A 72,089-nucleotide genomic window follows, 5' to 3' on the forward strand; every position below is an offset into this window, starting at 1 on the left:
GAGACATGGTCTTTTTTTTCCCCCAGAATAAACACTGACAAAATGGATTGCCCACCTTTCACGTACTAAGCTAGATAATGCATTTAATGATTACAGCTTTATTGATGAGGTTTGCTACTCTTCCTTGCTATTCTTACATTTTCTAATCATTTTTATTAGAATCAGTCTAGTATCAAAATGCATGACTTGTGTACATTCATACATTCCTAAAAGTGAGGGGTTCTCATTGATCCCGGAGGACCACTGCTCCCTTTTGTTTGCCCCTGGGCATTTTCCCTTCTCTTGTCTGACTGGAGTGACTCTCCAGGACAGCACTAAGCTGTGGGCAATAGTAGAGGGTGAGTGTGATTCTGGAAGTCAATACTTCTGGGACATAGATGTTAAGTCAAATATTCCCCCATCCCCCCCAAAATCTTTTTTCCCCATGTATGTGGAGTTGATTTCAGTTATTTAAAAAATGAGTACACCTGAGTTACTTAGTTCCTTTCTGTGTCTAGTGGGAATGTACAAAATTTTAATTTTGATATGAGTAGTAGTACAAGCATCTCTCCATCACTATAGTTCCCAAGCTGCTGACAGCTTTTTTTTTTTTCTTATTTTTTTTTTTCTGACAGCTTTTAAATCATGATAATTATCTCTGAAAACCCCACTGATGACACAAATACTTCTCCTCATACTTGAGGTAGTAGAACCAGGACAGGAATATTCTATAGCTCTCATGTCACACAAGCAGACCTTCTACCACTCTGCTCTCCTACTGGCAGAGAGTCAACAGGAACTTCCTGTCCCTTTTATCTACCCAAGGGCACAGGGTGCCAGGGCTGGAGGCCCTCAGTGCACATCACCCACCCGCACCTCCCACAGGTACAGTCAACAGCACACTGTGAACTTATCGTAGAATAGATTTATTTACCTGAAACCATGTCTGTGCAATGCTTGTTACCAGCACAGAAATAAACTGATCTCTATTTACAGTCTAAAGTCAAACATGCGTTGTGATAAACTGACGTTTAGCATTTTATTGATATAAATGCATCACAATATTCGTATTGCACCAACATCTGTCTACTGCTTCTGATTTCATTAAATAAATTACATTTAATACAGTGCAAAATAGCTGTTTGCACACTCAGGAAAATAACAAGTTATGAACTGGAAGCCTACATTTTTAACCACTCAACACCTGTAGTGTTTTCAATAAATTTATAAATAAGCAAACTGTACAGGGCCAATTAAAAAGTAGCATGTTTCAATGACACCATAGAGAAATCTGGCTACTTACAACTGAAAGCATGCATTACAATTGAATATTGTACATTTATTTAAGCTATGATACTTTGCACAGAGAAATACGGAGACTTGGCTGATGGCTTCTAAGTTCCTGGATAACGTTTCAGAACCTCATTCTTCTTGCAGCAAAGAAACCAGACTTCTCTGGAGAGGCTTTCTGATTCATTAAGTTAAATTGTACATTTGTTATTATTTTGATTCAAAAGCTAAAACCCCACTGGTAATACACGTTTCCTCCACGTAACACACAACAAGTTGGGGACTTTTTTCTAATTTTCTTTTTCCCCCAACATCAATCATGCAGAGGGCTGGTAGATGTGTTGCTAAAAAACGCACATGCACGCAACTGAACACCCTTAAATTTCTGCAAAATGGTTTAGGAAGCGGTTACTCCAGTATTGCTGAAAAGGAAAGAGAGAGGAAATCAGCTTTATGAAATATGGGGAGGAAATGTTAGAATAACTAATTTAAGACTGGGATTAATAGTGACAGATGAAAAGGAATGTTCAGTTTGATCTTTTAAGATTTCTGACCAGCATTTCTGATTGACTCACAGGCCCCTCCTGTCATTTGGCTACCGAGTATCCCACCAGGCAGACACTTAATCGCTTCAGGTTTAACAGAAGTTGAGAAAGCCCTTGGTTAGCAGTGCAGGGGGTGAGGAAGGCCAAGCAGAGTGAGCAGTATGGTAATCAGCGCCAAGCCTCTAGCTCCCATCCCTTCCTTCCCTCGGGACCAGCCTCTGGGCTGCAGGCCCAGCCAGACCAGGCCTTGAAGGGGAACTGCTTATCACTGTTCCCTTTCAAGAAAAAAGGCTGCAGATTACCCTCAATTGTTAACTGCCGGGTGGTGGTTTTTCAGTGTGCTGTATGCACACTGCAAACACAGCAGGCCTGGCAGACACTGAGCTAAGGCTTGTGGTCTCAGATATTCCTGAGGTCTGCCCACCACATGGACATGCAGGGGTCTGGGCCCCAGTCTGAGGTAAATGGAAGCAGCCACTTGTGAGGGAAGGTAGCAGTTGCCCTGCTTGTGTCTGAGCTCATGCAGCTCTTCCTACCCGGTGTGCCACCTGCTCTATGGAGATGCAGAATGAGTTGCTGGCATGGCACCCCATTTAGGGAACATGTAAGAATGCCATTTCCTGGGCAAAGCAAAGAGGTCAGTCTGGGTATGGGGTGGCAAAAAAAACAGAACACTGAGGGGATGGGCCTTCAAGCCCACTTGCTGACAGGAAAGAACCTAGAGCAAGTTTCAGGCAAGAGCTGCCTATGAGCCCATGGGCAGGGAGGATGAGGCCGACACTGCCTTCCTTGCAGGTACCTGGTGAGGATGGCTGGACTCCTCCTGCTCCCCACAAGTTCAGGGGCCAGGGATGTGCCCTCAGCAGCACCAACTACTGAGGACGTGCCAGTGTGGACATGGTTTTTGGTGGCAAAGCCTGAAGCAGAGCAGCTAAGGGGCTCTGTAGCACCAGGTCTCCACCACTCCCAGCTGTCTGGGTTGAGGGAAGTGGGTGCCCAAACCACCTGTGGGCTGGACAGGCCTGAAGCTGAGAAACCACAGGGCAACAGCCACCCATACCATTAAACTTCTTTTGTAAAGGCCAATAAATCATCAAGGAACTGAGTCAGGAAAAGTTGACCATTGAATAGCACCCACCCAACAAGCTCAGACATCCTGGTTTGGTTTGCAGCCAAGACACACTCCTTGCATTTGATCTGCTCAACTTGTTTCTTTCTGCAATTCATAATGCTAAAGTTGGCAAAATGTACCTCCTATAGTCTCTGCCAAGCAAACCAGCTTCCCTTTCCTCTGAGGCCTCAGGGAGCCAGACCAGGACTCTGCGTTAAGAATCTGTCTCCATGTGCCCTTTCTACCCCGTACACGGAAACCTCTTAAACTTGGCAGCACCCTGTTCTGCTTGATACCTGTTAACCTTCCTCATACTCTCAGCATTTACATGTTATTCAGCTGGCCCTGTATCCGGGACTTCAGGTACCCACGAGAACACCAGGGGCTTCACACGGAGGGAGCTACCAGCATGAATATGTACTGCCTAGGCCCTTCACTTTGGCTAATGCTCTGCTGTGGTCCAGTAACTGCTTTAATGTACCCTGGAGAGAAAAGATAAGTCTTAGCTACAAAGGATATGACCCAGAAGGTAGAAAAAGATGGCCTACTTAAAAATGAACCAGGGAATTCACCAGTGACCCAGAGGTTAGGACTCTGTTCTCACTGCTGGAGCCCTAGTTCAATTTCAGGAACTAAAGATCCTGCAAGCTGTGTGGTGTGACCGGGTGGGGAGAACAAAATGATGGATGAGTTTACTGGTTCAGTTACTTGCTTTCACTTGCTTTTTGCTTTTTAATGATCCAGGTAGCAAGATTCTGGGACCAGTCCTTGCCGCTAACAAAGATCAAAGAAACTGACAAGTTTTCCTGTGAATCTGCATCTCAGCATTTGTGAAGGTACCTGTCAGTCTGACCAAAGCAGAACTACTCTGTCTTCCCCCAGGTCCTCCCTGACACCTGGCTGTGCCACTGTCCAAGGTAGTGGGTGGTGTCTAGAGCAGCCACTCCAGCCCACAGGTGCCGTGTATCGTGTACCCGTTCCTCTCAGGGTGCCTGACTCATCAGTGTCTTATACAGCCAACTCATTTAGTGGCAGTCACCTTTAGGCTAAAGCATCCAAAATCCAGGGAATACTCACGTTAGTTGATGGATGTTGGAAGGCATTGGAGGAAAACACCACAGTTAGGACTGTTAATGACTTATACACTGTTGGTAAGACTGATCTCGAACATGCGCAAACATTTATCATAGTAACAATGGTGGTGGTTAGTGCCACATTCAAATAAAAATAGTTCTATACAATATGTTCATTTGGTCATGTGCTATTTACAAATTTTACAAAACACACACACACACACACACACACACACACCCCCCCTTATGTCCTCTACACCAGGCTAAAATAGGCCAGCAGAAACTTGCATAAAAATGTATATCACAAATGACAATTAGCGCCTATACACCAAAAATAAAATTCCTACAATGACCTACGCAGCAGAACAGGATCCTTCTTCCCCTCGAGCACAGTAAATAATTCTGAGCTAAGAACCTAAGAGAACTAAGCCACTTAATAGTTAAAAACAAGACGGTTATTTTTCTCTGTCCATTTAAAATGTTTTATTTTTCTTTTTAAACTAGATTGTGAAGTGCCACTGAAATAGGCAATGTTGGCAAAACAATGTCTGTTACAATAAAATACATTAGACATTTAAATAAATAACCTTAAAAACTATGTGAGGGAACATGAACCCAGTCGATTGAATCTGAAACAATGTTTTCTGCACAAGCGAGAACAAGCATACCTCTTGTTAAGACTGATGTAAACAGAACCATCAAAACCCTACAGGAGAAGCAGCGAGCAGGGTGGGGGTGGAGGTGAACACAGGGCTGAGGGGTGGAGGGGGTGGCAAACCAAAAAATACTGACTGAGGTAGCAGTACTCTGCTCAGTGCAGAAAAATTGGCTTATGAATAAAAATTAGACTGTGATCTCAGATTAAATCCAGATGATCATGCAAAAGACAATACATGCTATTTAGTTTTAGAAAAAAACCACACACATTCATTTCCTAAAATCTGCTGCCAATTAATTTGCTGACAATGTCTGCTGGCTCAACTAATTTTTTTACAAGGATGAGTATTAAACAGAACACTGTACATGCTTTTTTTTCATCTACAAAAAAATATTTGCATAAAATAGTGTTAGTTCTCTGTACATGTCAATGGACACTTTAATTATGTGTATAAAAAAGGAAACTCTTGCCCCACTGAAGTCAGAAAAAGCAAAACAAAATCTAGAATATGAAACTTCCTTCACCAGCCAATATGTTCATGTGAAAATTCAGCAGAAATAGACAGTTGCTTTAAACAATAAAAAAATTAATTGATTAAGTTAAACATCTTCTTTATGCAAAACTGTCAGTCAAGACCAGAACATATCACTAAAGTTAGTGTCTGTGCTATAGACCCAGATCACCAGGGGCATTATGAGCAGCACAAAGGGCCAGGAGATCCCATCGGTGCATGCCGAAAACGAGCAGGGTTTGGTGGCAGGCTGCACACACTCTTTACCAGGTTCTAGGTAGTTGCGGGCCACAAACTTGAGGGTCTCATCCATTAGAATCACAGGCAAGGAGATTTTCAGCACCATCAGCCATTGGGTCAAATTCAGCGGTGTGATCTGGAAAATAAGCTGAAACACAAAGAAACCTCATCAAGCTCCCCAACTTGCTGGACAGGCAGACAGGCCCCAGCCCGGGCTCCCCACACTGCTTACTGGCAAGGGTTCCACGTAAAGGATTAGGAAATGGAGCGACATCGACAGGCAGATGGAGCCCACGAGCCATATGTTCGCCCAAGGGGGCATCCTCAGCAAGGACTGGTTTTCAGACAAGCTGTGGAACAAGGAGAGGCAGGTGAAATGTGCCCACCAAAGGGCAAAGGCATGTGCCCTCACTGACAGCCTGTTTGGAATCACACTTCAGTAAGGTGACGGCTGCCTTGGCATTGCCCACTGACCTAATTGTATTAAGTTTCTACGGTGGCCAAGTTAAGGAATAACATTCAGATGTAGGACAGATTTCAACTTAAATCTAGGCTTCGGCAGAGTGATCTTATTTCAGTGGGTTCAAAGCTGCTCTCAATTGCCCTTGACACTTAGGCTATTTTGAAATTTCCATTTTTGTCACTGGCATAATTAAATGATACCGTTTGTCTTGATGCTAAAGGGCAACAGCTCCTTCCCTGTGGGCACTGAACTCCCTATTTTTGGCCTCTGCTGTCTCTTAAGGAACATGTGGCTAAGCACTCCCACTGCTTCCTGGAGGCGATGATGACTTAAGCTCTTAAAACCAGTGCTGCTTGTTCTTCCTTTTGGGGAGGGCAGAGCTTTCCTATGACTCTCAATCAACCATGACACACACACAATCCCCCAGCACGTTAAGAAGAGTCACGGACCTGTTGAGGGCGTTGCACATCTCTATAGTTACTAGAACAGAGAGCGCCATTGTCATTGGATATGGGGATTCAAAGACCGCACAATCCACGCCTTCAAAGTCCGGGTTGTCCTCTTTACACTGTAGGAAATGACTCTGCAACAAAAGCCCGACACCAAGTTCCCAATCAGGCAAAGACATTTCCAAGGTCTACACACATATTCCATACTAAGCCCAGAACACAGCCCCACACAGGATCTCACCCCATTTCCCAGACAAGCCCTGGTCTTTCAGAACAATCTTAGATGCAACTGCTTATTGTTCAGTTCTCAAGAGTATTTGACAGACATCCAAACCACAGAAAGCTCAAGGACACCCTTGTATGTGAAGGCTTACAATGCATCTGCATTTAAGGTACAGAAAGAAAGGTGGCTACGTACCAGCTGGTAGAAGGACACTCTTGGACCACCCTCGGCAGCAATGAACCACCACGCGGCAGCACCCACTGTAGCAGCGCCAACGTAACCTGGGAACAAATATCATGACACTAATACACATGGGGTTTACAGCTTGCAGCATCTCTGCAGGTACTTCACGGGCCAACCCCCGGGACGGAGATCAGAGACGTGGGGTCACTGAGCCTGTGCCGCCACCAGCACCTGCTAACTCGCATCAGCTAAAGCAGTTAGAGGGTCTCCACAATGAGGGGATGTCTGTGGTGCAGAAGAACCAGGCAGCTTCTCCTTTGAGAATCTGTGAGGAAAGAACCTGCTAGAACTACTAGAATTGGGAGGACCTTTACACCAGTCATGCCCTAACCAGCAGCCAGTACGTTAAGGCTCGGGTACCTGTCCTCCATGTGATGCCATGCTGTGCTAGAGCACCAGATCACCCCTCCATGACTGCTTGGCAAACTTAGGTTTCCAGTGACACTCGAGTGTCTCTGCTCCCTCCGAGTCCTGGCAGAACCCCACATGGAAAGGCACTAGAGCAGTTAGTGCAGAACACTAAGCACACGACAGCGCTCCAAGCCACTTCTGGGACTGTCCCCCCAATTACTTTTGAATTCAAATTACAAAGAAGCAACAAAGGGTAGTAGAGAACACGGGGACTTGGAATAAGAGACTGTCCCAGTGCAGTAGTAGCCACTCAAGGTCCAAGCGTGCACACCCTCTAGCCCAGCAATCGCAAGAAACAGTGGGCAGGTGGTGTACCAACATAGAACTACCCAACAAAGAGGGAGAAAAATGCAAAGACAAGGCTCAGCACACAGCTGCTTACAGCACAGCATCACTTGCAAAAGTAAATACGTAAGACAGATCTGTTTGCTGGGAAGCCACGTGAGGGACTGCTGCTGGGGCACTGGCTGGCTGAGAGTCCTCCTGTTTTATGCTCTGAGTGTTAAGTCACGTCAATTTACTGAAAGACTCTCCTATGGGACCCTGTGGGTGTGCGGTCACTGAGTCGTGTCTGACTCTTTGTGACCCTTTGGACTCTAGCCTGCCAGGCTCCTTTGTCCATGGGAGTCTCCAGACAAGAATCCTGGATTGGGTTGCCATGCCCTTCTCCAGGGGATCTTCCCAACCTGGGAATCAAACTTGCATCTCCTGCATTGTGGGCGGATTCTTTACCCACTGAGCCATCAGGGAAGCCCTGTGGGATCCTAGGGACGTCATTTAGCCTCTCTGGACCTCACTTTCCTAACCTACGAAGAGAGAGAGAGAAGCAGCATCCTGGGTCAGGATGAGGTGGACCGTGACAACACATGCAGAAGAGCCAACACTGCTAAATGCACAGGACCCTACTCTCACTCAGGGAAAGGGAGTCTTGGTGAGGTAAGGCCTGAGTTGCCCCTGTATTTCCTTTGCCCATGCGTTAAATCTGAGAACTTAATTCACAAAGGCCAAAGGAAGAACAAAAGCCCTAAAACGAGGGACTAACCTTACTGTAAACTGGATACATAGCTCATTAACCTGAAAGAGGACAGCTGCCATATTGTGCTACCGTAATATGGGGATAGAAAAAAAAATGCTTTTAAGGGATGAATTTATGAAATGTTTGGACTCATAAACGTTTTGTTTAAAAATCAATAATATAGTGGCTAAGGCTCCGTGCTCCCAATGCAGGGGCTGGGATTCGATCCCTCGTCAGGAACTAGATCCCACATGCTGCAAGAGTTTGTATGACGCAATGAAAGATCCTGTATGCCGCAACTAAGACCCAGTGCAGCCAAATATTTTTTTAAAAATAATATAAAAAACCATACTCACAGCCAATAGCCAGGTAACGGAAAAAGAGCCACCCACTGATCAGTGGTTCCTTTGGGTTCCGGGGTGGTTTGTTCATAATGTCCAGATCAGGAGGGTTGAATCCCAGGGCAGTGGCAGGCAGGCCATCTGTCACCAGATTGACCCAGAGCAGCTGGACAGGAATTAAAGCCTCAGGAAATCCAAGGGCTGCTGTTAGGAAAATACTGTGTCCACCCAAGGAAAGAAGAGAAAGACCCAAATTATTTTTGCCCACTATTTAACATCAACATCCCCTCCTCTCCCATAAAAACTGGTGGACAGCAACGATTACTTGAAATAACTTTTCCCCTGAGTAATCATAAAACGTTTATTATACCAAAATTCCAAATTAACTTAACTTTTAGAAGGCCAAGAATTTGATGTTGTATTATACAGTTAATTTAAACCCCTTTCTCTGTTCAAGTGTGTCCTCTGCACACTGCGGCAGTTGCAGGCAGCCCTCCTGGGGGCCAGAGGAGCACCTTTACCTCCACTAGGGCCTCACCCTCCACCTGCCACCCACCCCTCCCACCGCACGGAGAGTGAAGCTGCTGCCACATGAACCACCAGCTGAGGGGGAGACACAGTCTGCCACGGAGACTCACCAGACAACCTCCCCGACATTAGATGAAATGAGGTAGCGGATGAACTGCTTCATGTTGTTGTATATGGCCCGTCCTTCCTCCACGGCAGCCACAATGGTGGAGAAGTTGTCATCAGCCAGGACCATCTCAGAGGCTGTTTTAGCTACCGCGGTGCCAGAGCCCATAGCAATGCCGATCTCAGATTTCTTCAGAGCAGGAGCATCATTTACACCATCTCCAGTCTGAAAGGCCAAGAAACCCACCACTGATTTGCACACCTGTTACCTAATACACACATTGCCAACAATCACTTGGCCATCCCGAAGCCAGGGAATGAATGGAACTGTTGGGCCTCTGGGCAACTAAATTTTCTGGGAGAGTTTTCGTTTTTGTAAGCTGGTGTCACAGAACACATTTTAACCTGGGAAATGTGAAACTGCCAAACGAACTTACAGGTGACACTTCAGAGGAAGTAGAACAAAGGGGACTTCAAACAATCTGTTATTACTTATTTTACCAAACAAAACAACCTACATGGCAGTCAAGACAAAATACGTGTATCCATATGGATAAATCTCAAATAGAGCAAATGCAGACAAATACATAAACTATAATATGCCATTTACATGGCAAAAATATGCCATTTTCGGCCAAAAATACTATTGTCTACAGATAAAAAACTATCATTCCCATGTATGTTTTCTATACTTTTACTGAACACCCAGTACTGAATCCGGAATGGTGCTTTCCTTGGAGAAAGGGAGGGGAGGAAAGAGGAAGACAACTAGAACAGCTGGTTTTTAGCAACAAAATTGTTTTAAAAACTGAAAAGTTTCATAGACAAGCAGCAAAAGCAAGCATGACACAATATTAACATCTTGGTGAAAAATCAGATGCAAGGAAGACTATGGGAGATGCTTCATCAACAAGCTGTTCTCAGAGAACACATCACCAGAACCATCTCACTTCAGGCGAGGTTTTCCAAGTGTGTGATAGAGTACGGCATAGTTACGTCCTAAATCAGCTTTTAGAAACGTGAGATAAAACACATACATTTTAACCATGGCAAATACGTCCCCTGTGACTGACGCAGGCTTCTAGGTCTTAAACTTCCCCAGAATCTTGCATGCCAATAGAATCCTTGAGAAACAGCCCAGATCATGACAAAAAAAGAATTTCCAAATATGGGCCCTATTACTAAAAATTTAATGATCAGAGTTAGAATCTGCTGTGTTCGTGCAGTTTGTTACCTGTACATGTCTACAGACACTCACCATAGCTGTAATCTCATCAAACGACTGAAGAAATTCTACAATTTTAGACTTGTGGGAAGGTTCAACTCGAGCAAAACAGCGAGCATTCAAGCAGGCTTCTCTCTGGGCTGAAGGACTGAGCTCATCAAACTCGCGACCTGTGAAGGCCTTGGCTGTCACGTCCTCGTCCTGCTTGAAGATGCCAATGCGTCGGCAGATGGCCACAGCAGTGCCCTTGTTGTCACCCGTGATCATGATGACTCTGATGCCTGCCTGCCGGCACAGCTTCACCGAGGAGGCCACTTCAATTCTCGGAGGGTCCAGCATGCCCACACAGCCAACGAAAGTCAGATTGGTCTATGGTGAAAGAATCACCTTATGTCAAAACAGGAAATTCTGTTTTTTTCCCCCCTAGTGCAGAGAGCAAAGGTTTCTGCATTTTCTTATGGCAAAATTCACACCACTGATGTTAATGTAAATCCAATGAAGAACAGTATTAACTCTAATAAATCAGAAGCAAAAATATCACTACATTCTTGTCACCAAATAATTCTTGAGCTTTCATTAATAATATTTTTAAATAAAGAAAAAATGTACTGAGGAATAGGAACATATTGACAGCAGCCCATCAGTGACCCATAGTAATCAAATTTGAACTTGAAACTTCCTTGTTCAAGACTTCAGGAAGCCACATACCCGATAGGAAAGAATTCCAAGAGCAGAAGTAGACAGGATCTTTCCACTTGAACAATCTGAGTCACTAATTAATGAATATTTTGAAAATGTCCCCAATTTTTAAATTATCTTAATGTACATGAGAGCAGCAAAAGAGGTTTTTAGCCTTGACTGTACTTTGAAAGTCACAGGCCTGTATTAAACTGTTAACTGTGTGTGTCTGAAGCAGCAACTTAAAATTATAAAGATGATACATTCGGCCTGCAGGAAAACAAATAACCACACCCCTTTCTCAGCAAAATCGAGACTCATCTGACCTTTTACTGAAGGAGTGCTACCTAAACACAATGAATGTGCTGGGTGCAGGTGAAGCTTTTCATGAGCGAACCTCGTATTTGATGAAGTTGGCCGAGTCCTCGAGGTTCATCTCTTCTCTCCTCAGCGGGCTGTCGTGAGTGGCCAAGGCCAGGCACCGCAGTGTGTCACTGCCACTGCCCCATTCCCGAATAACAGACATGATCTTCTGCTTGACTCCAGGAGTCATGGGCAGTTTAGTACTTCCGACTCGAATGTGGGTACACCTGTCAATGACACCTTCAGGAGCACCCTGGAAATGTTAGAACAACAATTTTACTTACTGGCTCACTCGGGATTCTAATCCTGGTAAGAACGTTTAATTGCAATCTGCTGTACTTGCCTTCACAAACATTTTGCTCATTGATGTCCGACTTGGTTTGTTTGGTGTACAATAAACTGACATTGATTTTCTATCGCGTGAAAACTCTAGAGTAAATTCCTTTTTCATCAACTGTTTAATGACCTATAAAGAGAACATATATGGAATATTATTGGATAGCAATTTCTATAAACTTTTGACTTTTAACAGTTAAACATTCACTAAAAACTTACTATGTGACAGGCAATGGAGATGTAGCAATAGACAATAAACAGACAAGTTCCCACCCTCATAAAACTTACCCTCTAGTCTGGGAAAGACATACCAGAATGTGAAAGTAGATTATAAGTGCCATGAAGAAAACATTTTAAAATAAGGAAGAGAAAATTATATATGTCTAGGTTACAATTTTACATACAGTACTGAGAAGGCAATATTTGAGTAAAAACATGAACGATGTGTGAGTGTGAGCAGAGAGAACATTATGCAGACTGACGTGACCGAGCAGTTCAAGGAGCCTCCAGGGCAACATGGGTAGAAGCGAGTTTGCAAGAAAGGTTCGGGATTAATGGCAGGGGTTGCAGAAGCAGGTTGTAGCATCCTGAAAGTCACTGTAAGGCATCTGGCTTTTTTAACAAGTAAAATGGGAAGACAAAGGAGAGTTTCATGCTCTGGTAGTTATGTTAAGAATCAACTGAAGGAAGGGCAAGGAACACCACACCACTTCAGTATTTTAACTACTTTACAGACAGCTAGTGGCTACAGTAGATGTCAGCACAGCGACAGTATCTAAAGTCATAAGAAGAGAAGAGTTCAAGGGAGTAACTGCAGACAGAAAAGCCAAGGCCTGGGCCCTGGAGCCTCTTGGAAGATACAGCCAAGGAGATGGGGTTGGGGGGAGAACAAGTAAAGGACTCTCTTAGGGAGGGAGAGACTGAGAGGATAAACTGACAGCTCAGGTAAAACAAAAACTGAGAATTAACCTTTAGATTCAGATTCCATTGGTTTATCTCTATATATAGCCATATTACCATAAAATCAACATACTTTATTTATCCTTTCCAATTTTTTGTTGGCTTTCTTTTTCTTACCTTATTACATGAACTAGGGCTGCCAGGACTACACTGAATAGAAATGTTGAGAGTAAATTCTCTTGCCCGTTAGGAATGTTAACTTTGTGTAATTACACCATCAGCCAGAAGATGCTTGCTTGGTTTTTATCATAAACTGAGATTAAATTTTATCAGATGCCTTTTCTGAATTAAATGATCTTATGATATTCTGCCTTTATTCAATTATGTGGTGAATTACATGGATTTTCCCCTCATTCAGACAAACATTTAATAATAACTGTAAAAATCCCAAAGAACCTCAGCATCCAACAGAGGCAATTATGAGTAGAATGAAGCCATCCTCTCAGCCAGAGCAATAAAAGGACAATCACTAAATTCGACATTATCTGACTGATATATTATGTATCTATATGTTTATTATTTTTTTCAGGGTGGGGCTGGCTGGTGGCACACACCACATGGCCGTCTTACAGGGATCAAGCCAGTGCTCCCTGCAGAGGCAGCGCAGAGTCTTAACCACTGGGCCACCAGGGAATTCCCATGTATTTAGTTTCCATTAAGCATTTGTACCAATGGCTCTGGGAAGACTGCAAGAATGTGCAGTGACTCTGAGTGGGGTGTGACCCTGGCACCAGATACATCCTGCATGCTAAATCACTTCAGTCTGTCTGACTCTTTGTGACCCTATGTATTGTCTGTGCATGGGATTCTCCAGGCAGGAACACTGGAGTGGGTTGCCATGCCCTCCTCCAGGGGGTCTTCCCAACCCTTGGATGGAACCTGCATCTTTTACGTCTCCTGCACTGGCAGGTGGGTTCTTTACAACTAGTGCCACCTAGATACATCCTGGGTGGAGAGAACAAAGCCACTGCTTCCAGGACCAGGGCTGTGAAATCCAACAGTCCTATCCAAAGGGGCCACTCAGCCTTAAAAAGCTGGTCCTGCTCTATTGCTGCTAGTTGTTTCCCTTCATTGAGTAGTTACAGGTAATCAATTCCAAACTTCAGTCTCTGTGAAGCTGAAATCTTCAGGTTGCCTCTGAAGGGTTTAGTCAAACACCAACTAATAATAGAGCTATCAGACAATGTGGCTTTGCTTACTGACAAGTGGGGTGAATTCCCTAAAATAGAAACAAAGGACCCGGACTTGTTTCATGGAAACCGTGAGTCTGGGCAGGATGCCACAGGAGAGGCCCGAGACCCTTGTGGCTGCGAGACTGTTGGTTGTGAAGCAGGAATCGAGTCACTGTGAAAGATTCTATACTTCAGCTGAGGCACCCTCCGTTCTGGCAGAGTTTTGATTTCCCTGGAGAGTATCAAAGAGGCAAACCAACGTAAAGGGAACAGAGTGCTGCAGTCTCATTCTGCCTCACACTGTGAGATGGTATGCAAGTCACTGAGGGCCTGTTTCCCTGCCTGCAAGTGTGAGACTGGACTGGATGGCCCTAAAGTCCTTTTTACAACCTGAGATTTGGCGTGGGACTAAATGCTTAAATAGCCGATGTCTTTGACAGGCGCACTGCTGCCCACCTTAGGCTACCTGTGCCGTGAGGTGCCACACTACTCCCCCAAAACACTGCCTCCTCATCTGCCCTCGATACCCAGGGAAGGATGAAAGAAGGTCACCATATATATAACTAGGAAGGCTGTATTTATAACCTCCTGTTTCTTTCTTCTACCAGAAAACCCTGACTGAAGAAAGAGTTGCACTAAAGTGCTACGACGAGGAGCCTCAAGCACTGACTGGCTGCCCCTTGGAGATGACAGGTATATAGGTCTGACACTAAGAGCCTGTGTGTAGCAGAGCCCAACTCTGAAGAAACCTAAACTCCAAGGCTGGGAGGCAGTGGGTCTTGGGAACAGGTCTGGAGGACCCACTGCAGACCACACTGACACCACCCCGCATGCACTGCAGGGAGACGGCGTCCACCCTGCTGCAGAGCGGCTCTGTGCTTCCAGGTCTGCAAGGGCAGGACCAGACGGAGACTTCAGGGCCTGACTTGTTTCCTCCTGGGTCTCTTCTGCCCCTGCTTGTCCTCATAGTCTCTTCAACCCCTATTCTCTGGCTTCTGCAGCTTCCATTTCTGAGCTTCCTTTAGTTGCTTCTGGGCGTCTAGGCTTCTTCTCTTCCTCTTATTCTAATTTTACCTGCCGCTGCCTGTCACCCTGACCTTCGTGTATGGTAACATCTTGTTCGCATGTTGCTTACTCTGCTTCTCAGCTCAGCAACCACTCACCACTCTGGCTAGAACAGAGGTTATTGCTTAGGTCCATTCAGCGGGCATCACCATGACCATAAGCAACAAGTGGGTCAGCAAACACTAGGCCTGAGCCTCAGCAACCTGAACAAGGTCCATGTCACGGAGCTGCCAGCTCTTTCTGGGGCCACATGCTGGATCTGTCCTGCAATGAACTGTCACTGGGTTCTGTGACCTCACACACTTGGTGTAGCTAAACCTGAGTAAAACCATCTGCAACAGCTGCTGGCAGACACTGATCATCTGGTCGGCCTCCAGCACCTGGGTCTCCTCAACAGGCCAGTCCACCCTGCCTGCCACTTTGCTCAGCCTAAGAAAACCTGGCTCTGGGGCTCCGACAGGCAAGGGAGAATAGCTGAGGGACCACACATTTGTCTAGTGTTCGCACACCTAACAAGACACACCTGCACCCCCAGTATTGCTACTCCACCCACCACAGCTGCAGTAATTCTGCTCAAATAAATACAGCATGTCAAAGTTTTAATTACTACTAGATTTAATTTGCTGACATTATGCTGAGAATCTCTACTTCTGTATTATGAAAGTTACATCAATGTCAGGTTTTGCTATCAGGGTTATGCTGGTGATAAAGGTTTCGTTCTCTGCCATCTTTGGTGTGGCCACACTGTACAGCTTGAGGGCAAGTGTCAAGTCCTAACCACTGGACAGCCAGGAAACTTGTATTTCCTGAAAACTTGTATTTCTTCAGTGTTGGCACAACTGGGCCTGAGTAATTTGAGAGGAAGTGTAGATTTTGAATTATAGATCCAGTTAATTTAACAGGCATAGGATTATTCCATTTTTCTTAAGAAAAATGTCAGCTTAGAAAGCTGTGCTACTGAGAGGATCTGTTGATTTCTTCTATGCTGTCAAATTTACTGATACAAAAAATTTTCAGAACAGCTTTTTGATCTTGTCTTTATTATTTCCTACTTCCTTCTACTTGTATTTGTTTTTCCATTTTCTTCAGATGGAAACTTATGTATCTTTTTAATTGATTTCTAGTTTAATTCTATAGTGGTCAACAACAGTCTGTACAATCCTTTGTAATTTGTTGAGTCTTGCTTCATGGACCAGCAATATCGTGTATTCTGGTAAATTGTTCCTTAAAGTGCTGCTCCATATCCTGATTTTTTTTCATCTGCTTGTTCTATCAATTTTTGAGATAGGTGTGTTAAAATCTCCAACTCTAATTGTAAATTTGTCTAGTTTACCTTTTATTTCTGTCAACTTTTGCTCTGTGAACTTTTAGTACTACATTTGCATAAACAATCAGACCATTTAACACAAGGTCATGGGCAACTTTGATAAGAAGTTTCGATAGACTGGAAGAAGGCAAAAGCGTGACTGGAGTGGACTCAAGAAAATGGGAAAAGTGAAATAATACATAAAAACGGTTCTTTGAGACATTTTACCATGAAGGAAAAGAAGCAGGGTGCTTAAGTGAAGAAATTTTAAGATAAAAAACAACTATTATTTCTCTACTGAAGATCCAGTAGAGACAGGAGACTGATAACGCAGGAGAGATGCTGGGGCTTATTGGACAAGGAGCAGCCGGGTTTTACTGGGAGCAGAAAGAGTACATGTCACAGCACAGGTGGCTGCATATGGAAACTGTCCATTGACAACTTTTATTTTCTTGGTCAAATGGCCAGATCAATTTATCTTATAGCGAAGAGGGAGAAGGAGACACTGAGAGAGAGTTTGAGGAAATAAAGTATAGAGTAAGTTGTCTAATAAGAGAGTGAGTGGGTGGACTGAGGACATATGGTAGGAGCGATGGGCAGCATGAACAACACCAAGCTCAAATACTGACCGAGTTGCAGGCATTTGCTCGTTCTATTTTAGAAAGACCCTTCAATTCGGTATCAAATACATTCATCTTCTCTACAAGGCAGGTGAGAGCAGTCTCTGTAGCTTCTCCAACTTTTTCATACACACCCTTTGCCTGTAATAGTTGAAAGCATACAAATTACAAAAAGGGAAAAGTAGTAAAAACAAGGAAATTTTCTTTAATAAAGACTTTTTTCCAGAGAAGGACACTCTGTCCTCCATTACATCATTGTTCTCTGGGTCATTTTTATCCTATCCTGGAGCACATGATCCAAATAATTACAAATGAACTCAAAGGACAGCTGTGCGTTTGCTCTTCTTCTAATAATTAGGTCTTTCATTCCCCAGAACTAGAAGCAAATAATCACAGTATTAACTGAAACATGAGAGCCTGCAAATAGTATTTGTAATTCCATGTCATTATTTATCATTCTATAGAATTTATATTCTATTTCTGTTGGGGACTGGCTTGTCTTTAGAAACCAAAAACTGCATCTCACTGTTTATAATTTAAAAAGGAAGGAAAGAAGGTTTTCTGTTGGTTAAATTTTATATAACATCATCAAAACAACCTTCTAAGCCTCAACCTGTCCTCAAGGATGCAATGATACCCATCTTAAAAAGCCAAGATCAACACCCTATACTTTCAGGAAAAAGTATCCTGGGTTTTACTCATTTATAGTAACTAAGCTACACACAGAAGAGAACATCATGTATGCCACAGCTCCTAATTGAGTAACTGCAATGCTCAACCACAGAGAATATTATGAAGGGCTCCCAGCTTTCTTTGGGTAGATCATGCTGGCTCTGATAAGAGACAAGCTCTTAATGGAAAGGGCAAATAAAATCAGGAACTCGTACTTTCAAAAAGGGAGGAAGGAAGGCTAGATTTTCATCCCACCCACCGCACCCTTGAACTAGAAACAGCCAGGTCTAGTTTCTCATTTATGAGGAGGCTCACCTCATTGTAATCCAAAGCAGAGTCATTACAGAGAGCACAAATTGTCGCCAGTTCCACAAGACCATCATACTGATGACATTTCACTGGTTTATCATCTTTATGTCTGTCCGAAGAAAAAAAAATAAAGCGGTCAACTGTGGTCATTTTAATTTATTTTTTTTACTAATAAATAGAATTTTGTGTACTCTAGATTGGCAAACATTCAAAAGAATTCAAGTGATGGCTCCTAGAAATCCGATGCTGGAGACAGTAACAGAATGTGTCTCTGATATCAGTAGTCAATCAGTAAAGACCAGAAATTCTTAGTTACTGAAATTCCTCCACCACTGGTATCCATCCATAAAGAAAAATCAGAAATTCCCTGGTGGTCCAGTGCTTAGGACTTGGTGCTCTCACTGCCGGGGCCTGGGGTCTGATTCTTGGTTGGGGAACTAAGATACCATAAACTGTGTGGCATGGCAAACAAACAAAAATAAAAAACCACCCCCCAAAACTCCACCTAAACAGAAACCCCACTTGAAAATTTAGGCTTCAAAAGATGAAAAAGGTTCACTGGCTTAAACAATCGATTTCAACTGTATATCAATTTTCAGGTATGTGTTACCAATTTTATTTTTTAAAAAGTATGCCATTTTGATAACCCACATGAGCTACATCAGGAAAATTATCTGAACATTTCAGAGACACTACAAGTCTGTACAGTCACCAAACTACCAAAGTGGAGCCTTTAAAAGACAAGGAAAGTTTACTCACACTTCTCCAATAGGTGCATATGTTGATCCAGTTATGGTAAACTCATTAAGGGAACAGGTATCACCTTCAACTTTGTCCAGAATGAACATCTACAGAAAAAAAAGCCTAAGTGTTTAAAAGATATTAAAAAAAATATGCTAGAAGCATATAACCTTTGCTAAGACAAAAGGCCCTTCTGACTTAAGTGTCGAAGCTCAGCATGAGAAGTATTGTTCCTTATTCTAACTAGACACTATTAAGACTGCCTCCCCATTCATCTAACAGTCTGAAAAACAGCATCACTGAGGTGCTAAATAAATAAGCAGCAATGGCACCAGGCAGAGGAGAAAGAGAACCTACATGAAAACCAAGTTATGAGGACTCTGGGCCAGTCAGTTCCAAAGACTCAGTAGTACTTTTTAGAATACTCAGAATTCCAAATGGCAGGCTGAGAAAGTGACCTAGGTATCCCTGCTTTAGAGCTAAGAGTAAAAGCCTAGGAAGAATAAACTCACATATCAGAGTTGCATAAACATTCCCCAAGTAAAATAAGACAAATTGCTTCTCTACTCCTTTCCACTTACTTTTTATTGTGGCAATAGCTCATTTTCTATGCAGCTGCACAACCACATGGATACAGTAATGAGCCCGCAGAGCTGAATGAACTGATGTTACCAAGACGATAACACATGGAAGCGTGCTTTAGGAAGGAATTCTTAAGTTTACAGAATAATAAAGTGACATGAGCCAGTTTTTTAAGGTGAGGGTATTTTTCCCCCCCTCTTGGTTTGCTTTCCAATTGTAATTCAGAAGTCCAGTTTGGAATGATCAAACCATTCTACAATAAAGAATTTTTAACATGTTAAACTCAAGTAAAAAAAGAGCCATGTAATGCTTTAAAAAATCTTTTCAGAGCATTCCGACTCATACTCAGTAAGAAAATCTGATTTTGTTTTAAAATAACTTCCTTTGCCTCATAATATTTGTTTATTATATAGCATATACTTTTAAATTCCAGAAGCTTCATTTCAAAAGTATACTCAGAACTAAATCAACCTGGGAACTGAACTAAAGCTGTGAGACAAAAGGATTAAAAAAAAATTATATACAATGGGATTTAAAACTGTGATGACTCCTGGTAAAAGGCTCTAGTTCAAACACATATAATTGGTGTGTCAAATGAGGAAAAGATTCATGTCCAAGGTCACATGCAGCAAGATCACCAATTCCTACAGTTTTTTTTTCCTAACAGATACAACATCTAAAAAAGGAATTTTGGCAGAAAGCTCTTTCCAAAAATGTCTGACATTTACAGAAGAGGAAAAAAAGGAATAGGTTAAAGGACGTGCTCAAGGTTACACAATTATTAGGTGGGAGAGAGAAACAGATTTTACCGATCTCTCCTATCAGAAAACTGAACTTTACCTTACTATTAAAAGTTGTGGGACCCTCAGCCATGGCACAATTTCTCAGAGCCTAGGTTTTCTAACCTCTTGAGCAGTATACCACACAATTCAGACAAAGTCACACGTAAAAAATTAACTGCACTAAGACTTATCAAAGCAAGTTGGCATCATTATGACTACACCATGTCACTTCTTTAATGACGCTGTTTATAAAAGTGAAGCTCTTTGGGTCTATACCACAGTACAAAATATTCTAAGACATTCAGAATTCTAACCCACACAAACTAAATCTGAATGCACACAGGCATTTTTAGACTGCAAGCCAGTAAACCATTTAGAAACTGCATGATGAGAGCACCCCTAAGTCAAGGGCAGTTATGCAACCCACTGCAAGAAACCTCCTGTGGAATACTGATTAGCATCCGCTTTCTGTCCCCAAAAGGTAGAACAGAACAAAGAGGCAAGCTGTTTCTTTAACAGTACATTTGAATTCAGATTATTTAAGGGAAAATATAAGAAAAAAATCCAACATTTTTGGGGACCAAGGAAAGAAAATTTAGGTAGCTCAGTTACAATCTGCATCTACTTAAGACAAGTTAGAAACTTGCCACCTGAACACCTGTCCATTATTTCTTTACCAACTGGGCTATCAGGATCTGGCTTTTGGACAACACAAAGAGTTGAGGGTACATATAGCAAAAAAATTACCACAAATTTAAATTCGGTAAGTAAAGAGTCTGAGGGTTCAATGTATTAAACCAAGAACAATTTCTAATGCTAAAAAAATCCATTATCTAAAACCCAGAGGGCCAAGGGGATGCTGGCATGTCCTTCGATGTCCTTCAGAAGCATTACTTAATAGGCATTTATTTAAAGATTTAGTGTGCTGGAAAATTTTAACATTCTTTCACTGTGCTATTATAAAGGGCTCATGTTTTATGAAGTTGTGGCTTGTTGTCCTCTATAAAAGACAAACTTAGTTTTATTTCCCTGTGTGATATTAACCAGTTTTTATAATCTAACACACACTAAGTCCTATTCTAATACTGAGCACTTCCTCACATGTTCCTGTAACCAGTTTTACCATCTTACTGATTCTCCCTCATTGAACTAATGACCCAAACAGAATCTTTGACATGAATCTCATTCAACATTTATGAGTTGTGTCTCTTTTGAAAAATTACTTTGACTTGTACAAATGATTTGACTTACAATCATCATGAAATGATTATCAGTTAGTGAATATACATCTTCTAATATAGATACAAAATAAGAAAAAATTGTTTCCCTGCGATGAGAATTCTGAAGTTACTCTCTTAACAACTTGCACATGAGCTACAGCAGTGCCGACTGCACTTAACGTTGCGCATGGCGCCCTGATATTCAACTGCAAGTCTGTACCTCCTGTTCACCTTCATCTGATTTCTCACCCTCCAGACTAATAACCACAAATCTGCTCTTTTTCTATGTTTGTTGTTGAAGTATAATTGACCTACACTATGTTATTACTTGCTGGTGCATGGGATAATGATATGATATTCCTATCCATTTCAAAATGATCGTTAAGTCTAGTTATCACCTGCCACCATACATAACATAGATACTACATTATTACTGACTGTCCCACGCTGTACATGTCATATCCATGACACATTTATTTTGTAACTGGAAGTTTATACTGTTTTTCTCATCCTTCTACCTCAAAGTTGTTTGAATAAAACTTATGGAAATCGAATTACATGAAAGAACTTCATTTAGCTCTATCTTTACATTATTTCCTTATTCTGCTTAGGGCAGGTTTAAACAGTTTATTTTATCCTAAAGTGATAGTCAAAACAACATAAGAAAATGAAGGATGAACACAAAATGAAGCAAGTTAAACACAATTATTTACTTTTCAAGATGAAAAACATGTTTCATTCAATGTGTTAAGGAAATACCAATTAGAATTTTATGTAGGCAGATAACTAGCTGGTTTTAGACAATTCTTACTTTGAAGCTTGTGTTAACATACATACACTTAGAAGAACAGGGAAATACAGGAAGCATAGTCACCTAACACATTGACAGACTGCTTATAGTTATAGTTACTTCCCCAATACAAGTATATCACTCAGTAGATAACCTCCATCAGATACAATTCAATTTGCTTAAAGCACATAAAAGGTATCAAATTATAAATCAAAAGTTTTATGATCCAGCAATCCCACTTCTGGGCACATACCCAGAAATGATGAAAACTAATTTGAAAAGATACACGCACCCCAATGTTCACAGCAGCACTATTTACATCAGTCAAGACATGAAACCAAGTAATTGTCTATTGATACATGACTGGATAAAGAAGATGATTAGGGTTGACATATACACACCATTATATAGAAAACAGATCAATACTCTTGTAATGCCCTATATGGGAAAAGAATCTTTTAAAGAGTGAGCATATGTTATGTATATGTATAACCGATTCATTTTGCTGTACACCTGAAACTAGCAACACTATAAATCAACTATACTATAATAATTGCTTTAAAAAAAGAAAAAAATGCCACTTGCAGCAACATGGATAGACCTAGAGATCATACTAAGTAAACTAAGTAAGACAAAAACAAATATGATACCACTTGTATGTGGAACCAAAAAAAAAAAAAAAGATACAAATTAACTCATTTAAAAAATAAAAATAGACCCACTGACTAGAAAAGAAACTTACGGTTACCAAAGGGGAAAGGGAAGGGTTAAAATTAGGAGTTTGAGATTAACATATATACACTATTGCATACCAACAAGGACCTACTATATAGCACAGGGGAACTATACTCAATATTTTTTAATAAGCTACAATGGAAAGGAATCTAAAAAGAATATACATATATATCTCTGAATCACTATGCTGTACACCTGAAACCAACAAATCATTGTTAACTACATTAAAAATAAAATTTAACAAAACAATAAAGCTCTTAATGATATGAGGGCATATTCTTATGATGAATCAACAACCATAACTCAGAAAAGATTTTTAAACTACTTCCACTTACCCTGCAGACTGACATCTGGTTCGTTGTCAGTGTGCCCGTCTTGTCTGAGCAGATAACAGAAGTACAACCAAGGGTTTCCACGGAAGGGAGACTTCGAACAATGGCATTTTTCTTTGCCATTCTGCGAGTTCCAAGCGCCAGGCAAGTGGTGATGACAGCAGGCAGACCTTCAGGAATGGCTGCTACAGCCAGGGCTACTGCAATCTTAAAGTAGTATATAGCACCTCTGATCCAGGAGCCCCCATGCACTGGGTCATTGAAGTGCCCAATGTTTATGATCCAGACCGCAATGCATATAAGGGAGATGACTTTGGACAGCTGTTCCCCAAACTCATCTAGTTTCTGCTGGAGGGGTGTTCTCTCCTGTTCCGTTGCTACCATCTCATCTCGGATCTTGCCAATTTCAGTGTTAACTCCAGTTGCCACCACCACTCCCATGGCTTTGCCAGCAGCAATGTTTGTACCCTAGGACAGAAGGAGAGAACTGGTTAAGAGATTAACCCTATATCCTACTTAAATCCTGACTAGTAAACTCAGACTTGTGTGGATTTTGATGAGGGCACCCAGACTCTCTACTGGGCCTCTCTACGCACCACATTCTACTGGGCCTTCGAGTGGCTACTACTCAGGTAACCAGCCTTCACATTTTGATGATGAGCAATACCTCAAGGCAGGTGGTATAGTATGTCTCTCTGTGATTCTCCGTAAATGAAAATGGTACCCACTTGCCCCAGAGTCCTTTACACTGGCCCACCTGAAATCTCTACTCACTGAGTCTGGCTTGCAGAGAGCTCTGGACTGGAGCAGAGCTTAACTCCTCTGTGTTCCTGACTTTTCAAACATTATACGGCTCTCAACCCTAAGCATTCTCTACCTCTGGCTCCAACAACCCCACCTCTCCTTTCATCCCTGTAATAAGAAGGACGACCAGGACCAGGAGCTGCCCTCGAGGACCTCCACTCCAGCACCGGTATTCAAAGTGCAAGGTTTCCCTCCCCACTCTATTGTAATTCCTAGTTCATTATTTTCACTGTAGCTCTGCAGTACTTTTTAAAAATTTACTATGGGTGGTTAGATTCCCATGTTAACACACAAAAGCCTACTACTTGAAATACCACTTTAAATTCTAAACAAAAACTATAAATTTCCCAACTTTATATTTCAAAAAAATTTTAACAGAAAAATTGGAACAGTGCAATAAACATCTATTTTACTTTTCACCCAGACTCACCAATTATTAATGGTTTGCCACATTTGCTTTCTTTCTAAACACACACCTTTTAATTGTGAGCTATACACAGTTATCATCCACGTCATTTTAAAGGAAACACCCCTTTAAAGGTTAAATCTTATCCAAAGTACTTACAGAAAAGAGCATGTTCTTCTTATCTTGATTGACAGCCCGTGGGTCAGGGACAGGGTCAGTGTGCTTGATGACAGAGACAGATTCACCTAAGCAGGTGGCAATACAGGAGGTTTGTTTAGATCTACGCAGTTCACACTTAGAACCCTCGTACCCTCATTCACTCATGCCAATACCACTCTCAGGAAAAGGGAAAAAAGCCCCAATTCATTCAAAACGGTATAAACTAGTAAAATTCAGTAAGAGAAACTAATACAATATTGTAAAGTAATTAGCCTCCAATTAAAATAAATAAATTAAAGAAAAAAAGAAACTAATTTCCAAGAAAAAAAAATCAAAATAAAGGAATTTAATTTTGAAGTAAAATTCGAGTCAATTACCTTTATTTTCTTAACTATTCAAATTTAGTTCATTTTCAAGTATCATTTTATACTCTAATATAGCAGATGTAGATTTATTGTATACTTATATATACACACATATTGTGTGTATATAATAGTTAAAAAGCTGAAAGTGTATTTACTTTTAACAAAATGAATAAACTGTAGATACAGATATGAATACTGAGGCTCATCCACTGTAAAGCCTGTTTTTGTTCAATAATGCCAAAGATGAGAAATGAAAACACTGTTCTAGATAACATTTGCATGCACTTATCAACCATTCTACTTCAATAAACCAAAATGAAAAACAGCCATCAGCAGCACTAAAAAAGACCACATGAAGTAAGAGACCACTTCTTAGAACTTTCACAGTGTCTTGTTGAACCTGGTTCCAACCTAACAATCACCTATGAAATGCAGCTGACCCTTGAACAGTGCAGCAGCAGTTGGGGGGCCAACCCCTCTGCATTTATAAATCTGCACAGAACTTAGGCCTGGCCCTCTGTATACATATGATTCCTCGGGATGTGCAGTTCTGCATCTGAGGATTCAACCAACTGGTTTATTAATGAAAAAAATCTGCAGATAAGTGAACACATGCAGTTCAAACACACACTGTTCAAGGGTTAATGGTATATAAAGAGGGTGAAACATGGCCCTAGCTGTTAACTCAAATTTCAGGAAGCAAATTTCACTCTCAGTATTTAACAGAAGACTCTGGTTCTTCAATCTAGCCTAAAACTAGAGTATGATTTTTATTTAAAATGGAAATTATTTTTGTACACACAATATGAGAATTTTATATACAATCTGATCAATTCCCTACCATTTTATGGCTTAATCAGCTTCCAGGTTGTTGCTGATAACAGCAGTTTTAGTAGATAAGCTATTCATAAAGAAACAATAAAAAATACAGAGTCCAGGTTACTCATGTCCTACTTTGAAGACATTTAGTGGCTTTTCAAAACTAATCATCAGATAAATCTTTGAATTTTATATTTACTCACTATTTAATTCAGGTTAGCATTGTGTTTAAGTTAATCTTCTGACCACCTTACTTCCAGTTAATATGAAACCTCCACCCTAGACTGTGCCTTTATCAAACAAAAACGGGAAAATGTTCCAAACAATCCCAAATCTAATTAGTGTTCAAATTTTAGGCAGTAGACGTTCACCATTTTGGAGGGTGCTGACTTTTGTTAATTGTACATTTTACTATTGCAAAGTATGTCAGGTGTGAGATTAGTATTCCTGGAGTCTATTTTTCCTGCCTGGAAAAAAAACACTATGTAATTAATTCACTTTCCACAAAACAGAGAGACAACAACACTGCTTCAACTTTATCTCAGGCTACTGAAGGAATTTTCAACCTTTAAAAAAACTTTTAAAATCAAAACTAATTTTTAATAAAATTTAAATATAAGAAGGCCTTATGAGATGAAAGCCAACTGTTTTAAAATCATAGCTTGGCATCTATTGGCAAAAAGACTGATGAAGCTTTACAAAACAAACATCTTGGAAAGATGAGGGTGGGACGCCATCAATGGACAGTGGGCAAGAGTCAGTTCAGTCATGAGCATGGACTCTGAGGGCCTCAGGAACCAAGCAGCCTGCCAATACATGATATTTACCTGTGAGAATTGACTGGTCAACTCTTAGAGTAGTAGATTTGATGGAAGTTAATCTTATATCAGCAGGAACTTTGTCACCAACTAATTGGGGAGAAAAAAAGCAGCTTAAATAAGGAACTTTTGAAATCATGTTACATAAAGAAGCTGTCTCCAAATCAAACACACAAATAGTCTGTATACAGCACAAATTTAATGTGCTACAGGGACTGCCTTGGTGGTTCAGTGGTTCGGACTCTGTGCTTCCAGTGCAGGCGGCATGGGTTCAATCCTGGGGAACTAGGATCCCACAGGCTGCATGGGACTCACCCCCCGCCCTCAAATCTGCTACAATAAGCAATATAAGCAACTTGTCCTCAGGGTCATAAAAACTCTTCCTGGATAAATACCAGATATGAAGTACACAAGCAAGAGAATAATGATGCTTGGGCAAACAGCTCTAAGTACACATTATTTAGTCACACTCACACACACACACGGCATGGCGAGGGGGACCGAATTGTAAACTGATTTTTTCCACGGGGAAAGCTAAATTATCATAAACAGGAAACAAATACCTCTATAAAAAGATGCTCAATAAATCTCACTCATAAGAAAAAGGCAAGATAAAACACAGAGAGACCACTTTTTAAACTATCAAATTGACAAAGAAGTTGAGGAAAAAATGCACTAAGTTTGAAAGAATGTACAGAAACAGGGCTTCTTTATACAGTGACTATAAAATGTGGAAAATTTAGTTTTAATAAGAAAAAAAAAAAAAAAATCCAAAACCCCTAAAACAAACCAAAGCTACAAATCACTTAGAGTCAACTGCATGAAAAGTCAAAGCCAAAGTCACTCAGTTGTGTCCAACTCTTTGCGACCCCATGAACTAAACAGTCCATGGAATTCTCCACGCCAGAATACTGGAGTGGGTAGGCATTCCCTTCTCCAGGGGATCTTCCCAACCCAGGTCTCCTGCACTGCAGACAGATCCTTTACCAGTTGAGCCACCAGGGAAACCCAACATCCTTTTTCCAGAGGATCTTCCCGACTCAGGAATTGAACCGGGGCCTCCTGCATTACAGGCAGATTCTTTACTAGCTGAGCAAGTGCATGAGCAGGTATTAATGAAAATTCGGTGCTTAGTGCACTGCTAATAAGGACAAACTGAACGTCAATAAACATACCATATAATATTAGTATTCGTTTAATATTTTTAACTCAACTAGGCATCCAGACTTAGTGACGATCCTACATACACCGCTGAGTACAAAGAAAAAAACTTACAAAATCTCTGGAGGGCAAACTGGTAATACATATCAAAAGTGCAAAGCACAGGGGTTCCCTGGTGGTCCAGTGGATAGGACTCTGAGCTCTGCTTTTGCTTTCACAGCCAAGCGCACAGGTTCAATTCCTGGTTGGGGACCTGCGATCCCTGTAAGCCGCACGGGACGACAAAAAACCAAACAAAAATGGCCAAACACAGTCTTTTTACCCCATAAATTCCACTATAAAGAATTTATTCTACAGATATGCTTGTAGTACACAGTTAAGTTTTTTTTTTTTTTTTTAATCAGCAATAGAAAGAAGAGACAAGTCTATTCATATTGCACATTAAGTGGAGAAAACACAAGTGTGCAGCACTGTGCACATGGAGCTCTGCATGAGAAAATGCCTCTGGCAGGGATGACAGACTTACACCACCAGACAGCAGGGCATGAGTGGAAGGAGACTTCTCACCTTATATGTATGTACCCTTTGGTACGTTCCGAAATCTGCATTATCAGATAAATGAAAAACCTCTTGTGTAACCTCTGGGAGATCTTTAATTCAAGTGAGTCTTCTTTTCTGGGCCAGAGCTCCTTTAATAGCTCTTAAATGGACCATGTCTTAGCCCCTTTCCTTGACAGTATTTGAAATAAATGCCACAACACAGACCGAGGAACAGGTAAAGCCTGTATTTCACCTGCACCCTTAGAACAATGCCCAGAATACTGTAGGCGTTCAAATATTGTTAGATGAGCATGTTTTAGTATCAAAGCAACTGAACAGTAAACATAAGTACAAAACAGCTTTCCCTGACTCTCTGAAAGGTACTAAGGTGTTTTTAGGAGTCTTATGCAAGGACAGCTAACAGAACAAATAAGCACCATTTCCCCTACAAATGCATGTATTAAGTTAAATCTTAATTTTCCAGACTTACGCTACCATACAGAACTGTTAACTCTGTCACTGGTTATACATAAACTGTCTTAAGAGGTAGATTCAATCGATTCAGTCTACTTCTTAGACAGAATCCACTTCTAAGTAGTAGATTGATTTCATTTGTTAAACCTTCTATTTAGTTCTAATATTTCTGTAACTCACAGCGTTTAAACTCAGGCAGAGTATAGTTCATGACACAAACCCTATAACCTATGTAAGAAACGCGGTCACAAGGCAGCACAGAGCAAGACTGCCAAGATCTACTCCCAGGAGGCAAAGATCATCCTTGCACTCGACTGCAAGGACACACAAAGTTAAGGGGAAATTTCTGCTGGAAATGCTTATGCAACAAGTGCAATATTCAGATGGAAGACACTAGAAACTTTCATTTTATTAATAATACAATTCTGCTCATACAACAATAGTAAGTAACTGTATCTTAAAATTTAGTGGCCTTCACAACCTAAAATACCCCATCAAGAAAAAACTTTAAAATAGCTTAGGGAATTATCTGGTGGTCCAGTGCTTAGGACTGTGCATTTTCACTGCCGAGGGCATTCGATCCCTGGTGATGGAACTAAGATTCTTGCAAGCTGCTCGTGCAGCAAAAAATAAACGTATAAAAACCTCAAACAACCTAAAAAACTTTTACTGTGTTAGTTCTGGCTGTCATAATTTGACCCTACATAACATTGAACATGAAAAGGATCCAAGTTCAATGTTGAGTGCGTGACCCTAAATGGAAAAATTACCTGACAATGTTCCTTTAACGTCTGAAGCAATTTATGCCATGATCCTACAGGAGCAGAAAACTTCTAACATGGCATAGCAGTCACCACAGTCTATAGGCCCACCTGTACTGTAACAACTGAATGGAAACCACCAATCTAAAAGCAGAATGCCAGGAATTCTCTGTGGTCCAGGGGTGAGGACTCCGTGCTTCCACTGCAAGGGGCATGGGTTCAAAGTCTGGGAAACTAAGATCCCGCAAGCCACATGGTGCAGCCATAAAGGAAAAAAAATAAAATAGCACAAGGTGTCATTTTATACTGGAGCTGAATCTCTTTTAAACAACTTAATATATTAGCTCTAGCCTGTACTCTCATATACCTGGCCACAATTTAATTAAGGTCAGCAAATCTAATATTCGAACTGAGGACCCAGAAGTTGTATCTTGCCGTTTATTTTGCTGTGTTTCAGTGGCAGCTCCGAGGATTAAAAATGAATGAAAAATGTGTTTTTGAGGCAAGAAATACCAAGATTAATTTTTTTCCTCAGTAACATGTGAGTTACTAGTTTAAGGTGGGATTGATACTATACATGCAGCGTTTAAAATTATGTCAATGTTCACACTTGCATTACAAAGAAACCAGCTTATTTTTACTCCTGCTGCTGCTACTGCTGCCGTCGCTTCAGTCGTGTCCGACTCTGTGTGACCCCATAGACGGCAGCCCACCAGGCTCCCCGTCCCTGGGATTCTCCTAAAAGTCTGTTTTAAATATATGAAGGCTATCTCTGTTGTACAGAAATTATACTGATATACATTTAATTATTGGTTAAATATTCAAGAACGAGTCAGATGTAAAATGCTAGTGGAACAAGTGACTGGGAAGTCCTTAAACACTGACGTCATGCTTTTTTAAACTTTTGTTCCCTCTTGTAACAACCATTCTAACTGGGAGGCAACTACATATGTAGGAACTCAAAGATGACCTGGGGATCTAATTCCCTGACCAGGGATCGAACCTGGGTCCCCTGTGTTGGTAGCATAGCGTCTTAGCCACTGGACCACACAGGAAGTTGTTTAAAAATTGATCTTATGCTCTTATTAACTTTTCTTCCATCCTGTAACAGCCATTCTAACTGGGAGGCAATTATGTATTTAGGAACTAAAAGATGACCTGGGGACCTTTTATAAACTACAGAACCTTGGGGCCTGCTCTTTAAGAGCCTGGTTCAATGCATTTGGGATCCAGGAATCCATTATTTTAAAGAAATTCTCCAAGCACACTAAAAAATTAATACAAGGGGGGAAAAGGCTTAGTAACTGGTGTCCCAGATCCTGTGAGGAGCCTGTTTAGAACAGTCTTTCCTGTGTGCTGTTTCTCATGTGCCATGTATGCGAAGCTCTAGGCCAAGAAGACCCTAAGTCCCTAACACTTGGGAAATGTACTACCTTAAAAGTTTCACGTTTATTTCCATTACAAAATGATCTCTCTGTGGAAAAGGTGCGCATGTGCTTAGTCGCTCAGTCGTGTCTGACTCCTTGTGACCCCATGGACTGCAGCCCGCCAGACTCCCCTGTCCACAGGGATTCTCCAGGCAAGAACACTGGGGTGGGCTGCCATGCTCTTCTCCTGTGTGGAAAAGGTACTAAGAGCATAAATCCAAACTGGCCTTAAAAACCTGCCAAGTTCTAGTATTCTCTTAGCGAGAAAGACACTCCCTTGCATCATCTTGACCAGACCAACTCGTCCTCATTCTAGACAGGAAACTAAAGTTAGCAATAGGAGTCTTGCCTAAAGAACTTCAATTAATGAAAGACTTCCTTTAGTTTACTGTCTGACTCTGCTTTTTGTTTGGAGGAGTCAATTCAGGATTAAATCTACGAGGAAGCTGGTTGTCTAAAGAAGTAAAAGATCCATGAAAACAAAGATTCAATGACTACTTTTCAACTAAGACATAATTTTCTTTTGTCTGCAGGCTTCTGTGAATTCCAGACAGAGAGTTTTGTGCAAGAGGAGTAGGCAGCCTGTTCCGATGATCACATCCGTGATATTTCCCTGATGGGGCATGTCAGTGCCCTCAGGGCAAGTGGTAGTGGAAAATTCTTACTCTTGCCAACGGGATGCTCTGCAATTTTTTCCTCTGAAAATTTTGTCTCTAGAGTTCAGGCAGTGTAATAGAAGAGTAAACTCTGTTATAAACTACTTTCTGTTTAACATCTGACACTTAAAATTCAGCTCTTGGCTCCTTAAGTCTGTGGCTTTAAAACCCGCTATCACAACACAGATTTCCACTCTGAACAAATTCTTCAATGCACACTTTATGACGAGTTACCAAGAACGCAAGTAAAAGCCATTTAAAGGAAAATACTACTTGGCCACATTTTAGAACCGAATGAACACAAGCTTTCTTAATCTTAAAATCTGGGAAAGACTATTTATAAGGCCAGGATGATTTAACATTGGTTATATTATTATGTCAAAAACACTGACAGTTAAAATCAGCACAACTCAGAAAAAGCCGTTTTTGAATTGATTATACGTAAGGAAAAAAATCTAACTTATTGTGGCAAATTCTACCAGTTTATTCAAATCTTTTTTTTTTTTTTTTTAGTTCTACCAGTTTATTGCTACCAACCCATCACCCTCCACCCTCATGCACACATGCTCAGTCATGTAACCCTATGGACTGCAGCCTGCCGGGCTCCTCTGTCCATAGACTTTTCCAGGCAAGAATACTGGAGCAAATCTTTTTTTTTTTATTTTTTAAAGAAAACTATATATAAGATCAGAAAATTACCTCTTAAATACCACTATTGTTTCTGAGTTTAAATGGCTCTGAGGAGAAGCCAGCCATAATAGAATTAACCTAAATTAGTTAAACATTTAACTGTGACTCAAACATTTTCACTCCTAATTTGAGTCATAAATTTTGTAGTTAGGAAAAAAAATGAATGAAATTCTTCACTTGAGAAGCTCTACCTGCCTACTTAACACTATTTCCAGGCCTCAGGGTGAGCATGGAAGAACATTACAAACTGCCATAGCTTATACTATATTTGTTCCCAGTCCAATTTGTTGGATATATTATCTATGAAACACATCTTTTAAAAATGCAGACATATCATTCTCTTTAAAACCTTTCAACAGCTTCTTCCTACTAGACTTGCTTCAAACACAATGCTCTTCAGTTTCTCAAAAGTTCCGAGTCTTCACAAACAGCCAGGCTTTCCTCGAACCTTCAAGATCAGGTTGGTATCCATCACAATGTGCCCACAGAATGTGCCCATTTCCTGATACTCATCACATTACATGTCTGATGTGTCCTCCCCACTGGACCCACTAGCTCCAAAAGGCAGTCACTTAGTCATCACTGATTTGCCAGGCCTGGTACTGTGCTGGAACATAGTGCACACTAAATAAAATATCTGCTATGGACTGAAGTACCTGTACACACATCATTTTCTTAAAAAAAAAAAAGGGGGGGGGGGACCAGAAACTTATAATTATGTAGTTGAAGACTGTCACAAAGTTAGAAACAATGAAAAGACAGGATCAAAGAGATCTTAGCCCTGGTTGAGCTGAATGAAGTTTAACAGTGATTACTGTTTAAGATACAGACTGAAAACAAGACATGTATGCTAGCAGAGGACTAGAGATATAGTAGGGAAAGAGAAACATGAAAAAGACGCATGGGCACCAAAGAAAGCCATCAAGATGGTAAAACAGGCCATCACAGGATGAGGAATCAGACTTCTACGTGCCTCCACAGAGAAAAACTAATGTACAGAACAGACAAGTGTGTTTTAGCTCCTTATAAGGGACTGCTGCTAAGTCGCTTCAGTCATGTCCGACTCCTAGCGACCCCATGGACTGCAGCCCACCGGGCTCCTCCACCCATGGGATTTTCCAGGCAAGAGTACTGGAGTGGGTTGCCACTGCCTTCTCCCCCTTATAAGGAACATTTTATAATAAAACTGGCATAATACATAATTGCCAATGAAAAAGTAGCACAGCTGTTCCTAGGCAGGGAAGTTTTTAGCTGCTAGAGGTGGAAGCTAACTGGTTCCTTAGATGCTGTGGAGGCAGCCCACAGCAAGGTTACTCAAGGTTAGAGTACACAGGATCTGGGATACCAACATGCATTTCTCTTTATTACAACAGTAAAGCATGCTCTTTACAAGATGAAAACCCATCCCTCACTTCCCTTGTCCAAACATCTATTTATCTGTTAACTCTATTTACCAAACACCTTTCTCTATAGATAACTTACTAAAATTTCATTAAAATAAAAATTACAAACCTTTAACATTGGTATGTACTTACCTGTTTCATTCTTTTTTAATGGCTACATAGTAATACCTACAGCAATCATCTCTAAAGTGCAACTTTGGAGAATGCTTATTCTATACTAAGCACTGCTATAAGAGTTTTATGAATTCTATGATTATCTTCATTCCCTGTTTACAGATAAGGAAAATGAGGCATGTAACTTGCTTAACATCACAGGTATTTCACAGCCATCCTGTGATTAGTCAGTCACTATTTTCACAGCCATCTACATGTTTCTAATTTTCCTTTTGTACACTTCAATTACTTCTGGAGAAAAGATTCACAGAAAACAGAGTTTTCCTACAAATGTATACTTCCACCAAATTAATTTTCTTGCCATTTCCCCATACTCTCAATCTTGTATTCTGACTACTGCTAACACCAAGCAGGAGAAGGAAATGGCAACCCACTCCAGTATTCTTGCCTAGAGAATCTTGTGGACAGAGGAGCCTGGTGGGCTGCTGTCCATAGGGTCACACAGAGTCAGACACGACTGAAGTGACTTAGCAGCAGCAGCTAACACGAAACACTTTATCTCTTAAAATGATTTTATCATCTTCAAAATAAGTTATTTTATATTTTTATACAGTCAAATTTAGTGATGTTGGTAGTTTTGTGTCACACTTAGGAAATGTGTTCCCTATACTATGTGGTTTCTTCTAATTTTCCCCAAATCTTAATCACAATAATAAGGGTTGGAAAGACTGGCACTTACTGTACTGTAACTACCACTGAGTCACAGGGAGAGGGGAGGAGGTGATTACAGGAAATGAGGAAATGCCAGCCCTGTGAAATTCAGGTCAGGCTTCAAGACCAACTGGTCCTTCATGATCTGATGACTGGGAATACCTTTCTGAGTTCCTCAGAACTCATGGTTCTTAGTGTCTTAGCTGTTCTCACAGCGATGAATAAATTATTGCTCTAGGTCTCAAAACCCTCTGCTTCTAAGAGCATCCACACTGATTTCTGTTTTAGACTGTTGTTCTGCTTATATGCAAGTTAAGATTAAGAACTTATAGCTCTATAAAACAGAGATATTCCTTACAGGAAAAACTAAAATAATGATTTCTACTGTTTTTTGGTTACAGATGACTCAGATCTGCATCTCTAACTAGTTCTGTTCTCTCATCCTTCTCACTGTGAAACAACTCCGTATGGGGAAAAGACAAAAGACAACAATCCTTATTTGGTCACGTAGTTTTGCTTCTACATCTCTGAGCGATGTTTATCATTTTAGGAACAGGTGAAAACTGTTTAACAATATTCCAACAACACCATGCAGACTGCTTAAGCAGACAATATTTTACAATTTAACTGTAATGACTTTTCCCATTTTGTTGAGATAAAAACCAACCTGTAACACTGTGTTTAGGGTACAAAACATTTATATATATACTATATGAAATGACTACAATCAGTTAATATCCATCAACCTCATAGTTACAACTGTTTCCTTATGATGAAAACTTGAGATATACTCTCAGCAACTTTCCAGTATAGACTATAACTCTGTTACCTACAGTCACCATGCTGTACATTATACTCCCTGAACACATTTGTCTCACAACTGGACTTCATACCTTTTGACCACCTTCACCTAATTCCTGTACCCCCGTGCCAGAAACCACCAACATTGAGTTTCTAAGTTTGCTTTGCATGTGTGTGAGAGTGAGTTTCCTTTTTTAAAGATTTACATGTAAGTGAGATTACATGGCATTTGCCTTTCTCTGACTTCTTTCACTTAAGGTGATCCATGTTGCTGCGAACAGAAGGACTTCCTTCATTTTTATGTCTCAATAATATTCAATGTCTCAGTGTGTGTGTGTGTGTGTGTGTGTGTAGACACATTTTCTCTGTTCATTTATCCACTGATGGATACTTAGGTAAACAGTGCTGTAATGAATGAATGCAGGGGTGCAGATCTCTTAGGGAGACTGATTTCATTTCCTTTGAATATATACCCTAGAAGTGGTAATGCTGGATGATATGGTATACAGCCATACCTTGAGAGATATTTTGGGTTCAACGCCACCACAAAAGCAAAAGCAGAAACTACCCTGACTGAGAACCCACCTTCCAAACCAAGGGATGTAGGTTAGATTCTTGGTCAGGGAACTAAGATCCCACATGCCATGGGGCAGCTAAGCCCGCACCAGAACTACAGAGCCATGTGCCACAATTAGAGTGAAGCCCGTGGGCCGCAACAGAAGATCCTGTGTGCCACAACTTGGACCTGACGCAGCCAAATAGATATTAAAAAAGAGAGCAAAAGCAAATACAGCAATAAACTGAGTGATACAAAGATATGTTTATACTGTACTATAGTCTATTAGTATGCAATAGCATTATGTAAAAAACAATGTACATACATTAATTTTATGAGATTTTATTGCTTAAACAAAAAAAAGCTAATCACTTGAGTCCTCAGTGGGTCAATCTTTTTGCAATTGTAACCAAAGATCACTGATCATAACAATTATAATAATGAAAACCTGAAATATTTGTTAAAAAAATGCAATATCTGTACAGCACAATAAAACTAGGTATACGCTTGTAACTTCATTTTTTAAAACCAATAGCTAGAATCTTGGGGTGGAATTCTGGGGAGAAGGACAAAAGAATCCCCTGAAATTGCATACAAGATTTCTGCACGTGTGTATTTGGGAAGAGTCTAGATTTCATTAATTTTTAAAGGAACTGTGTTCTAGACATGATTAAGAACTACTGCTGTAGAGTTTTGCTTCTCTAAGTGTATAGTTCACCAGAGAACTTGGTAGAAATGGAGAACAATGAGGCCCATTCCAGACCTAAGTACTCAAAATCTACACTTTAACAAAATCTTTCTTGCACATGAAGTTAGAGAAGCAGCTCTAAGCAGCTGGACAAACTTAAAGGCCTGTTTTTCTTTTAAAAACAGCCCTTAAGCCAAGGATGATTTTTACATTTTTTAAACTCTTGTTAAAAAAAAATATTTTTTTCCCCTACAGAGACTGTTTGGGGCCACAAAACCCAAAATATTTCTAAGGTAGCTCTGTTAAAAAAGTCTGCCAAGCCTTCTGCTCTACAGCACAGAATTAACTTTCTGATATTTGTGTTAGGGAGCTCAACAGGTATGAATTAAATGTTTGCTGACTATTCATTCAGGCTGCTCCAATTTTTTTTTTTTTCAAAAGCAAAAGAAAAAAGGTTCACAGCCCTAGGTAAAGAAACGACAAGGCTATGTTATCTGAATCATACATCTCTTGAGCCAGAAAGCTCCTAAGAGTCTACTTCAATTACTAGATTCTGTAGAGGTTAGGTTAACTTACTCTGTCCAGTGTCGTGTGGAATTAGGATAATAATACAGGTTCTGACATGAATCAGTCATCTATCTATTTTACAACTTTGTCTTTCTTTTTCCTCAACTGCTTGGAAATGCCACTTCATACATGTTACTAAATCTCATTACTGCAAGTTGATTATCAAAGTGAAACTTCTCTTCCTTAAATAGTTACCAAGTTTAAGAATTATTCTTTTTTAGTAAGTCCTAAAATTGCTGGCACGACTGCTGAATATTTATCCTTCAGTTTAGGAAATATAAAATCAATTTCTCCAGAAGCTAAGTAAAGCAAATACAGTTTTACGTTGAGACTGTGTCATTTCTAACACTTACATAATCTTAAAATATGATTTACTCCAGAGTATACTACAGGACAGAAGTCATCTGAGGATATTTATGTCCTTGTGCTATTCATCAACTCTGGGTTACCAAGATACAAGAAGTTTGTTTCAAACAATTTTGAAAACAGTTGCCTTAAGAAGTCAATTACACCCCTCCCATGCAAATGCTGAACGCCCCCCAAATTCTGAAGTTAAAGACTTTCATGACTTTGAAAGTTTGATTCACCTTGGTATTAGCAAATAATACAGAAAACTGAAACACTGATGTTCATTTCTTATAAATTATATCCATATTTTACTACTTCTGGTTTCCATTTTTCCAGAGAAATATTTTCCTGACATTATAATAATACAAAGTTACTGTAGTTTCAGAAGATGAACACATGGGTAACCACATGTTTATCTGCCAGATCTATTCTATTTGGTCCCTGTAGTCTAGATACTTAGAAGTATACATAAGGATTTGCTGTGCATGCTTACACAGTGTCTTCTTGGAAACGTTATTAGCTGGCATAGCAACATCAAAAATACAATTTCCTTAGCTCCCTCCATCTCCCCCTCAAAAAAAGCCACCCAGACTAGACTTTAGAAAGTACAGCAGAACCATTCTACCATATATCTTCCAGAAGTTAGCAAAAAGAAGTTTATCATCTCAAGTCAGATGATTCTTACATCCAAACAATGACTACAAAAAGGTCTCTTAATTTCTGCAAATACTCGCTTTGATCTTCAAAACAGTTAACAATATTCTCCAGTTTTTCAATTCATCAGAAAGAACCTTCACAGTCAATTTCATAATTTAAATAACAGTATAAAAGTTACCATGTCTAAGAGCACAATTTACGCCATTTATCCCTTCAGGCCATGTACAGAGTAAGACTTTGACAAGAAATAATTTAGATCTATGTTTAGAATTGAAATTCATTTCTACAGTTTCACAGAACTACATTATTGGGCTAAATGTCAAATCACAGGGTCAACTAGATTACTAATCCTTAAAGTAGAAGTTAAAATGCCTCAACTTTTATATAGTCTTAGTAAGTTTGAATAAAATAAATAGCTATTTATCTGGCCCAGGTCAAGCAGTCACAAAATATTTTTCCAAAATGTTCCATCTAAATCAATTTAAATGCCTTAGGTTACATCTTTCCCGGTTCAGCGACCCACTGGTTCTAGTAATCTAACTACCATTTCTAATTTGGATCTAAATATTTAAAAACCATGAAAAGTCACCAGAACAGACCAAACAAGAGTATATTGACAAATTAAAATTAAAACTGTGATTCAGCCTTCCTTGACATGGTAAAGGGGATCTATGGAACTCAAAGCTAACACCATACTTCATGGTTAAAGACTGAATACTATTCCCCTAGGATCAGGAACAAGACAAGGATGTTTACTCTGGCCTCTTCTTTTTAACATTCTACTGAAGAATCCAGCCAGGGCAATTAGACAAGAAAAAGAAAAGGCACCCAGGCTAGAAAAATTATTTGTTTTCAGATGACATGGTCTTACAGAGAGAAAAATCTTAAGGAACCCATGGAAAACTATTAGAGTACGAGTCCACCAAGATTGCAAGGCCGTGTACCGGTTGTAAATCAGTACACAAAAATCAACTGTATTTCTATACACTAGAAAAGAACAATCTGAAATTGAAATTAAAAAATCAATTCCAATTACAAATAGCTCCCAAGAAAACAAAAAATATTTAGGAATAAACATAACAAAAATAGTATAAGACTTGTACACTGGAAACAGAGTGTTAAAAGAAATGAGATCTAAATAAACAAAGATACACTCTTGGTCAAGCATCAGGAGATTTAATATTGCTGTGATGGCTATATTTCCCAAATTGAGCTACAGAGTCAACATAATTATGACCAGATCTAGGCAGGCTTTTGGGGCAGAAATTAACAAGTTAAACTTAAAATTCATATGGAAATGCAAGGGACTCTGAATAAACAAAATAAAATCTAGAAAAACAACAAAGCCAGGAGACTCAAATTTTAACGATTTCATAACTTACTACAAAGCTACAGTAATCAAGATGATGTGGTACTGGCAGGAGGCTAGACACACATATCAATTGAATGATAGTCAATTTGTAGTAGGAAATGAAGTCAGTTAATTTTTGACAAGGGTGCCAGGACAATTCAACGAAGTCTTTTCAATAAATGCTGCTACTGCTAAGTCGCTTCAGTCGTGTCCGACTCTGTGCGACGCCACAGACGGCAGCCCACCAGGCTCCCCCATCCCTGGGAGTCACCAGGCAAGAACACTGGAGTGGGTTGCCATTTCCTTCTCCAATGCATGAAAGTGAAAAGTGAAAGGGAAGTCGCTCAGTCATGTCCGACCCTCAGCGACCCCATGGACTGCAGCCTTCCAGACTCCTCCATCCATGGGATTTTCCAGGCAAGAGTACTGGAGTGGGGTGCCACTGCCTTCTCCGTTCAATAAATGGTGCTGACACAACTGGGTATCCAAATGCAAAAAAATGAAACTGGACCCCTACTTCACACCACACACAAAATTTTGGTGACATCAGATCACAGAACAGCTTCTTTGGTATGACACCAAAAGCATAAGCAATGAAATAAAAAAAGACAAACGGGACTCTTATCAAATTAAAAACTTTTATGCTACAAATAACACCATCAAGTAAAAAAGAAACCTACAGAATGGGAAAAATTTTGCAATTTATCTCACAGACCAGCACATATAAAGAACTCTTACAACTCAACATTATAAAGACAACCCAATTAAAATAGGCAATGGATTTAGACATTTCTTAAATATGACATACTAATGTATTAGAACATAAAGACATGAAAAGATGCTCAATATCGTTACAAAATTAGGGAAGTACAAATTAAAACCACAGTGAGATAATACTTAATGGCTAAAATTTTAAAAGGCAAGTGTTGATGAGGATGCAGAGAAATTGGAACCTACATTCATTGCTGGTGGAATGTAATATGAGGCAATCACTTTGGACAATGGTTGGGAAATTCCTCAAAATGTTAAACAAGTCCCTCTTATCCCCAACAATTTCCTGTCCAAGTACATATCTAAGAGAGAGAAAGCGTATGTTCACACAAAAACTGCACTCAAATATTCACCCTAGCATTATTCATAATTGCCAGAAAGGGGAAAACAGCCCAAATATCTGTGAGCTGATGAATGAATATACAACATGTGGCGCACCTGAACAATGGAGTAATACTGAGCCATGAAGAATACAGTATTATACACACAAGCGAAGTATACGATTTATGCCACAACATAAAGGACGCCTGGCAACAATACTAAGTGAAAGAAATCAGTCTCAAAAGGGCATTTGTTGTATGATTCCATTTATATGCAATATCCAGAATAAGCAAATCCCTAAAAGCAAAGTAAACTGTGGTTGCCAGGGACTGGGGAAAGGCAGGCAGAGGAAGTGACTGCTAATGAGTACAGGATTTCTTTTGGGGGGGAAGATGTTCTGAAATTAGATAGTGATAAAGACTGTACACTTAATTACACTTAATTCAAAACCCACTTAATTACACTTTAAAGGAGTGAAATGTTTTGGCATGTGAATTGTATCTCAATAAAGCTGTTTTTAAAAAATTATGAATTGGACCACCAACAAATTGTGTGAAATACGTATACATTTACTGAATATACTGTATATTCTCTAGTAAGTTAACCATAGCTGAAGACAGAAGCAATAAACCACAAAGACTCAGTTTCAACTGTGAGTTTCAAAATGTGACTAACAGTACACACACCCATAGGGTGGCTGACGATCAAAAAGCAAACACTAGGAAATGTATCACTGTGTCTGGCACACACTTTAAGCTCCGCTATTACTGAACTCATGCACAGAGATGTCAAATTATCTGTTCTGCACAGAAGCTGCACAAAAAGCTGATATACATTGCTAAACCTACTCCATACTTCAGACTTCAGGTTTTATTTATTATGGAGAGCTTTTTACATGCTCAGCAAGATTACAATGATCGGTGTGACAGTTCCGCCCTTGAAGTGCATGTTGCCTAGTAGTATGACAATAGTGTTTAATAAAATGTTCATTATCTGTCTAAAACTTGTGATCACCTCTGTTCAGCATCCTTTGGAATGGTCAAAATTCAAGAAAGGGTAGTATACAAGAGCCCAACATCCCAGCACTGTGTATGTTTTTAGCAATTAGTATACAGTGGGGGAAGTAGTGGAGGAAAAAAGTGCTAACTCTCAAGACCTGTTAAGACTCCTCACATAGGAATTAGAAATAAGTGAAAGCAGAACTGGGTTTAAGTATGTATGCTGCTTAGAGCAATTCTATTAGTAATAAGTATATTCACCTAAGATGAAGGATTCAAACTCATCTTAAAAAAAAATTTTTTTTTTTAATATTAAAAGAAAGGCAGTGGTTGCCAGGACCTAGAGAAGGGAGGTAAAGAGAAATCACTGTTAGTTTTCAGTTTGGGATGATGGAAAAGTTCTGGAGATGAATAGTAGTGACAGGAGCACAAGGTGAATATACCTAATGCCACAGAACTGTATACTTAAAAATGGTTAAAATAGTAAACTTCATAATATGTACATTTTACCACAATATAAACAAGAAAGGGACTACTCCTATGTCACACACACACTGTGGGTAAGTCATCTGTCCTTCCTAAACAATCAAATGCAACATAGAAAATGCTACATTATAGGGAATGGAATTTCACAGTGGTGAAAGTCAGTTAGACACAGGTTATAACCAAAGTTTTGCCACTGTGAGATATGTGCATTGGGAAAATCAATAAATTATATAAAATTTGCTTAACTATCCAAAAAAGGCCAGGTAAGCTTGGTGGTTGTGAAAACTAACAAGTCCTGTATGACTAGAGCACAGTGAGTGGCGTAAGACAAAATCACAGAAGTAGGAGCTATACAATGCAAGGTCGTTCAGGGTTAAAGAAAAATTGTATTTCTGATACGAGAGAAGCCACTGAAAGGTTGTAGCAAGTGAATTAATATAACCTTTAGGGAAGTCTAGCTTCTGCGTAGAGAACAAACTGCAAGAAGACAATAAAGGAAGCCAGAGCCTAGTTAGGACATGACACAATGATGATATGATGCCAGTCTAGTCAAGGCTATGGTTTTTCCAGTGTTCATGTATGGATGTGAGAGCTGGACTATAAAGAAAGCTGAGTGCTGAAGAATTTGCTTTTCAAAATGCTTTTGAACTGTGGTGTTGGAGAAGACTCTTAAGAGTCCCTTGGACAGCAAGGAGATCCAACCAGTCCATCCTAAAGGAGATCAGTCCTGGGTGTTCACTGGAAGGTCTGATGTTGAAGCTGAAACTCCAATACTTCGGCCACCTGATGCGAAGAGCTGACTCATTTGAAAAGACCCTGATGCTGGGAAAGACTGAAGGCGGGAGGAGAAGGGAACGACAGAGGATGAAGTGGTTGGATGGCATCACCGACTCGATGGACATGGGTTTGGGTGGACTCTGGGAGTTCGTGATGGACAGGGAGGCCTGGCGTGCTGCAGCTCATGGGGTCACAAAGAGTCGGACACGACTGAGCGACTGAACTGATGATGTCAGTGTGAGGTGACGGTGTGACTGAGGAAAAAAACAGTAAATGTGGGCGTGTTTTGGAGACAGAATCAACTGGTCTTAGAATAAGAGAGGAAAGAATTAAAACGATTTCCAAGTTTCTCTCAGTTAACTCTGTGGTTAGAGTGACTTACTCAGATGGTAAAGATCGGTGAGACCCCAAATTCAGAGAAAAAGAATCGAAACAGAACAGACGTAAAGTCTATAAGGACGTGGGGAGGGGAGGAGAGGGTTAGATGTACAGAAAGAGTAACAAGGAGACTGACATTACCATATGTAAAATAGGCAGCCAATGGGAATTTGCTGTATGGCTCAGGAAACGCAAACAGGGACTCTGTATCAACCTAGAGGGGTGGGATGGGGAGGGAGACGGGAGGGAGGTTCAAAAGGGAGGGGACATATGTATAGCCATGGCCGATTCATGTTGAGGTTTGACAGAAAACAACAAAATTCTGTAAAGCAATTATCCTTCAATAAAAAAATAATTTGCAAAAAACCCACTTCCATTGAAGAGAAGCTGGTCTTAGTTTATTTCTTCAAAAGGGAAGATGATGCCTTGAGGATCATGGTGTTATCTGATGCTGTAAACCACTGCCATCTACTGATGCAAACCAAGGATAAATGCTTTGGGGGTAATTTCTCTAAGTTTTCAAATATATTGAACACACTGAAATAGTCTATCCAGGATAAAAACTCTTATAATATCTTAGTTTGAGAGGCTGAAAGTGTATTCCCAGACTAAGCTGGAGAACTGGAAAATATACAAAGTCAAACAGAATCTTGTGCAATACTTAGGGGACCTTTAAGTACACCTGCTAAGTCACTTCAGTCGTGTCCGACTCTGCGCGACCCCATAGACGGCAGCCCACCAGGCTCCCCCATCCCTGGGATTCTCCAGGCAAGAACACTGGAGTGGGTTGCCATTTCCTTCTCCAATGCATGAAAGTGAAAAGTGAAAATGAAGTCACTCAGTCGTGCCCGACTCTTAGCGACCCCATGGACTGCAGCCCACCAGGCTCCTCCATCCATGGGATTTTCCAGGCAAGAGTACTGGAGTGGGGTGCCATTGCCTTCTCCGTAAGTACACCTACCACATGACATAATTGTGGAAAGACGACTATCTTCCTCCAGCGTTTCCTTCCTCAGGTACGAGGCACCATCACATCCCAGTCACCTAAACCTGATATCCTGTCAGTATCTTTGATTGCACACCCTACTCCCACCCACCCCCAAACCTATCCAGTTATCAAAACCTGTTGCTTAGCACCTAAATCTGAGGCTCACTTTTCAAACTATGTATGACTGTAATTCCATGCCCAAGAGAGATTCCGAATTAATATTTTGGGTTGAGACCTGGTAAAAACGGTTAGTGTCCCCAGATAATTCTGATGTGCATCCCTGCTTAAAAACTGCTACTCATAAATTCAAAATCCTTTCCTCATTATTCTTAATGCTACAGCCCTCGATAGCACTTGCTCTCATTAGCTCCTGCCTATCTCCAGCCTTCCCACTGTGCCCTAATTCCTACATCAGCACCAGAAGCCCCCTCTAACTCGTGTTTTTGCTGTAAAATCCATAGTGACAAATGGTTAAATCTGACTAAGGTCTACAGATTTATAAAATAAATACTAAGTATTTAGGAGCAAAGAGGCATCATTTCTCGATTTACTCTCAATTCAGCAAGTGTGTGAATGTATATAGACTGAAAGGTGATAATGCAAGTTATCGTGATAACAAACATTTTCAGAATCTGGGTAAAAGCTAAATGGGAACTCAGACTAGTCTTGCAACTTTTAAGTCTGAAATTATGTCAAAAATAAGTTTTAAAAAACCCACTGGCCAAAATATTTCATTCAGAGTTGTACTTCTGTTAACATTAATAACCTAGCAAGTGTTAGGTCATTTACACAAACTTTGCTGTCCCAAGTGATCAACGTGTGGGTAGACAGACAACACTATTCTTTTTCTGGAAGACCTATGACAAGGTAACAGGTTTTTGTTGTTAGCCAGAGCAAGCAGCATGCAGGATCTTAGTTCCCCATCCCCTGTATTGAGAGTGTGGAGTCCTAACCACTGGAAGTCCTGGAAATTTACTTTCAAAGGTCAAAACGGCAGAACACAAGCCAAGAAATGCAGCACTCTGAATTCTCACTAGAGTGGGTAAGACAATAGAGACAAGTACACTTTCCCCACAAGTCAATGTGAAAGTGTTACTATAAGACCATTCACAAAAAGAAAACAAGTATGCTGAGCTCAGAAGGGTGTGAAAAACCACAATGATTTGAAGAACCCAATGTAATGATTCGCCTGCAAAAAGATTAGCTGTTCTGACTGGCTCCAGGGGCATTCTGGGCTGTCTGAAAACTTGGCACTGACCTACAGCAAGGAGGACCTCTGAGATCTGTGAAGAGCTCTGGCATGGCAGAGGATTCACTCTTTAAAAGCCCAAACTCGGATCTCTGGCTAACATCCCTGGCTCAGTGTTATGTCAAAATATTTTTAAGTAGAGCTTTTAAAGTCATGAAATTACCCTTAACCATCAATTTGGTTTGATCGTTTCAAGTCTGACTTATTATTTGTGCCAAGAACCAAAACAGGAAAAACCATGTACTCATTAACTAGTATTCTAACAAACTGCTCACTACAACTGTCAAATCAAGATTAAGTTCATCTCACTAGCACTAGATTTCTAAAATGTACTGAAAATAATAAGCACAGTAATTCACCTTTGTTTTTTTAAAAACAGAAAAATCTTCTCAACATGAAGGGAGGTCCTAAAACACTTTGAAATTTTACAAAAAAACCGTAATTTGTTTGGATAGCACTAAAAATCTGTTAATCTAATCGATACACGTGAGCCTAACTTCTAAAGCCTCTAAGTATGAACCCTGAGGAAAGGACTGCATTCAAATATACAACCTTAAAATAAAAAATGACCAATTCAACTCACCAGCAATTTCTACAATATCACCAGGAACTATGTCTTTAGCTTTAATCCGCTGTACACTCTTCCTATCTTGTCGATACACTTTGCCCATTTCAGGCTCATATTCCTTAAGGGCTTCGATTGCATTTTCAGCATTTCTTTCCTGTAAAAAAGAAAACAAAAGAAATTAGTAAACACAGCCTGCCACGGCTAAATGTTTCTAGCCCTAGGAATCAAATTTTAGCGTTCTAACCTAAAATTAAAAAAAAAAAAAAAACCCACAAGAGACACACATTAATAACATTTATAGTAAATGATTCACATCTTAAGATAATAAACACTAGGACCTTTTGATTTTATATTAAAAATGAAAAAACTAAAGCACCCTAAGAGTAAGGATAAAATCAACGGAGAAGAGCAATTATTAGAACCTGCTGTCCCTAAGCACACCATGCAACATGGCCCTCACCTTTAACCTCACACACTCACACCATTAAATCAATCTTGTCTCCCATGAAAGCTGATGGTCTGGGTCTGGACTGCCCAGGCTCATCCCAGGCTTTTCCACTCAAAAGCTATGTTGACTGTTGGTAAGTGACATGACCGACAAGGTTTACTGCCTACAAAACCAGGACACTAACGGTACCCACCCACTCTCAACGGGTTTGAGAATTTACAAGCTATCTGTAAAATGCTTAGGTTGTGCTTTGGCACATAGTAAATGCTTTGAGTGATGAATTAAGAAAACCAAGTTTTACGTCTCCTCACAAATTCTAAATCTCTCTCCAGTGGCAGAGACCAATAAATGGCTGGAAGCACTGCCAGTCACAAACCATATTCACCATAATATTATATATGAACATGTCAAGACTTAGTCACACACAATTTTTCTTCCCTAATTTCAAGATGAAAGATGTACAATTAAAATGAGTCATGCTGAAAAAATGCTAAGGCAAAGTGCCTTTAAGGGGAGGCAGAAGTTTATATGCCAAATTTTCCTTTTATTCTCTTAGAAAATAAGCAATCTACAAAGCAAGTGCCCAAATGAGGTTACTCAATTCAATGGACAAAGGAAAAATTTCTTTCACTTCTTTCACATCTTTGCCCTCTAAACTAAACATTTTCAATTTAACTTTTACTTAGATAAAATTTACACTCAATACCATGTAATCTCATTTTTCACCTTGTGGTAAAAATTAAGTCCCCAAACCTGCTTAAAAGAGAATTCAGATGACAGAAAACAAAGCTATTGGCATGCGTGTCTCACTTTTTACATATGCATCCCTGAAAAAGTATAAGAAACCTTAAATTTGGGAAGTTCATGACAAACATAATTTAAATCCCTATCATATCTACTTAAGGCTAAGTTCAAACATTACTGATATTGCAGAAAAAATAAATTCTGAGCACTGCTGCTATTCAATTAGTCAAATTTGAAATCACTTTTTCCTCAGGATTTCCCCCCATGAATGTATGAATTACGGCAGTTTTACTTTTTCCTCCTTCCTCAAGGTCATGTCAGGTAAAGTTTAACTGGACTGATCAAGGTTAAGATGTCCAGGAGCACTATATTTTGCTTCTATTAAAAATCAGCAAAGGCACATTTAAATTAGAAGCATAAACTTAAAAGATAAACTATCTCAGACCCCAAGGATGAAGATGCCAATTAAAATCACTTAAAGAGCCTCCCCTGCCGCCCACCAACCCAAACTATCAAAAGGAATATTTATATAGTACAGAGGGTGGAAAAGGGAAGCAAATGACCATGGATTCAGATTACATCAAAAATCAAGTCAGCTTGGGGAAAGACAAATATACCTAACTTACTACAAACAAAAACTTAAGAAGACCGTCTGAGGTCTCCTTTGTTCTAAAAGTTTTAACTCCTACCTACTCCACTCAAACAGGTCTAAATGTCATTCCTCAAACACACTCTGTACTTCTCTGCTCATGCCATTCCCTCTCTGGAATATTCTCCCCAGCCTCCACCCAGAAACTCCACTTCTCTATAGCTCCCCCAATTGCTTGTCAGCTGTCCTTGATGACACTAATCAGAAATACACGCCCGACCCCTCCCAAATACTACCTTACACTACAACTCCCCTTACTTTCAGAAAGCAACAACACTACAGTACTGGCACATACTCTTCTGTATATTATGTAAGTAGGATTAAGAGGTAACAATGTTACTCTTTTAATTTAAAACATACATAAAAGTCCTTTAAAAAATGCTATAAGATTTTATTTTACTTCTATCCAGTCCGGCCCTGGATATAAATCTCAGATACTCTACGTATGTACTACCTATATGGCCTTTGATAAGTCAATCCCTCTGAACTTCAGTGTCACATCTGTCAAATAGTACCTGTCTTATAAAATCACTCTTGTAGCTCAGCTGGTAAAGAATCCACCCGCAAGGCAGGAGACCCTGATTCGATTCCTGGGTCAGGAAGATCCGCTGGAGAAGGGATAGACTATGCACTACAGTATTCTTAGGCGTCCCTGGTGGCTCAGCTAGTAAAGAATTGCCTGCAATGTGAGAGACCTGGGTTTGACCCCTGGGTTGGGAAGATCTCCTGGAGAAGGGAACGGCTACCCACTCCAGTATTATGATCCGGTGAATTCCATGACTGTATAGGGTCTCAAAGAGTCGGTCACAACTGATCAACTTTCACACCTACTATGTAGATGGTGTACATTTAAAAACATGCACTATTAACTTAAGGACAGTCTAATGCGGTGTATTGTTTCTTTTGCCTAAATTATGCACAGAAGTATCATATCTACTTAACTACAAGCAATTTTTTTAAAAAATCAAGAGGAATATGGCACATTTCTTCTAAGGAGGCATCTTTCTAAATGATAAATGAGCTCATTACCCAAAGGCCTTCATGTTTACTAATAAGTTTACAATTTCAACAGGACTAAGTATGTGTAGATATTTGCACTTTTAAGAACGACAGATGCACTCTATTTCAGTCCTCAAAGAGGTGACTATATCCGTCAAAAATCTAAAAGATTAATATTCAAAAGATGACTGTGAAATATTAGTCTGAGTCTGTTAAACTATATAAAAAACAAAAATCAAACAGACCCACAGTCCTAGAAAAGTTAAAATTCTTAAACTAGCTATTTGCAGGAGACGAATAATGCAGACGTGCAACAAAAGTGTGATCCCATGATGTTTCTGTAAGAAAATTATCTTCCATTCTGGGAATAAGGCCTGGGCACGGGACAATTAAGGGAAAACAGCCAGGAATATGCTCTGAACGTGAAATTTTTAGGATTCAAATAACTTTTACGGCTAAATCCACACACACACAAATCCAAGGATAATAAATATGACACTGGTTTTATGAAGTCTTTCATAGGAAGCAACTAGAAAATATAAACAGACATACTGGTTCTCAAATTTTCTGGTTTTCCTTAAGTAGCTCCTTTAACCACTGTTCTTGATTCCATGCTACCACAGAGCATGAGCAATTTTAATAGCAGAGTATATATGCATGAGGTCTAAAATTTTGCCATTAAATAAATTAATAAATAAAAAACACAAGCAGTTCCACAGCTATTTTTAGTCAACACACCAGAAAAAACAGATAATAGAAAGACTAACAGTTTAAATATCTTAGGTAAATTACCAAAATAAGCACTGCAGGAATTATTGCTTACCTGCCATACCCCCACAATTGCATTGGCTATTAATATAAGTAAAATTACAAAGGGTTCTACAAAAGCTGTAATTGTTTCTTCACCTTCTTCAAACCAAGCCAAAACCTAAAAGAGAAATGACATTTATTAGAACTGTAATGTGTTCATACCACAAAAGTGGCTGGCACTAAAGAAATTATTATGATACATAAAATCTTTTCTTATCATCCTTAGAAACAAAAGGTAGCAAAATGTAATGACATAAATGACAAGCTCATATCTTGTTCTCACTAACTCTTAACACTCAAAACTATAAATTTCTTAACAATTTAAGAGCTAATTTATTTTTCATGTAGTAATTGGTTTAAAATTCAAAAAAATACCTTGGAGAACTAAATCCCATCCATTTCCTATGTATATTTTTCAGAAGAAATAAAATAAATTCCTAAATTTAAAAGGCAATCATCAGACTTTGTTAATTTGGTTAATACTCATATGAGATAATACCTATGTGGCACAAATGCATAGTAAAAGTAATTTAACCACTGACTTTAATATTAGTGTATATAAACTGCTAATGTCCCACATATTTTTAGTGGTGTTACTGAAGGTCATCACTGCAAGGCTGTTCTGAGATCAGGAATGTATTCTAAAGGTTAACCTCCATATGACATCTAGTATAACACAACATTTCAGAGACTATCTAAGCCCAAAAACATCACAAGTGGCCACAGAACACTGTCCCAAGAAAAATGAGCAAAGAATTAACCTCTAGCTCACCCAACCATAACTCTCAGATTTAAAAGTTAAAAGAGAGCCACATTGTACTTCATAATTGAGCATCTGTAATAAGAGAATCCAACACAATGATAAATAAAAAGTAAAAGAGGCATCTAAATGGTTAAATTTTTAACAACAAATTTTTGTGGAAAACTGCCAACCCAAAAGGATGTTAAACACATCTCATGATTCAATCTGGGAGGTAAGATTTGCCTTTGCCTTTTAACACTACTTAAAATGTTTGCATATTCCACAATGAAATCTTTTCTTTAAAAGATCTATTCAGTAAACAAAGAAAGTACTGTTTTTGATACATTGAATATTGTCAGATATGATTTATGGCAATAATGAAGCCAGTGACTAAGTTTGTACCTAGTGAACACCGTAAGATGAGCTTTGACAGGAACAGCAAACAAGCAGAAAGATGATTAAGGCAAGATCCAACATGAATTTTCCAAGTTTAAAAGAGGGCAACAATGAATTAATAACAAATATCAATTTGTTAGGCAGGTATTCTCACCACCATGGCACCAACAAAAGAAACAGCAGTTTGAGCAGGAAAAAAATCCAGGAGACAGAAGGATAAAGTCCTGAAAGATGAACCAGAGCAGGCAAAAACACCAGAATGAATAGAAATTGTTGCTGCAAGCTTTCGACAGGGCATTCCTGGTGTTAAGGCCAGGCCTAATGCCAGAATGAAAACTTCTCTAGGAAGTTAAAAATTTTGATAGATGGAAGATCACAGCTGCTTTGATACTAGCCTTTCAAACATTTGCCAAGGAGAGCATATCAGAAATAAGAAACTTAATTAGCTCTTGGGGGAGAAAAATGGCTCAACTTGAAGAGAAGCAAGGACCTTTCCAAAAGGTCAGTGAGGCATTAGCAACTGTAAGATAAGCTTCACACCTTGTTAAAGTGAGTATGAATTTCCCTCTTGGCAGCTAGGCCTGAGGAGAAAACTTAAAGCAATATTCCACATCCACTGGAGCAAAGGAAAAAAGACTCAGGCAAGCAAGCAGCTTCTACTTTTCAAGAAATGTGTGGTTCCTTTGCACAAGTGGTATTCATCAGTAATGCAACAACCCTCATCTGTATTATGCAGTAGCCTTTTCTTCCACTATGTGACTTTAAATGTTTATGTATAACACAGGCCTTTGGTTCTGTCAAATGTGTGATTACTGACTGATAAGAAACTAGTGGGCAAATCTCTTAATGTGGATAGTGCTGGACCTATTTAACGTTGACAACTACCAATTTGCTAAACACTTCAAAAAATATTTTAAAAACCCAAAGAATTAAGTGCTATAACTCACTATAACTCACAATTAAGTGCTAGAAAATAAAGATGAACCATATTTCATTTACTCCTAAGAATCAATACAGTCAACCATGTTCAAACCACACTGTGTAGTCCTTCATGGTTTTGTTTAATTGAAAAGAAAATCTCTCATGTAAATGGGAAGATGCTGCTGAGAAATGAAAGACTTCCTGAGTTTGGGAAGGGGGTAGTGAAAAGGAGAGGGAAACTGGATGACACATTGTTATGTCTTTTTAGCATTATAGTACAGTCAGTTCATAATTATGGTTTACTAGAAATTACACAAAATATACAGAGGCAGGGAGAGGAAATGTTTCTAAAAAATCTTTATTGAGAACAGGTTGAATATCAAGGATTATCTGTTTGTATTTCCTTTTGTTTACTGTTCTATCCGCAGGGTCCTAGAAGAGTCTCCGGTATATAGGTGATGCTCAACCATATATTTATTGCATATAGATGCATAAATAAACAAATCTCATACACGTCCCTACCTAGTAGTATATAAACTAAACACAGAGCAAGAAGGTAACTAACTCATCAACAGTGTCAAAAGGAATTGGAAAGACTGCTGTAGAATCATTTTAGACAGTGTTTCTTCTTTCCCTGCTTTTCACTATTCATACAGTAAAAGTACTTCTGGGGCTTACATTATCCAGACCCAACAAGATCAAAACTTTCAAACTTGTCAATCCCATTCAAAGTAACCACTTGCTAGGTTACTTTATTTATTTAGTTCCCTGACCAGGAATGGAACCAGGCCCTAGCAGTGAGAGCACTGGTTGTGTTGTGTGCACTCAGTCTCTTAGCCGTGTCCAACTCTTTGCGACCCCATGGACTGTAGCCTGTTAGACTCCTCTTTCCATGGAATTCTCCAGGCAAGAATACTGCAGTGGGTTGCCATTCCCTTCTCTAGGAAATTTTCCTTACCCAGGGTTTGAATCCGGATCTCCTGCATTGCAGGCAGATTCTTTACTGTCTGAGCCATGAGGGAAGCCCTAAAGTGCTAGACTGCCAGGGAAATTCCCTAGCGAGGTTAACTTTAGATAGGATCGCGTACCTTCTCTTTGCTATCTATAAGACTGATCTCAACAGTAACTTCTGATGGTAGAGCCCAAAATGTCAGAGAGAAGGATTTAATTAAGCAAAATTTAATCCAAGGTAAAAAGACATGTTCTGGTATAAACCAGGTCATGGTACTGTGTGACTCAATTATCTACATGTCAGAGTAATATGCAGAGCTCTTAACAAGACTGTAAAAAGAAAGTGAGAGATAAGCACATTCCTAGGACTGAGGGTCCTAAAACATGTACCAGGTCTGCATTCTTCCTTGTCCCCTTAGAAATCTGCAATGCATTTGAGCACTCAAATACTTGTTAGATGAAGTTAAAATTTATATCAAAAATTTTAGAAAGAAAAAATAGAAACACTTCACAAGAAAGTATCACCGCTAAGTGTTACAACAACTATCTTGGGAGAGAAAAATCAGCCATTATAAATAGTATGGGGGCTTCCCTGGCGGCTCAGTGGTGAAGAATCGGCCTGCCAACGCAGGAGACACAGGTTTGAATCCCGATCCGGGAAGATTCCACATGCCACAGAGCAACTAAGTCTGTGCTCTAGAGCCTGGGAGCCACAACAAGAGAAATAACTGCAATGAGAAGCCCTTGCACGGCAACTAGAGAGTAACCCCGGATCACCACAACCAGAGAAAGCGCCCCACCCCTGAGTCCCCGAAGAGCAACACGATACACTCAAAATAAATAATTAAAAAAAAAAAAGAATGGTATGAATTAGACTATATATTCTCTTCCAATCCAAAGTTCATGTGAAAACACTCAGTATTTTCAGATTTGAGAATACAATCTTTTTAAAAACAAAACCAAACCCCCAGACATTCACCTTTCAAACCATCTTTTAAACACAGGCTCCAAATAAATTGCTTGAATCAATCAGTAAACTGCCCATTTTATCCTTCAAAATAATTAAAACACAGGAAAAATTAAAAATCACTACATTACCAAATACTTCTTGAATACATCTTATTGAGAAAAGCAAAGTAAATCAATTTCATGTATTTTGAAAATGCTACCAACACAAACTCATCCAGGTATTTCTTTTAACAAAAGCATTAACCTAGGCTCTAAAAGGAATTAATAGTCCCTTCAAAGGTTTCAGTAGGAAAAGACAAATTATTCAAATATAAACCAAAATTTGAGAAGTGTCTTGGTCTAAGAAAGCTTAATTAGCATTTTAGGGTCAATCTAAGTAGCCAAGATGGGGAAATAGGGGTGAAAGATAGAAAAAATTATGCAAATTGTGTTACCACAGAGGACATGAGTCAGACAGATGAGACAAATAGTCCTCATGCTCACTTCCCTCAGGTACCATCACCTTAGACACCTCTCCTGACTTCCCAATTTGAAAACTACACTCTTTCCGCATGGCCCACTATTCCGCCACCACCCTCCTCACCCACTTTTTCTCCACAGCACTCTCTCCAATCCAACAGATTATTAAATTTTTTAATTTTTTAATCTGTCTCCACTAGAATGTCAGCTCCACGTAGGATACCGTATTTCCTTCCAAGCTGTATCCCCAGTGTTCATGCTATGTACCTAAGATGCTCAAGTCCTAACAAAGCAGTGAAGGGAGAAAAGAACAGGCAGTCCAATTAAGCAATCATGATGTGTTATATGAAGGGTAAAGTTGGTGAGCAAGGGGGATGGAAAGAAAAAGTGAAAGGAAAAGAAGGTACTGAATGTCAAGGAATTTCTAATGTTACTTCATATGCAACGGAGACACACAGCTCACTTCTTCCAACCCAAAGGGACAAGTTAATAAAACTTTATCCCTACAGGTCACAAGTGTAAAACATTAATGCTGTTCCCTACTTTTTGCATCAGCAAAATATTAACTTTGGTTAACAGTTTACTACTTAATTTGACATTTGAAATATGTCACTAAAGCCTAGTATTTCTTAACTTGAGTAGAACCTGATAATGCATCATGTATTGATTATAAACCTACTTGCTTCTCCAAAAGAACATGTACTTTTTACTGTTTTGCCTGATAAACGAACAGGAATCAACAAAATCAGATTCTTCACCGTCTGAGCCACCAGGGAAGCTCATAGGAATCAACTGATTATCACAAAAGATTCAGTGCTCTTTTCACAGATAAAGAAATGTGGAATGAAAAGGTCAAGTACAATGTAGCAATAGTCCCAATCCCCATGAAGAAAATCAACAGGTTTATATCCGCAATGTCTTCAAACAAATCAAAGCAAATTAAAGTTACAGTACTTCCTAAACAATAAACGTTTAAACTTTCCTGTTTCTGTAGTCACTAAGTCATGTCCGACTCTGCAACCGCATGGACTGTACCAGGCTCCTCTGTCCATAGGATTTTCCAGGCAAGAATACCAGAGCGGGTTGCCATTTCCTTCCTCAGGGGATCTTCCCAATCCAGGGATCAAACCTGGGTCTCCCGCTTGGCAAGTGGACTTTTTACCACTGAGCCACCTGGGAAGCCCAAACTTTTTTGTGTTTAGCAGCCCGTAAAATAAAAACGTAACACAGTTCATTTCCTAAGCAATAACTCCATGTGGTTACCTAAAAGGTAACTCAAACTTCAACTGAGAAATATAGACCTATGAAGATATAAAAAGTCAACATCCTACCTTACAACAAAATTAAAGCATGTATTTAAAAACCCATTTGAGGGAATTTCCTGGTGGTCCGGAGGTTAGGATTTGGCACTTTCACTACCCGAGATGGATTGGGGAACTGAAGTTCCCCCAGGACTTGAGGCACAGCCAAAAAAACAAAGTAAAGTAAAAACTACATCATAATGCAAAGTATTAGTATAAAGTCACTCAAAACTGGTCACTTGAGATTCTATGTAACTCAAACAGTCAATAGCCTGTCTACTGGAAATAACGCCACTGATGTTCCAACACTGCCTTAAATCACACACACAAAATATCTCAATAAAAGTTTAATCTTTGGCTTGTATACAGCACCTGATTAACTTCTAAGAGGCCCCTAATGACCTCACTGAAGCCCAGTATCAAAACTGCAAAACTTGAGATTATTTTAAAATTATGTAGCCAGCTTAAACATAAACATTATACTAGCTCAAACACATTAGTTGTTTTGTCCCATGACAATGTAGAAACTAGCCAAACAGCACTATTCTTTGAATTGGTAAAGCAGCAGCCACTAACAGAATCTTTAAACAAATCAAGAAAAAACGACACACATAAGATATAGAGTGATTAAGTCAGGATGCTGCATGAGTTGCTATGATACTCTCTTAATTTTCTTCAATGAAAACCACAGAAGACATTTGTGAGGAATTAATTATTAATGGGTACACATCACTTGGCTAACATGGCGTGATATATGGCAGTCTCATGGCAGAATTTGAGAAATTTCAAAAAAGCTCACCTCTTGCCAATTTTTTTCCTTCACTTAAGGTAAACAAATGCTCACTGCTTCATGTATTTAGTTCTCAAAATAGCCCTCTGGGGTAAGGTTGTCAATAAAGACTGAGGTAGATCCCTGAGGCTTGCACGCGTCTTTTGCAAACACAAAAAAGAAACCTTGAAGTTGCGTCAAGTTTGCAAAGCCTGAAAAAAGTTATTGCATTTCTCATCCTGGTTTTTATAAGAATAAAATACTGTACTTTAAAGAACAAAAGGCATCTCTTGTTAGGATTAAGAACATCTGTGTCCTATTCATGACCATTTTTAGGAAAACTTGGAGGTCCACTGCTCATGAGAAAAAAAATGCAATAAAACGTTAATGCTGAACAGGAAAAAAAACTGTAAGAATCTAGAATTATCCTTTTCAATGCCCATCATCTTTCTTCTGCTGTTTGCATTTCACCAGTTTCTTAGCAACCATACAGGACTCAAGCGGGTAAGCACACACAGAACATGAAAAAACAATGTGTTTTTTTTTTCTTTTAAGATCTAGAACCAATTGTACTAAACCTTGTTCTCTCAACCAAGGAGCCACTCAAGACGGGGGTCCAATTTAGATAAATATACTACCCTAAAGGTCAGTGACCAAATTTGGTCAACAGTGGTGCCATCACTGCCGTCATCATTCTTGTCACTGTCAGAAACAACTGTCACCTTGCCATTACCAGGAAGGGAGAGCAACTGGAATATTCCTTTTGTAAGTTCTATTTACAGACTACAAAGAGCCCAACATCATCTTAGTATGATCTTACACAACGGAAGAACCCAAAACAGAAAAAGCCTTCCAATAAGCAACTTTTTGATATTAAAAACTGATAAACCACAAGAATTTATAAAGACCCTGCCTGCCACATTTGGCAACAATTTCTAAATGGACTGCAAATGTCAGGCATTCATTTATTTTCTGTATAGGAATGGCGTGTTCTATTTATAATTTTCAAATACCTAGGGTATTTTAAAAAAAAAAAACACAAAAACCCAAAACCAGAAACACGAAAATGCAACTTAAATATCCAAAAAAAATGTTCTCACTCAATAGACAGCTGCTTCCTGCTTTTTCATCTAAGGTATAGTCTCAACTTTGGGGAAATAAAAGAAATTTCTTTATACTTACAAAAGATATACATGCTGCCAACAATAAAATTCTAACTAGTAAGTCTTCAAACTGCTCAATCACAAGTTCCAGCAAGGTTTTTCCTGTTAGAAAGAAACATATTTGTTGTAAATGTCATCTTAAGATCAGCATGGGGGGGGGGGGGGGGCAGAAAAAACATGTTAAGCTTACTTACCTTCTTCAGCCGGTAACTCTGTAGAAATTCATCAGGCAACGTGTCAAGAGAAGGAAAAGAAAAAAAAAAATTAGCACTCTTTACAAAAAGAATTACTAAATTATGACTGTCTTTGAAAGATGCACCTAGATATACGAACATTCAACAGTATTTAATAGAAACCATACCAAAATGCTACCCCAAGAAAATATGCAGTACTTGCTGTACTGATCTACTCTGAAACGTGGAATCTCATCAGTACCTAAGCAGGGTTTCTGAAACAAGGAGTCATTTCAGCCCTGTCATCACTTCTGCCAGATGTGTAACTTTGGGTAGCAGAACGGTCAGAGGCATTCTCAACTACAGCGACGCCTCATAAACCCGCTAGGGACGAGAAAATGTCTCGCAGGGCTCAACCCAGATGCAGGAGGCTCATCCCTCCCTCTGCCGGGGCCAGCTGCTGCTGGTGAAGAGCCGCCGAGCTAGCTGCGTGCGGTAGAAGGTCAAGGGCTGGAGCCACGCGGGTGTCGAGATGAGGCGCAGACCCGACCTCGGTGCCCCTCGCCTGCAACCCCTCTCCCGCGGGGCCGGCGCACCGGCTCAACCCGTCGCCTGCAACCCTTGGCGGGCGCGGAGCCGAGACCCACGAGGTGGAGCCCGGTCAGCCATCTTTCCTGGCTCTCGGGCCCGCGCCGAGCCGCGCGGGGCCCCTGCAGCCCCGGCGCCGGGCACCTACCGTTGGAGCCCCATCTCTCCTTGAGCTTCTTGACCTGCTCCAGGCTCAGGCCGGTGCTCTCGTTGACGCCGAAGTGGCCCAGCACTTCCTCCACCGTCTTTGTGTGCGCGTTCTCCATGGCTGCGGGGGCCCGGCCGGCCTCGCCTCCAGTCCCCGCGGCCTCTTCGCCTCCGCCTCGCACTCGGGCCGCGGGCTCGTGCCACCCCGGGCGCCCAGGCGCGGACAGGTCTCTTCCTCTCCTTCTCCTCCGGCCGCTTCCGCCTCGTCGGGCGCTGAATCACCCCGCGCCCCCTCCCCCAGACAACCGCCCCTCTCGCTGTCCGGCCCTCGCCGGTGCCCGCCCCGGGCACAGCTGGACGGTGGGCGGGGAGGGGGGGCTCCTGACCCTCCCTCCCCTCGTCAGAAGGGAGGGCCTCCTTCACCCTCAACCGCCCGCCGGGAGTGCAGGCCGCGGCCCCGAAGCCCCCTCCCCGTTCTCCAGAGGTGATTCTCAGCCCCCGCCCGGGCCGGAGGAGGGGGTGCTCTGCCGACCCTTGAGAGCGAAACGGAGCGAGGAAGGCGAGCCGGCAGGATGGTGCGCGGAGCGCTCGCCTAGTCCCCTCAGCTCTGCACCCCCGACAGTAGCTGAGGAAACTGCGGCGGAGGAGAAGGAGGTGGCGTCGGGGACGGCTCCGCGGCGGCTGCTCTAATAGCATTTATCCGCGGCTGCCTCCCCTCTCGCCGCCGCCGCGGCATGTGGACGCCGCTCATTGGCCAAGAGGGCCCAGCGCGGCGCGGGAGGCGCGGCCCCGCCCCCTCCCTCCGGCGCCCTCCCTCCCGCGCGACTGGCGCCCACGCGGCCGCGCAAGCCCCGCCCCCTCCCGCGCACCGCCCCCAGGAACCCGGATCGAGGCCTGAGCGCGCCGCGCCCGCGCACTGCAGCCTGCGGCCGTCTCTTCGGCGGAGCGCTAGCCCACGGCCTCTTTTTGGCTCATGAGGATCACGATTCCTACCCGGCTCAACTACCTGCAGACGTAGAACCCAGGAGGGTGGAGGGCTCACGGTGCGCTTGCTGCATTCGCTGCCCCTAGGGAACTGCCTGCCCTTCAGAGTCGGTCTCGGGTTGGGGGTGGGTGACCGGGAAGGCGAGGCCGAAGAACCTACGAACTCGGTCCTCGGAGAGCTTCCGGAAGCGTGCTAGGGTTGGTGTCCTTGGTTCGCTCCCTCGCCCTCCGCCCCCAGGGTCGCGCTCAGCGTCCCTAATCTTATATCTTTCAGAGCTCCTCTCAGGAACGGAGGAGAGGAATTCCGCAGTTCACATCCCACGCGGCCAAAATTCTTCATCTGTCGCTTCGGGAACACCGCATCCCACACCCCCTGCCGAGAGCTCCACCGCATGCAAATAACCAGCCCTACCCTAGCGCCTTCTGTGCTCAGAGGGAATCCCACTCTGGGGAGAGGAAGAAGGTTTTATTTTATCTTTAATACTCCACACAGCTTTTGATACGTAGAAGTCACAGATTACACTACTGTAACTTAAATAAGCGAGAGTTGTGCTAGAAGGTGCGTTTCTTGCACATTAAGATCAGGCTATTTTCTAGACTCCCACTTTCGTTGGTAGCAGAAAAAAGGGACTTTAATCCAAAATCTGCTCTTAAACCGCAGATATTTGCTCTAGAGGTCTGCAGAAAACCTACATCAACAAAGACCTACTGTATAGCACAGGGAACTCAATAAATAACCTATATGAGAAAAGAAGGACAATAAAGCTATAAAACTGAATTACTTAACTGTACACCTGGAACTAACAGAGCATTGTAAATCAACTGTATTCTAGTTTAAAAAGTAAATTAAAAAATTTTTTTAAAAACTATGTAGCATCAAGATAAAGAGAATTTTGCTAATATAAAAAAATTAAGACTATTGGGACTTCCTTGATGGTCCAGTGGCTAAGTAAGACTCCATACTCCCCATGTAGGCAGTCCAGATTCCAATCCTGGTCAGGGAACTAGATTCCCCCACGCTGCAATTGAAGATCCAGAATGCTGCAACTAAGACCTGGTGCAGCCAAATAAATAGACTGTTAACAGAGAAAAAGACCTTCTCATTGAGTTCAGGAGCAAAAGGTGAACATATTTGCATCACAGAGCAATTTTCTTAAGGGACCCTGTGGCAGGATGAAGCATGTAGTCCGCTTTTGTGTTTGGCTATGATGTACTGTCCACACCAGCCAAAGCAGAACGAAAATCACCTCAGCTGTCCCAGATGGCTCAGCCTCAGGACCTAAGTAAGTGTTAGTCACTCAGTCGTGCCGACTCTTTGCGACCCGATGGACTGCAGCCCACCAGGCTCCTCTGTCCATGAGATTTTCCAGGCAAGGATACTGGAGTGGGTTGCCATTTCCTTCTCCAGGGGATCTTCCCAACCCAGGGATCAAACCTGGGTCTCCTGCACCACAGGCAGATTCTTTACTGAGCTACAAGGGAAGCCCTAAGATAAAGTCCTTTAACAGATGCAAATCACAGTGCATTACCGGATTGAAAAAAATCAGGCAGGTCATTTATTTCCAAGGTGTGGAGGCTGGTATGCAGTTTTGATTGATACTTGGAAAAGGACCAACAAAACCCTACACCAAACAAACAAACAAAAATTCTAGTGTATGGCAGTGCACTAAGAGAAACAAGGTAGAAACTGGTTAGGTCACAGGAATGGAGCCTCTTGCAGGAGGAACAGGTGACTGCATGGTGGGGGTGTGGTAATGGAGGGCTGGGGGTTCTTTTCCTTCTCAGACCAGGTCTGCTCCACTTCTTACCCATTCTGCCTCACCCCAGTGAGGGTAGAAAGGCAAGAGGATTGTTAACCTCAGTCTGGAAATTATCTCAAGCATTTGACTTTGGATCTGCGGCTTGGTCTCTGCTTGGAGTTGTCAGCACTTCTGCTTCTTGAGAGGCTCCTGAGCAGGGCTTTTGTGCTGAATGCTGTTCCCCAGATCTTCGAGCTTCTTGTTCCATGGTATCTTTCAGATCTCAGCTTACATGTTAGCTCCTCAGAGATATCTTGACTGACAACTTAAAGGACTAGGGCTACCCTCCCCAGTCACACTGGCTATCACATTATTGTTTTATTTTCTTCACAGCACTTACCACTGATGTGTTTTCTGCTTAGCTGTTTACTGCCTGTTTCCTCCTACTAGGATGTAAGCTCCATGAGAACAGGAGCTTGTCTAGCTTGTCCATCATTAGGATGCAGAAGACCCCTGGTATATATCATTTATAGAATGCCTACTGTTTGGGTGAATGAAAGAGTTCCCACCATCCCTGATCAGTGACTTGCAAAGGGTGGGGCAATGGAAGGGCCCCAGCAAGTTTTTGCTGAACTCAAGTTTATTGATTTCCAATTAGTGAAATAAACAGGTTGTTGTGTTAGTCGCTCAGTTGTGTCTGACTCTTTGTGACCCCATGGACTGTAGCCCACCAGGATTCTCTGTCCATGGAATTCTCCAGGTGAGAATATTGGGGTGGGTTGTCATGCCCTTCTTCAGGGGATCTTCCTGACCCAGGGATAGAACCTGGGTCTTCTGCATATCAGGCAGATTCTTTACCATCTGAACCACCAGGGAAGCCCTGTCACCTCATGTGAATGACTGTGAAGCTTAGGTTTAAAGCAAACGAAAACAAAGCGAAGCAGCATTATAGGTTTCTCAGAGACAAGCATATGTCTAAGTTCACATTGGTAGTGTTATCAGACTGTTCTTTGCAAGTCTTCTATTTCCCAGAGGTTGGAATACAGATATTTCTCAACTTACCATGGCATTATGTCCTGATAAACCCATCATAAGCTGAAAATGTCGTTAAGTCAAAAATGCATGTAATACACATAATATACTCCTGGGCTTCATAGCTTAGCCTTCAATGTGCTCAACACACATTAGCCTACAGTTGGGCAAAATCACCTAACACAAAATCTATTTTATAATAAAGTATTGAATATCTCATGTAATTTATTTAAAGTGAAAAACAGAATGGCTTTAAGTGTATCAGTGTTTACTCTTTATGACCTATGTGGCTGATTGGGAGCTGCAGTTGGCTGCTGCTGCCCAGCATCTTAAGAGTGTGATAGTGTGAATTGATGGCCTGGGAAAAGATCAAAATTCAAAATTCGGTTTTTGCTGAATATGTATTGCTTTCACATCATCATAAAGTCGAAAAATTATAATTCAAATCATCATGAGTCAGGAACTGTCTGTATTCCCTTAAACTGAAACAGTGTGCTTGGGCTTGGCCCTTTCTGTGTCACATACCAATTATGCCCTTGGTTCCTCAACCCATTGGTGGCTCTAAAATATGTTGTTTAGAGGTTGCCAAAATTTAGCAAAACATAGCTTTCCAAAGGCAGACAGATCCAGTTACTCTTATGTAGAAATCAACTTAAGCTCAATGGGTTTTATACACATACTTCTTGTTAATAAGGTTAAGCAAAATACGAATGGGTTTTAGAAATAGTTGACCCTTGAACAACACAGGTTTGAACTGTGTGGGTCCACATATATTCAGCTTTTATTCCTGTAGTGAATACTGGAATACTACATTATCTGTGGTTGGCTGAATCCTTGGATTTGGAACTACGGATGTGGAGGAACTGTGTATGGGGACCAAGTCAGATTTTCAACTTCATAAAGGGAGGGTGGACACTCCAAACCCTGTGTTGTTCAAGAGTCAACTGTACTATATATATATATATATATATATATGTATATATGTGTTTTTTTTTTTTTTAAACCAAGGGCTGTAGGTATATTCAATCAGTTGGGGGCAGGGAGAGGAAATAGAGAAACTGTGATTCAGAAAGATGCATGATTTGATCAAAGACCCTCAAAGAAATTAATAAAGGACGATATTAGCTGGTAGTAGGCATGCGTGCTCAGTTGTGTCTGACTCCTTGCAACCCCATGGACTGTAGTCTGTCAAATTCCTCTGTCCATGGAATTTTCCAGGCAACAATACTGGAATGGGTTGCCATTTCCTACTCCAGGGGATCTTCCCAATCCAGCGATAGAACCAGCATCTCCTGTGTCTCCTGCATTGGCAGGTGGATTCTTTACCACTATGCCACCTGGGAAGCTGGTAGTAGGCAGGCTGGTTTAAAAAGCTAGGTAGAGACTTCCCTGGTGGTCCAGGGACTAAGACTTGAAGCTCCCAGTGCAGGGGACTCAGGTTTGATTCCTGGTCGAGGATCTAGATGCCACATGCCACATCTAAAGATCCCATGTGTGCATTGTAAGTCTTTAAAGTCGTGTCCGACTCTTTGGGACCCTGTAGATGGTAGCCCCTGGCTCCTCTGTCCATGGGATTCTCTAGGAAAGAATACTGGAGTGGGTTGCCATTTACTTCTCCAGGGGATCTTCCTGACCCAGGGATCTGCTGCAACTAAGACCCAGCACAGCCAAATAAATAAATATTAAGAAGAAGGAAAAAAAAAAAGCTAGGTAGACAGAAAAGGCCCAATAGAAAAAAATGACATGCCAACTTCCCAACGCTCTACAACCCTCCCATAAGACAATGGAGATGGTAAAAGGCAGTCTGTTCCATATTTGGACAGCTCTAATCATTAAAGCAGTTTCATTCTGGGCTGAATCCACCTCCCACTAGCCAACTTCATTGACTCTTGTTTAACCCTCTGGAGTAACTTTGAATAAGTTTAGTCTCTCCTCTGTGTGAGATCCCTTCCAGTATTTCAACGTATTTATCATGCTCTGTGAGTCTCTTCTCTCAGGTAAAAAAACTGCTCAGCCTCTGAGCTGTGATGTGTATAGCAGGAGTCTGCAGCCCCTCAGCATCCTTGTCGTCCTGTCGTAGAGACACCCAGCACTGAGGACAGGATCTCGCAGTGGAGTTATCACTGTCCACCTTTGTTTCCACACTTTCCCCGGCACATTGTTAATTTGTGCACATTGTTGATTTGTTTGATTTGAACAATCAATTCAAAAATGAGTCCTGTGTATATAAACTGCAGTCATTTAATCTTCCCATCATCTACTTACACTGCTGATCATTTTAAACCCAGGTACTGAACTCCGACTGTAATGGAATGTCTTCCTGTTCACTTTGGCTCATCTTTGCAGTCTAGTGTGGTCTTTGGAGTCTTCATCTTCAAGGGATGTTTTAGCTGTATGCCCCAACTTGAGTTACACACAACTTTGATAAGCATGGCTTCTGTCAACTGCTGCAAATCAACTTGACTACAGGTTCCAAAGTCAGAAAAGTGAAAATCTTATAACACACTCTCTTGCCTCATTTTGCATACCATATTATTATACAGATCATTCTTTTGGTTGTACACCTGATGTAGCAGCTTGACTTGAGGATCATGACATATGAAAAATACATGTTTACATACTAGATCAGAACTGGTACACTAAGGTGTTTACACTGAAAGGTAAGTGGGAATTAAAGCCATCCAACTTTTTTACATCTGCTGTCTCTTAGTGACTCTGGAACACAAGCTCATGGTGTGGAATGCCAGGCAAAATCACCTGTGCTATTACATTCTATGTTATGTAAATTGTTAAGCAGCCCTCCATGGGCTTACAAGGACTGCAGTTGCCCAGATTTACAACCAAAGAAAGAGCCCAGAGTCAGCAACAGAGACATCTGTGGTTTAATGGATGGGAGAGCTTACACATCTGAAGCAAGGTCCTAGAGCGACACCCTCACTGTGTGCCACAGATGGCAGGCAGGATGTGGTGGCAGTCTTCACTCCCAAGGGGAATGGGAGATAGATGTCAGGTTGACTTATTAGTTACCAGGGAAACCAGCAGAGGGACATGCTCCTCACCACCCCTTTGATAAGCCAGCACAGGCTAGGGGCTCGGGCAACTACGTAGGAAGGTCAGTCCTGTGCATAGGGTTTAGGTGAAGCTGGCGCTCGCTGGACAGATGTGCAAAAAGCAAGAGACAGACATCGTGAGCGGCCTGACCATAAAGTCTCTCAAGGTAATTATGGGATGTATGGGATGTTAGTCCACTGTATTATTATCTAGCCCACCTTTCTGGTCCATAAGGACTTGATGAGAGGACTCTGTCAAATGCGTTGCTAAGATCTACATAAATTTTCTGCAACAGTCCACAGTCTAGTGATCTTTTCAGCGAAATGTGTCCAGTTTGGCGGGCTTGTTACTGATCATATGTCAGTGCCTAGTGATCACTTTTTCTACATGCCCACAGACTATAGCTTTAACATCTGAGAATTTGCCAAACTTAACAGACTGTCGTTTCCAGAATCTGGCCCTCTCCCATTAATAAGCATTCTTTTGATGGCTAAGTGTCAAAAAAACTCCAACTGATTAGCTTATGCTTATGAAAAAAGAATTTATTGGGAAGTAGATCCAATTCAGAACAGTTTGATCCAGGTGCTCAATTAAACTAACAGAATCTCTCTCCATCTCTTGACTGCTGTTTTGCTTTGCTTTTTACTGTCCTGAGAGCTCTCTCCAGGTGGTAGCAGATATGAGCCCCAGCATCTTCAGTTTACAGTCCACAAGTTTAGCAATCTCAATGGAAGGACACGGCTAATAGTTTCTCTGGGTCACGTGTCAGATATGAGCCCCAGCATCTTCAGTTTACAGTCCACAAGTTTAGCAATCTCAATGGAAGGACAGGGCTAATAGTTTCTCTGGGTCACGTGTCCACCCCTGGAAGCAGGGACTGTGGACAGCTCCATCTGAACTACATGGACAGAAAGTGGGGGAGAAGTGGGTCCTCAAGGCTGTGGTTTTCAAGCTTTGGCGTGTATCAGGGAGGTGTGGGGGGGCAGGGGCAGTGGTGTGGGTGGTGTGCTCCAGAATTCTCAGTCATTAGGTCTGGGATGGAGACCAAGAATTTGTATTTCTAACAAGTTCCCAGGTGATGTAGATGCTGCAAGTTCAGGACCCATACCCTGAAAAGCAATAGCCCAGAGGGAAGTCTTGGTGCTCTTACCAGAAGGAGAGGAACAGATGTTGGGCTAGCAAAACGAAAAATGTCTACTTCACTGAGAAAAGTCAAAGCTCTAACAGGTTGGGAGGAATCGGAGGTAAAGAGCATGGAGCACCCTGTATTCTTCCATGGAACCTTTCAATTTCATCTGCCCTATGTTCACCACAACCTCCCCTCCAATTCTAAGCTCCGGTCACACTGGACCATTATCTGCTCCTCCGAACCTTTGCTCAGGCTGTTCCTGCTGCTTGGGTATGCCTGGTGAACACCAAGATGAAGGCTCAGATCCCACCTCATTGGGGCGGGCTTCCCTGATAAGGATCCTCTCCATTACTTCCAACCTCACCACCTAGAAAATTAGTTGTGCCTTCTTCTGTGTCCCTCGGGGATCACTCAACTCTACTATAGTAACTTAGGTTTACTTCCTATATCTCTGGCTGATCCTTTTCAGTCCTCTTTTCATGCACTTCCCCCTCTCCCACTCAACCTGAGGTGTGCAGTGTCCTGTGATTGAGTACTTAGCATTCTTCCTCACCTGAATCTTGCCATAGGTCCACTGGTTTCAGTTCAGTTCAGTCACTCAGTTGTGTCTGACTCTTTGTGACCCCATGAACCGCAGCATGCCAGGCCTCCCTGTCCATTACCAACTCCCGGAGTTCACCCAAACCCATGTCCATCAAGTCGGTGATGCCATCCAACCATCTCATCCTCTGTCGTCTCCTTCTCCTCCTACCCTCAATCTTTCCCAGCATCAGGGTCTTTTCAAATGAGTCAGCTCTTCGCATCAGGTGGCCAAAGTATTGGAGTTTCAGCTTCAACATCAGTCCTTCCAATGAACACCCAGGACTGATCTCCTTTAGGATGGACTGGTTGGATCTCCTTGCCATCCAAGGGACTCTCAAGAGTCTTCTCCAACACCACAGTTCAAAAGCATCAATTCTTTGGTGCTCAGCTTTCTTTATAGTCCAACTCTCACATCCATACATGACCACTTGAAAAAACATAGCCTTGACTAGGCAGATCTTTGTTGGCAAAGTAATGTCTCTGCTTTTTAATATGCTGTCTAGGTTGGTCATAACTTTCCTTCCAAGGAGTAAGTGTCTTTTAATTTCATGGCTTCAGTCACCATCTGCAGTGATTTTGCAGCCCAGAAAAGTAAAGTCAGACACTGTTTCCACAGTTTCTCCATCTATTTGCCATGAAGTGATGGAACCGGATGCCATGATCTTAGTTTTCTGAATGTTGAGCTTAAACCTCACCAAAATATTGATGTCCATTTGTATGTCCAGATCCCTAAACCCAGTTATCTCACTTTGACATTTAACTGGGACTTGTCATCTGAGAATGACAAATGTGGTGGATAGGGCAACCCTCTCTCTGAGAAGTGAGCCATGAATTATTAATATTACATTCATTTGCATATTCAGAGCTGAGAAGAACAGCATCTAGGGCAGAAAGAAAAGCAAAGGGGACACACAGATGAACAGTACTCTGACAGCACTTACCACTAGCATTTATTCATCTGCTTATAAACTCCAGGAGAGCAGGGATCATATGCATTTAGGGTATGTGCACAGGGACTTCCCTGGAGGTCCAGTGGTTAGGATTCCATGCTTCTACTGCAGGGGCACAGGTTCAATCTCCAGCTGGGGGACTAAGATTCCATAAGCCATGGCATGGCCAAAAAGAAAAAAAAGGGATATATGCAGTGATTGGGCTTGCCTGGGAACTCAGATGGTAAAGGATCCGCCTAGAATACAGGAGATCCCTGGGTCGGGAAGATCCCCTGGAGGAGGAAATGGCTGCCCACTCCAGTATTCTTGGCTGTAGAATCCCATGGACACAGGAGCCTGGCGGGCTACAGTCCACGGAGTTGCAGAGAGTCGGATACACCTGAGCAACTAAGCACGCATGCACAGTGATGAATGAACTCATGATATTTACTTGCCTTAAGGACTTTGAGGGTCCCTTTGTGTCCCCAGTGCCTAGCACAGAGTGGGGGCCCTGTGGCAAGTGCTCAGTACATGTCTATATACCACATCAATTAACGAGGCCCTTCACTTCCTTTGCTATTACTGCTCAGGGGAAAAAAAAAAAGTTGCCATTTAAAAAAAATTAAGGAAAAGAAACCCATACAGCAGAGTGCCAAAGTACTGTGGAATGGTTTTCAAAACCATAGCTCCCTGATGGGATAATGTAGTTTAAATATAGCAGCTATTTTCCCCTCCAGTCGGTTTGTTCTTTGATTTTTGTGGAAAAATTTCAAAAGTTCTCCTCCACTGCTCTCCTTCCTCAACCCCCACCCACCCTACCCCACCCCACCCCGCCCCGCCCCGCAGCGTGCTCAGACCTTAAACAGCGAAACACTTAAAATGCAGAGATGACAGGGCCTCCTGAGCCTGGTAGAAAAATGAACGGTGATTAAATGCAATTTTTAATTTTAAATGATGAGTTACTCTGGTTCTGCCTTCCCCGCCGGGGCACCAGGGTGTTGCTTTAGCCGTAGTGGTGGCACAGAGAGCAGGTAGAGTTTCCGTCGGACATGATTCAAGGACTGTGAATGCAGCGGATAGGTTGCAATGGACAAATTCCTAGAACAGGATCTCTGTTTCCAAGCTGACCAGCTTGCTCCCTGGATGTCTCACAATAGGAAAAAAGGGAGGGGGGATGTGGAGGTGGCAGAGGCATGTTTAGGTCTCCTACTGTGATCCCGCTGGAGTTACCTGATAGTTCACAAAAGCTCCCAGGAGGCTGGCCATCCTCCCATGTCACCTTGTGATTCTCTTCTGATTGGGGATAGGGGAAGGGAGCGGGACACCGAGTATCCGGAGGGAAGCATGTCTGACGAGCCTGATCCACTCCATCTGGGACGATGCATCAGGGCCCCACCTGGCTCCAACAGCCTGCTGAGGCCGAGGCAATGATCCTCTCCTGAACACCCCCACCTCTCTGGTCCCTCTGAAGCCTGCCAGGCCTTCATCTTCCCCTGAAAGGAGACGCTCGCGGCTTCTCTCATTTGTAAGACTTCCCCTCAATTCCTAGGCCTTGGCTTCTTTTCCACAATCCCTTGGCTCCTTTCTCCCACCCGGGGCCCCTCTCCATCTGCCACCCCTCTGTGAGGTGGGGTTGACAGTCCACCGGTCAAGTGCTCTCATGTGGGTGCCCTGGGGACAGCCCTGTCAGTCCATTAGTCCTCTGGCACCACCCAGATCTTGTCCTGGTTTGGAGACCGATACATCCATTGTAAGGTCCCGTCGTGTCTCACTTGCTGGAGTCCAGAGCTAAAGACAACCGCCTCCCATTCTCTTAGCTGCTTGCCATCTCCAAGGGTGGTAGGATCAGGTCACCTGCTCTAGTCATCAAGCTTAACATGTGAAACTTCTCAGGTGGGTCCAGTCTGCTAGATGGGGGCTGGGTGGAGTAGAAGAAAGCAGAAGCTTGGCCCGAGTTGTTTGCAAACATCAGACATTTCTCTTCCATGACTCATCAGAGGAGGGCAGAGTCCTCCCTCTTCCTGGAATGCAGCAAACCCATGGCCAACTCCTACCACCATCCAACCCCCCAGATAAAACCACCCACATATAGAGTTTTGGTCTCAGAAATCAGATCCCCCACCCCCACCCCAAAGATCTGACATGGCAGCTTGGAGAGGTGGGCATTTTGAGGCCTCAGAAGAACAGCCTTCTAAGAGAATTCTCTGACGGGAGAAAGAGTGGCTGCAGAAGCAGCCTGGTGACTTGAAAGCAAAGAAAGCGCATGTGTTGTCAGGATGGGTCTTTTCAAGAAAAGCACTTTCACCACCCTCTCCCTCACTTTCCCCAACCTTTCTGTTTAGTAGCCTTCCTAATACAAAACCTGGGATAGACAACATTTGGGTCGGTCTAGTCCAGCTTGATTTCAGTGGTGGTAGGTACAAAGGTTCTGGAAAAAAGAAATAGGCAGATACAGATAAAAAGAAAGGAAAGGAGACAAAAAGGAAGACGTCATTTATCAGACCCTTATTTGCCAAGCATGTGGTGGTGTTGTCTCACTCCATCCTCAGGACAAGCCTGTCTGGTAGGTATCATTATCATCTCTGTTTTCCAGACACTGATGGCTGATTCTCAGAGAGGTTAAGTCATTTGCAGAAGTCATACAATTAGAAATCACCATTCAATAAACAGTGTGGTGGGAATAGAAGATTATGTGTACAGAGAAGAGTTAGATTGGAACTATTCCTCACACCATGAAATGCAATCAATTTTGTATGGGAATGAGAGTTAAGCAGTGGGGGTGGGGTGGGGGGGAACAATTAAAAGAAGCAACAAAACCATAAATGTGTGGAAGGGAGATAAATTCATAAGTACTTCAGATAAAGGAACGTTTTTTTGGGGTTGTTTTTTTTTTTTAAAAGGAACGTTTTAAATTTGCATAACAAAGTGTTACGAAACAAACTGAGGGAATATATGAATAGAGGGTTTTTTTAATATAAATTTATTTATTTTAATTGGAGGCTAATTACTTTACAATATTGTATTGTTACGCATAGAGTTTTGAAAAAAACTAGACGAAAAAACTTTTCCTGCCAGGAGTCTGAGTCAATGACTGCAGAGATGCACACAGAGAAAGACATAGGCACAGAGGTCTCAACTGGTGCAAATATCTCTGTGGCTGGTCCCTGGACCAGGTTAATTACCTGGTCCCAGATCAGGCCCACTGAGGTAAGGGGAGGAGATCATTCCGCAGAACTACATCCTCCCCAGGGCGGGGAAGGGATGGCTGATTAATTCATTGCACAGGGAGCTGAGAAACAGGCAAAGCAGAAAGTTACATCCACTGAAAACTGCACAAGACGGCTTCTGCCAGCAGAATGCAGTGACCTGAGCTGGAACTCTGCCAGGACAGTGGGATTAGACTCCCAAGCGCTGGCCAAAATGGGCCCTGGGATTTTTATTTTTATTCGTTTTCCATTACAACTGCACGGCAACGCAAACAAGCCCCAAAACAACGTGAGCCACCGAGAGTCATTTTTCCTCTGTGGGGTGCCATCCCGATACCACACAAGCTGTTGACCTTATCTCCCTGAAGTTTAGAATTGACAGTTTGATTACTCACTTCCCTACCAACGATAATGGGAGAAAGGCGCAATTGCCCAACTAAAGCCATGTGCACAGAAAAAGGGATCTAAAGCAAGACCTGCACATGGAGCCCCTCGTAACCAAGAATAAAAACTTGAGAAGTCAGTGGAAATCTAAGAAAAGTTAGGTCTAGCTCTTCCAGTCCTGCAAGATCGGGGGCCCGTGGGCACTGGGACTGAAAAATACCTGATTGCAGGCAAATGAATGTCAATTACAAAAGAGTGTGGGGTAGGGAAGGAAGGGAAAGGGCTTAGTGTTAGACATCAGACTAATGACTCTCTCAGAGGGTACTTTGTACACATATTTTTATATTTTTGACTACAGACATACAGATCCCCAAACAATTTTGCAAACTGTACTATTTTGCACTTTTTAGCTTGTACATAAACCTCACCAATTCTGTGCATGTCCTGCATCTGGCTTTCTTTGACTCACCATTATGGAGCTGTTTCTTATGTAGCTTTAGTTATTTCACTTGTGTTGCTATGCCGTTACCTATATTTTTTAAATAAACAAGTAAAACAACACAGATAAAGCTGAGATCCTCATTGCTCCCTTTCCTCTAGAGTCCATCTTATACATAGTTTCCAATGTTAGGTTTCCCAGATAAAATCAAAGATGAGGATTCCACTTTCTCTCTTCCCAAAACACTTAACTCAGTTTTTTCCTCTGCTTTCAAAATTGATGAGATTTCATTTAAAGCTGCAAAATTTTACACTGCAGGTGCCTGTACATAGACTGTCTGGTTTGCACTGTAGAGAATTCATCTTTGTGTAACAGTCAGGTCCTACCCCCAATTTCAGACTGAGAATGCTGCTTGAAGAAAACGGAAGTCAGCATTGCCATGGGATCTGGCACTGCAGGGAACTTGGCTGATGACAATTTCTCGACTGTCAGGCTTTTGA

General features: G+C 41.3%; 1 protein-coding gene across 2 annotated transcripts; it reads right to left on the bottom strand.

Moving 5' to 3' along the window:
• Positions 1-889: 889 nt before the first annotated feature.
• Positions 890-58,765, bottom strand: ATP2A2 (ATPase sarcoplasmic/endoplasmic reticulum Ca2+ transporting 2). Of its 2 annotated transcripts, none has more exons than XM_006048297.3 (21): positions 58,116-58,765; positions 57,401-57,418; positions 57,226-57,308; positions 49,549-49,653; positions 45,901-46,039; positions 26,454-26,534; positions 24,443-24,528; positions 23,077-23,541; positions 18,651-18,739; positions 17,898-18,000; positions 16,920-17,051; positions 11,795-11,917; positions 11,486-11,704; positions 10,444-10,779; positions 9,191-9,411; positions 8,568-8,770; positions 6,738-6,823; positions 6,320-6,453; positions 5,640-5,757; positions 5,435-5,555; positions 890-1,691 (listed from the first exon to the last, which is right to left on the bottom strand). In XM_006048297.3, the coding sequence occupies exons 1-21, from the start codon at positions 58,231-58,233 to the stop codon at positions 1,678-1,680; spliced, it is 2,994 nt and encodes a 997-aa protein (XP_006048359.1). In that variant the 5' UTR covers positions 58,234-58,765; the 3' UTR covers positions 890-1,677. The 2 variants fall into 2 exon arrangements, 1 of the variants encoding a protein (XP_006048359.1); XR_006640112.1 differs by having other exon boundaries at positions 4,003-5,555.
• Between the last annotated feature and the right edge of the window lie 13,324 nt (positions 58,766-72,089).

Source organism: Bubalus bubalis, chromosome 17 (assembly GCF_019923935.1).
Source record: "Bubalus bubalis isolate 160015118507 breed Murrah chromosome 17, NDDB_SH_1, whole genome shotgun sequence".
Classification (NCBI taxonomy): Eukaryota; Metazoa; Chordata; class Mammalia; order Artiodactyla; family Bovidae; genus Bubalus; species Bubalus bubalis.

What these genes read in the sequence shown, in the direction of transcription:
- ATP2A2 (XM_006048297.3), bottom strand. Translation starts at nt 58,233, where the DNA reads ATGGAGAACGCGCACACAAAGACGGTGGAGGAAGTGCTGGGCCACTTC. An exon ending in AGAAGAACATGCTCTTTTCT is followed by an intron (nt 23,542 to 24,442) that starts GTAAGTACTTTG and finishes CTTCTGTCCTAG; the next exon opens with GGTACAAACATTGCTGCTGG. An exon ending in GAGCAAATGCCTGCAACTCG is followed by an intron (nt 11,918 to 16,919) that starts GTCAGTATTTGA and finishes TTCTCTTTATAG; the next exon opens with GTCATTAAACAGTTGATGAA.